Raw genomic sequence first — 72,089 nt, forward strand, 5'->3', positions numbered from 1 at the left:
AGGGGTGGACAAACCTGGCCCTCCAGATTTTTTGGACTACAAATCCCATCACTCCCAGCCACAATAATTTTTGACTGAGGATAATGGGAGTTGTAGTTCAACCATATCTGGAGGGCTAAATTTGCCAAATCCTGCTCTAGTTCCTGGCTAGTTCTCCCAATCTTTTAAATGTCAGGAAGAGAGAAATCTAGGGTTTCCAGAGTCCAGGCCAATTTTGCAGTTGTGAGAATTCAGAAAAGATCGCTGCTGCCAGGTTGGCAATGCACCAACCTGAGCTCCTCCTCAGATCTAAGATGGCCAATGTCAGGAGGAGCTTGGGCTGGCATGTTGCCAACCCGACAGCTGCAATCTTTTCTGAATTCTCACATTCACAAAATGGGAGGGCATTTGGCTCCAGAAGCCCTAGGTTCCACTCCTCCCAAAATTTCAAAGGTAATGAGAACCAGCCCCAAGTATGTGTGCACAGACAAAGAAAATGCGCAGGTGTGTGTTGTGGCGGTGCATGCTATGTGTGCAAATTACACTTACATACCATTGTGCACTGCAGTTCTGAATTTTATTTTATTTTTTTAACCCTGGGGGAAAAATATTCAGAAGTTCCAGAAAACTCAATGGTGCATGCTCTCACGTACAGTAATAGGATTACAGAGTAAGAGAGAAAACTTTGGACCAAACCTCAGTATGTATTTAGAGTTTGATCATTGTTTTGTGATTGCATGTTCTTCCCTCATTTGTGTCCTTCTAGCATCCAAATTGGGAGGAGACTTTCAGAACTGTAGTCTCTGGTCTCATGCATTGCAATCTCACCAGGAGCATAAGGAGGCTGGCGGTGGCCTGTGTGCGACCAACGCCACGCCCCCTGGCCCCACCCCCACATCTGACATCAGACGCAGGGGGCTGGCTAGCCACACCCCCACGTCTGACATCAGACACGGGGGATGTGGTCTCCCTCCCAAACCGGGCCGCACGGCCCCATTTGGAAGGGAGATCGGCCCGTGCTGTGTTGGGCAGCGTGGACCAGAGTGAATCTCCCTGCCTAAAGACAGGGAAAGCTGATCTGGCTGTGCTGCCAATGCAGCACAGGCTGATCTCTCTCCTAAACGGGGCTGTGCGGCCCCGTTCAGGAGGAAGATCAATTGGCCCCACTGCATTGGCAGCAAGACCAGGAGCGGCTCTCCCTGTCTTTAAGGTAGGAAGAGTCACTCCGGTCGCGCTGACCAATGCAGCGTGGGCCGATTTCGGCTCTAAATGGGGCTGTACGGACCAGTTTGGGACCGAAATAACAGCCCCGCATCTGCCGTCAGATGCGGGGGGCATATCTAGGGCTGCGCTCACAGCCCCTGATTGGTGGTGGCCTGGGTTCCTTGAAACCATTCGCCCAATGGTGCCTCCACCCTTGGATCTCATTTTTAGCTGTATTGATATTAAAGGTGCGTTTAAACAGCAAAAAAAAATTGGCATTTGGGAAGAAAAGAAAGAAGGTAGGCAGTAACGTGTATGTGTGTGTGTGTGTGAGAGAGAGAGAGAGAGAGAGAGAGAGAGAGTGTCTAGGTCTGTTCACATGACCATCAACACCAAGCTAGGAAGCCCTGCACCCTGGTTTGAAAAAAATCCCTCCAATCCAGGTTGCTCAAAACAGGTTAGCCCATCTTCTGTATCCTGCTCTTAACCCAAATAAGAAGAAATGAGAGCTGTGCTATCTTACTGTTTTGACCATATGGATCCATTTACCTTTAACTACTGGGAACTAGCCAGTGGCGTATCGGGGGGAAACGGCGCCCAGGGCAAGCTAGCCCTGAAATGGCGCCCCCCCGGCCCCCACATACCTGTGAGGGCGCGGCAGCGCCCCCCAGGCAGCAGATCGCCGGCGGTGGCGGCGATTCGGCGGTGGCATGCGGCGGTGGGTCGCCCGCTGAGTGTGGCGGCAGGCGTGCGGCGGCGATTTTGCGGCAGCGGTGGGTCACCCGCAGCCTGCCGAGTGCGGCGGTGGCTGGTGGCTGGCATGACGGCGATGGGCTGTAGTGCGGCCCGAGCGGCAGCGGCGGATCGGCCGCCGAGGAGGACGGAGTGCAGGCAGAGTGACACCGAGCCTGCCTCCTGGCCTGGCGTTGCTTCCCAACTGCGCAGGCGCGATCCAGGGGGGGCGGGGGGAGCCACTTTTTGACGCCTCCACGTGACCCGCCGGGGTGGCGCCCAGGGCACGTGCCCCCCCTGCCCCCCTATCATTATGCCACTGGAACTAGCAGGCCTTGGAAATAGGCCTGTGCAATTCGTAAAAGCAGGAATTCTGACATTGGAATTCCCATTCCCCCCACCACGACCAGGAGGCTTTAGAGTGCAGGGCAAGTGCCCTGGGTAGCCCGCTGGTGGTGGAGGCCCTTTCACTGACCACCCAGCACTGGTGTGGGGGTGGCTGGGTGGCGCAGCAAAGTTCGGAGGTGGGCAGGGAGTGCCGAACTTCTCCCTGGGAAGCCTGCGTCGCTGCTACGAGGACACGTGGGCTTCTGGGGATTGTAGTTCTGTGCAGAACTTCTCAAATGGAGAGTTATGCATGTCCAGTTCTTGTTCTGCATTTGTGATACAGTTGGAGTGCGGACTATGTTTGGCTTATTTGTGTTGGTCTGGTATAATAAATGTTTCTCTGTATGCATGAAAGCACCATGCAGTGGACAGCCTGCCATTTCTCATGCTGGAGAGATTAATTTTGAACTGTTGATAACATATTAGAGGGCAACTTTATGTTTTTCAAACATGTTTTTTCCAGAAAACATAATTCTTCTCTTAGAGTTAAGATGAGTATAGGATAATCTATTGTAGAGTAAAGAAATGCAAGTAGAATGGGCCCTTCAGTAATGTAAAATAGTATGGGCCAGTTCTCACGATCCAGCGATTGTAGTTATGCTGCTGAATGTCAGGTAGAAGAGACAAGAGGAGGCATGAGTGCTCCTGATTCCCTGTTGTCTGTGTGGTGAAAACGACTAGGCAGTGATTGTGTGTGAGGGCTCAATCATGGTTGCTCAGCGTGGGCAACCAACATTGACAATCCTAGATGTGAAGTTGAGTGGCCAGTGTTGGTTACCGCACTGACCCTTGCACATGGTTATTTACAAATCATTTTCACCATGCAGATGTCTGGGAATTGGAAGTATGTGTGCCTCCTACTCTCTCCATCATCTGCCATTTGGTGGCAAGAAAGATCATGAGAACTGGCCCTATGTGTTGTAAGCTCAGGCACTAATTATTGGTATTGGAATTTTGATATTATAAACATGGTCATTCTGTGAAATGTTAGAGGATATTTATTTATTTATTTACTCGATTTCTATACTGCCCTTCCAAAAATGGCTGAGGGCAGTTTACACAGAGAGAGAAACAAACAAACAAATAAATAAGATGGGCCCCTATCCACCAAAGGGTTCACAATCTTAAAAGAAACTTAAGATCGATACCAGCAACAGTCACTGGAGGTACTGTGCTGGGGGTGGATAGGGCCACTTACTCTCCCCCTGCTAAATAAAGAGAATCACCACATTAAGAGGTGCCTCTTTGCCAAGTTAGCAGGGGTTAGTATGGTTTAGTAATCCAGACAAATGCAGTAGAAATGCTTGTCACCACTTATGTTACTACTTTTCAATCTTGGGGCTAAACAATGTTAAACAGATAAGTCTAGTTAAGAGTTAGATTTCCTTGCAGGCAGCAGCTGTATGGGGCCATGGTTTGGACTGGGACCATGGAACAGAGGTAGAAGTGTTTAGCCCTTTACTTTTGCACCATTTCCCCACCAATAATCCCACCCCCCGGAGCTATTTAACTCTTAAAGTGCCATTTGCTACAATTGGTGGTGAGAGTAGAATTTTCAGCAGAAAAACAGGAAATACCTTTGTGGCATGGTTCCAATCCAGATTGCGGCCCCAAACAGTCACTACGTAACAGGAGATTTAACATCTCTTCTAGTTTGTTCCTTGGATCTGGAAGTTTTGCTGCCATATGATTGTAGTGGCACTGAAGAAGATATAGAGAGGAGGTTTAGTGGTGTGATCTCCTTTTTCCCTTTGCACATGTAAGATTTTATAGATTTCTTATACTCATATCTATAAAGGGTTTCAGTTTAAACGTTTGTAATCTTGTAATTCTGTTTTTCACTGAAGACCTTGTAACCGCCTGCATCCCTGTACTCATATTTTGAATGTTATATCTTTGTGCCAATTAGTATAGCAAGGCAAAGAGAAGTTTTACTTTAAAACATCCTCTCTAAGCACCCACCTGAGATAGGGAGGATGGGAAGATGTGCAGCCAAGGGCAATATCTTGATTGGAATTTACTTGGCAGTTGGTCAAGTATTTGGGTCTTAAACAGGCTATTGATAAGGTATACCAGCAGCAGCCCATTTCCAGGTGGCGCTTATGTGTTTTGTAATAGTATCAGAAGGGCAGCAGGACCCCTCAGTAATTTGAACCTCAGCATAGACCAAGAGTCCCAGGAAGGTGCTTTGCAGTTTGCTGGCGTCGCATTCAGGGTTCCTGACAAGTGGAAGGGATGTATGGTATAGTTTTTGTTCTGTAATCCTCTTTAGGTTTTATTTAGATCTATCTAATAAAACTTCTTCTGACATTTACGCTGGTGTGAGCTTATTACCTCCGAATCCCTGAACCTGTTGGAAACCTGCTCTCAATGATTTCCTGGGATCGTATTATTTTAAAACAATAAGTATTACACTCAGCATTCCAAAAGAAAATGAAAACATTACACAATCAGTTTTACAAGAGATTGGTGTGGTTTAGTCTGTATCAGTGGCTCCCCTTGGCTATTTATTTTACTCCATGCCATGTCATGTGTGCATACTGTATGGAATGCAGGATCCAGCGGGCTCATTGGCAGGATATTGGCAGGTAAAGTCCTTTTTGTTCACACAGGCCTTTTACATTCAGGTTTTTTAATTCAGGTTTTCAGATTTGTTCTAATTTTTAACTAATTTTCAAATGAGTTTTAAAGCTGTTTTTAAATTGTGTTTTGTATTTTCTTTTTGTTGTTGTTATGGTTTATCTTCCATTGTGAGCCACCCAGAAAACAATTTGTTATGGGGCAGCTAACAAATAAAGTTGCTTATTATTTATTTATTATTTCTTGTTTACACAGTCAGACAGGTGTTATTGACTGGTTTGTTTTATCCAGACATCCGAGTCCTTCCCAAGGACCTGGGATGGCCAAATTTTATTATCAATATTGTTGTTGTTGTTGTTGTTATAGATATCATCTCAAAATATAGGCTGTTCCCAGTAAAGTTACTTTTTGTAGTTGGCTGATGGTGCTTTCTGTGGCCCCTATGGTGTTGAGGTGTTCTTCAAGTTGTTTTGGAACTGCACCTAGGGCACCAATTACTACTGGGATTATTTTGGTCTTCTTCTGCCATAGCCTTTCAATTTCAATTTGTAGACCTTTGTATTTTGTTATTTTTTCTATTTCTTTTTCTTCTATTCTGCTATCACCTGGTATTGCTATGTCAATTATTTTGACTTGGTTTTCTTTCTTCTCGACTACAGTTCTATCTGGTGTATTGTGTAGCAGATGTTTGTCTGTTTGTAGTCGTAAGTCCCATAATATTTTTGCATCTTTGTTTTCTACAACTTTTTCAATTTTATGGTCCTACCAATTTTTGGTCTCCCAATCAGGGAGACTGAAAGAAAAAAATGCTCATATATTGTGTGTTTGGACAACCATTTGTGCTGGACAACAAATGGAAGTTAAAGATTTAATCCATGTCACACCAACCTATACAATATGAGGAAAAATCCAACTGATTGCAGTGAGAGAATAATTCATTAGCTCTCATTACTTAATTAATGATTCTCTTGAGCCAAGAGAGAAAAATAATCTGATCCAAAGCTCTTTGTCCTTACTTTATAGTGGGAAATGATCTGAGGCTTCTTTCACTTACATGTCAATGAATAGTACTATGAGCCTTACTGGGCTACTGCTAAGCTAAACTTTTTCAGAGTATGAGCAAAACACATTGCAATATGCACTGTAAAAAAACCAGACTTCCTCCTTTCAGGAATTGTCCCACCAGGCTGTTCCGTTATGTAGACTTTTAGGAAAGAAGCAAGGGACCTGACCAATTTTTTTTGGCTCCTACAACTGATATGCTAAACTCTCACCTCACCTCAAAATCCCTCAGGATTTTGCAAGCATTCCTGCTGAATACTTGAAAAACCTCTGGGGATAGGATTGTGAACATTTGGCAAGAATGCTCACAAAATCCCAGATGGTTTTTATGACACTTTCATTGCCAGTTCCTTCCTCTTTCACAAGCAAGCAAAAAACAAACAAACAAACAATCCTTCCCCACTGGCAGAGGTAAGGGCTTACTCTACAGGTCTGCCTGCTCAGAATGATATGATGCTTGTGAGCAGGCTCAGAAGTATTACTTGCTGTAAGCATCAAAGAATGTATAGTTTTCTTTACCCAAACTACAAATTCCATGGAGCATAATTTCAAGTTCAAGTGTCAATTCAATTCCTTTATTACGATCACCGACCAGCACAAGTTCAAGAGTCAGGTCTGTCTAGTGAGCCCTCTCCACCACTGGTTACCTCCTCCCCTTCAGAAAGGTAAGATTTTTGCTTATTTTGGTGGTTGCACCTCATTGATGGAATAGCCTCTTAGTGAGGTTTGCCTGGCTTGCTTCATCACTTTGTTCTTTTAGATGCCAGGTAAAGTCCTTTTTGTTCACCCAGACCTTTTAAATTTTGATCTGATTTTAACTGATTTTAAAATGAGATTTAAGCCGCTTTGTATTGTATTTTGTATTTTTTCACATTTTTGTCTGTAATGATTTAATGTGTTAGGTGTTTTTATTGTATGTTTTAATCCTCTGTTGTGAACCGCCCGGAGAACAATTTGTTATTGGGTGACTGTAACAAATAAAGTTTATTTAGTATTAATTGTTGTTGTTTTATTTTATTTTATTTTTTGGTGGGATAGTTTTTGCTTCAGAAGTGCTGGAAGGAAGAGGTACTGGCAGGGAGCCAGATCCAGACACAAATATGTCTCAACCTAATTTGAAATTCTGAAATGTCTGAACCTAAAATGTCTGAACCTAACTTGAAATGAAGCAGCTCTTTCGATTTCAAGCTCTCTACTCAAACTTAGTCAGCACCACTAGCTGTGACTGGTTTCCTTTTACATTTGCTTTTTCAAGCTCTTGACAAAACGGCACGTGCATGTTCTGAAAAAAGGCCATAGCTTCATTTGTAAATTGTGAGGCAAAGCAATGTACTCAGAGGGCCCTTTTGGAGATAGCATGAAACCGCAGGTTGATGAAACCAAGGTTAAATACCACAACCAGGAATCATACCCAGACAATCGGCCAACTGTGGTGCAACAACCTCTGGTTTCTGGGCAGAGGAGCACTTCGCTCTTCCTGGTTCGCTGAGGCTGAATCCAAGGAAGCCACGGGTCGTTTATGTCATCAGTCTGCAGGCAGGGTGTCAGGACATGGTTAAGGTGGCTGCCATTGGGCACAATCTCTGAGAAATCTCTGAGGAAGCGTTCCTGGTGTGCTCATGCCTTTTTGACCTTTGACACCTTCGGCAGTGACACCTGTGACCTTTGACATCTTCGGCAGTGCAGACATTTTAACCCCCTTTTTTTTGCTGCACTCACAGCAATGCCTTTGCAGGAACTTCCAAGTCATGCAGAAGCATAAGTATTGGTACCCAAAGAATGGCAAGGGGCACAGCCAGGTGGCAATGGGGTCATGGGAGATACCTGCAGAATGGCAACCAAACACTTTGGGCAAGTGGTGGGCTGGTTGCTGAAGGGGGAAGATGCAGTGCCCATGACACAACCATGCAGCTGCTCCTGTGGCCCGGGGTGGGCCCGGGGTGGGTCTCATGCAAATTAATTTGCAACAGCCTTTCTAGGAGACCAGAGAAGCAGCACCTCATGAGGGCATGTGGCCTTGCACCTTTGCACTGGGGAATTGGCCCACATTCTATGCATCCAGAATTTAGACAAAAGGGGGGGCTGTTCCTGCACCTACTTTGCAATTGCAACAATGGAAAGGGCTGTGGTGGGGATACCTCCCCCCCCCGGCAATCCCTGTGTGGAAGCATACCCTGCCATTTGATGGTGACCTGAGAGCAGCAAGGGGAATCTGCTTGCCGCCCGCCCAGCCATGGTTGTCAATAAATAACCCCAAAAACTGTTATTTATTTTTCTGGCTATATGAAGATCCGTGCGTCCCGCTTGTGAGGATCCTCTTTTAATCTCCCTGGGGGAAAACTGCCTTCCCCAGTTGGGGAGGAAAGTGCTTCCCTCCCTCCCCCACAGAAGAGAGGATTGGGCTCCTCTCTTCCCACCATCACTGTTCCAAGACAAATTGAATGCACCTTGTGACCACATCCATGCCTGCTGGGCCTTTCTTTCCAAAGAGTAACCCATTCAGTTTAAGCTTTACAAAGGAGGGACGGTTCTCTTGGTAAGGGGAGAGGAAAATGGGGGGAGTGGTTGGACCATGCCTCCCCACCACCTGCAACCATGTGCTGACAGATTGCAACAGCTTTTGCCACACCTGTTCCCACATTTGTTCCTGATTGTTTCTGCTCCGGGCATCAGAGCAAGGACGTTGGTTGCCCATGGACCCTAGTAACAAAGGGACCTGTGTGTCCAAAGCCACTCCTTCCACATTCCCCTAACATCTTTTCCCATATGCCCTGCAGATTAGCCAACCTCTTCCCATCCTACCAGTGTCTCCCCCTGCCCATCTAAGCCCTTGGGGTGATTCATCCCAGTTTCAGTAGGCTTTATTATGGTCATTGACCCAACACTACCAAAATAAAAATAAAAATACAGAGCACAATAAAGATAATACAAGTAGTGCAGAACATAATGTCAGGGTCTTCACAATACTGATAACCTTAGGGTGACTCTCAGCTGCTGCATCTAACTGTTCCATGGCACCAACCACTTTCTGCACTGCACCTTGCAAGGACCTGACCACGTCCTGCATCACATTCTCAAAGACTGCTTGGAAGACCCTTTAGTCTTTGCTTTCTTCCTGCCACCTCTGCTGCTCATTGTGGTCAAGTTCCCGGAGCAGGGAGCAGATGGTGTGGCAGCTCCCCACTTGCTGGAAGACAAGGGCCTTTGTGACTGGCAAACATTCCACCCGCCTCCTGTTCCATAGATGTGTGGCACACTCTGCGTTGGACACTGGCCTTCTTGGTGCAGGTGCAGGCTCTTCTCGTAATGCTACAGGGCAGGTGGGTGCTTCTTCCAGTTTCAGTGGCTGCTCCGGCTGCTCATGGGTTGCTGTGCTGAGCCTGCAAGGGGGGGGGGGTGGAAAGAGAGAGAGATTGGCCACATTGAGAGTCTTAGAATTCAGCTTTTCAGGCTATTGTGATTATTTTTTTCTTTTTTGGTGGGGAAACAACCCAAAAGGTCCCTTCCACAGAATCCGCAAGTCAGCAATGTTCAAATAACTCCGTGGAGGTGACCACAGCGGTCTACGTAGTTCAGGACAGGGAGCCATTTTATTTATTTATATCTTTCTTTGGGAATGTTTGTTGAAAAGAGGTATATAATTAGTTGTATCCGTATTCATAGTGTGCATAGGGAAGCCCCTCCGATGTAGTGGTGGTTCCCTGGCAATGAGCCATTACACACAGGGCTTCGTTGAAAGGAGACATGGGGACCCTCCAACAGAAGTCATAGAATGTGCCTCACATCACTCATCTCTCCCCCCCACCGGCCCCCTGTGCCCCCATCATTAAAATGGGTTGTGCCACTCCCTCGAACACCCATGTCCCTCACACCACAAATGGTGCTCCTGCTATGCACTCTGTGACTATGGCCCACAAAGCTTGTCAAATGTGCCACCTGGCCAGTGGTGCATGGTCTTAATATGGGATGTTGCATCAAAGCAAGAGATCAGCACAATGTGTTAGTGAACCAGAGGGCTACACAGTTCTCATTGGTGACCCCACCTTTCCGGGAGCACAAATGGCAGGGACAGTGGGGATTCTGCTTTCTGTTTTCTGCTGGTGGCCAAGTTAGAAGAAAGGCAAAGGACTGCCTGCTCATTCTATATGGAGCAAGCACATACCGGACACTCAGCAGTTGGAGGAACTTTTCATACACGTCCTCAGTGATGTGGTGTCCAGGATGTGGAGTGGGAGAACCTGCTGGGGTTTGCTGTCAGGCCTCTTGCTGGAAGAAGAGGCAAGTTCTTCTGACTGTGTGCATGAGGTCCATCAACCACGGGAAGAAACACCAAGTGAGTGTGCATGTCTCCAAAAACAGGAGACGTTTGGCGGGGGGGGTTTGGGTGGTACAGGTGGTTGCAGTGGTGGGGTGTTGGTGGGTGTACGGTTGGTGGTGATGGTAGGGGTTGCTTTCCCAGGGCATAGTCCTGAAGCATGCAGCGGAGAGCAGGCTTCCGCCACTGCACTTGTATCCCTTTAAATGCTGTGACTGGAGGGACACAGCGTCCCAGTTGCCAGGCAGCCATGGGAGGAGAAGGGAGAAGGTAGGGGTGAGGCGCAGGCTCCGAGAGAGGCGGCCAGCAAGAAGCATGGCAGGCAAAGAGCTAATGTGTTTATGGGCAGGTCTGAGACATCCTCTCTATGGTTTCAGGACCAGTCACAGCACAAAACCCAGGTTATATGTGGTGGAATTCGGCGACACAACAGTGCCTTCAAACTTGAGCTCTGAGCAGTGAAACTTAAACCTAAGGTTCAATTTACAGTTTGGTGAGTGAAACCTCAGGTTGCTCTTGGAACGAAACCACAGTTTCACGCATTCAGATGACCACGAAACCGGACCTCGGGGTCATTCACCTCCAGTTTGGTGCTATGTATGAAAGGGCACAGAGTACTAAAAACTATGTATGTAAAATCAAAAACTGTGAAATTTTGCTTTAAAACCAATTAAACAAAAACATAACAAAACATTTAGATGTGTTGCTTCATTCAAATAAAAATGCACTTCTTTTTTATTGTAAGAGAAATTAGAAAACAGAAAGAATTACAACATTAAAAGCAAGCCTTTGAGTCTAATAAATTGAACAATAATTCCAAACTTGAATGGAGTCCATTTGGACTGGAAACCATTGAACTTTTGTCTTCCTTCACACACTTACCAGAGCCCTCAACTTGATTAGTTTGGCTAAAGATCAGCCTCTAAAAATCCAGCCATGAACCATTTTGGCTGTAGAGATTTTCCATTTTAAAGCCATTTTCAACTTTGCAGCATTCAGTGGCCACAATCCAAGAGTGTTAAGCTGTGAGATGCAAACAGATATCTTTGGCAGTAGTCAGGTAAGGTGCAGAAAGAAAACTAAAAGACCAGAATGAGGGTGGTTGGATGTCAAAGTCATGTTGATAGCCAGTAGTCCAGTAGTCCAGTGGCCCAGACTGAAGAAGAAAGCAGATGACCCTGAAGATGAGGGTTCTAGTATTGAGCCAGGATTGAGACTATGGAGAGGGATAAAAGGGAATAACAGAGCAGTGGCATCAGAAGGTGATTGATCTGGTATCTCCATTAGTAAACCTTGGTGGTTTACATGGAAATCTAAGCATGATAATTCATTGAAGTGTGTCTCTGACACCATCATGACCATGGAAAAGTGTTGGAATGATGTACAGCCTGAAACATCTATGGATGGAACATAATGGGAAGATAAATTATACAACTACAACCAATATTTATATACTGCTTTTCAACAAAAGTTTCCAAAGTGGTTCACATAGAGAAATAATAAATAAATAAATAAATAAATTATTAATTATAATTCTTTTCCATTTGCTACAGTATGCAACTGTTCCTTCATGAAAACTTCAGTCCAGTGTAGCTTAAGTTCAATGAGACTATTATGAAAGCAATCTTGAATCCATCTCTGATCTGAGACAGGTGACCAATGAAGCTTCAACTTTAATGCATTTCTCTAACCAAGCCAGTGGCGTGTGAGCATACAGTGGCAATGGGAATGTGTTCCCCCTTTCATCCTCATTCAGGGTGAGGATGATGGGAAAGATTTGTTTGCCCTCAGTGACATCATCATGTAGCCACATCTGATTGGCCATGTGGCTCAGTGACATCGTTATAATTTTCTATGTGATCCCTGATCAGCTGGGGTCATACAATGAAGAGACCCTTTCACATTCAAAAAATGTGCTCTAACGGCAGCAAGTCTTGAAAACTATAGTTGCAAACAGACATTTTAAAAGTGTGAGAGTAAGGTTTTATGTGGATTATTTTGCAGCTCAAAATTACAGAGAAAATTGAACACAGCACTATTTGCTTGTTCCCTCAGTGACTGTTTGCATAGCAGCTGTATTGCTCTGTAAAGCTCTACAATAGTTTTTGTTTGACCATGAATTTGCATCTTTAGGGTCTGTATTCTAAGCCTTTTCTGTGTAAGTTTTTCCTGCTGTAGCATTTCCCTGGAGTTTTCACTCAGTTATAAATAAAACTGGTAGACAATTTCATCAAGATAACATACTGAAGTTAGTTAATACATTATAATTATAGAATTTTGTGCAGTCTATCAGAATAATAATTTGGTAGCTAGGGAGGGGGTCCCTTAATGTGTGTTTGAGAAATATTTCAGCAAATCTGCCTAGGAACTTTGTACACTGCACCCCAGTGACATTTGGGTAGTGAGAAGAAATGACTCCTTGCCCAGACATGGAAATCAGCAGGCTCTTATCAAGTAGTACTATATGATCTGATCATATATCCTTGGGACAATGGTGATGACACATTCAAAATGAGCTTGTTGCTGAGCAACCATTTAATGCATGTTTTGTCCTTTGCCCAATGTGTGGTTTTTGTGTTCCCCTTCTACCCCAACATAAAAATCAAACTCCAAATGACAACCACTCCTGCCCAAGGGACAAAGATTCTTTCATCTCAAAGAGACATGAGACCCCATGATAAGATTTCAGTGCCCCGTGTGGTCCTAATGAACGGAAAGCTTTGACTCTGCCCAGTGACAGAAACCATAATCGCCATGGGCCACTTTGGACAATATGTTCAAGTCAGCCCACCTACTGTGACAAGCACAAGTGTGACACCTTTCCCACCCCATGCATGTTCTTCTTCTTTTACTAGCATGGGGGAGTGGTTTATCCAAACCTGCCTCTCACATGCAATCTAAGTGTGAGGGTGCAGTTCAGATGAACCAGAAATATACAGTTAGAAGAAGAGGAACGTGCACTGGGAGAGAAGCAGGACACACTTGTGCATATCCCTAATTGCATGGTAGGTGGGCCTGATCAGACATGTCATGCATTGATTATCCCTGTGTAACCTGTCTTAGGGGAATTAGCCCTTATTAAGGGGTCCCAGGTTCTTTATTCTGGGGGGGGGGTTATATTTCTCCTAGGCCCTGCCCTTTATAGGTTTCCTGATCTCTGTATAATCCCTTTCCTGCTCTCTATACAGGCAAACCTTGTTAACCACGGATGTGCCATCCACGGTTTTGTGTATCCGCGGTTGGGTAATTGACATCCTACTTCAGCATATGCGGGGTGGGTGGGGGGGGGGGGAAAGGGGTTAAATTCACATATCTGTAGGTTGGGGGAAGGCCGGAAATGACCCTGGAGGTCATTTCTGGCTACCATTTTAAGAAAAGGAGCTGTTTTGTGCTCATTTGTGTGTCTTTTTATAAAACCCCAAACCCTGAAAATTTTCATGGAAAAAACCCAGATTTTGGACTTCTGGGAAGCATTGCTGGACTGCTGGAGGCCCTTGGAGCATGGTAAGACACTTTACTTTGTGTTTCCCCCATTTTTGCCCGTTTTCTCAGCTATTTTCCGGCCTCCAGGAACCTAACCCCCGCAATGCCATTGCCCTAATGACTCGGTATTCACTGTGTCCTTATCCACGGTAATTGCAGAGAATGGAACCCCCACAAATACCAAAGTCCTCCTGTATCTCTCCTCCTCCTCAGAGATACCTTTGGTATCCTAAATGCTGCCAACCCCTCTTCATCCCTTCTTTCAACTGGCTCCTGCCCTCTGGAGCATTCTACACATGTATTTGTTTGGTTGCAGTTCATTCCTTCTGTTTCCCCCCCAAACCAGGTATACTGGCTAAAACCAAGCACCCTGGCTGCATCTGTTTCAGTCCAGGCAAGATCAAGCAGAAATCATCAGGGATGGCAATGCAGATGATCTGGCTTCTCATACTAACAACACTGCTTTCTTCCATAGAGGTTACCAGAGCATACTGACTATTCTTCTTCATGCACCTGATTTCCACACCTCAGAGGTAGTGCGGTATAATAGGTAGTAGAGATGCCAGGAAAATTCACAGATAATCAGGCTCAGATTATAAACAGTGGGGGCATGTAATACTCACCTTAAATATGAGGCAAACATTACAATCTTTTGAGTTCTTTTCATGCCGAAATTTCAATCCAAGCCAGAGCAGAACTGAACTCCAATGTCTCTACCACCTGCCCACTCACTTGCCTCTAACCACCTCTGCCCTCCTGCCCACCTGTTTATCCTGCTGCTTCTCCAGCTTTGGTGGTGGAAGGAGGGAGGTGGTGGAAGGAGGGAGGAGGGAGGTCACTCACCCCACAGGCGCCTGGTACTTGGCACTGCTAAAGTAGTGTCATGTGCCAGGTATGCTGGGAATGCAGAGAGCATTTTCAGGAGCACTGGCCGAGCAGTGTACCACCTGCAGAACAAGCAGTGCTGCACTAGCCCAAGAAGATGTCTTGGAGCACTAAAAATGGGATTTTTGCAAGAGCACTATTTCACTAGAGCACTGCAGCGATCTTGCATAAAAGTTCCCATGAACACAAATGAAGTGTGCCACAGTCACACAACACTAGTCTGGAATGCAAACTTCAAACATTGCTCAACTACTTTGCAGTAGTAGTAGTTTTCCTGAACATGGTATGTTGCCTAGATGTCAGCCACTATTTTAATCTGGACTGCATCACAGGAGGAATGGATGGAAATTCCTCCCCCCACTCCACATAACATACTATGGTCCCAATCCTGATTTCCCTCACTGTTAGCAACTAGTATTTAACTGAAAAAGAGGAGGGCCAAACCATGTGTTGAACATAATATGTAGTTTGGCTCTCAGTCAGCACTGTTCTTTGACATTATTACTGCAAACATTTGTAAAACACAGTTTTCCTCCAGTAAGAGAATTCAAACAGCTATAAGTGCCATTATTCTGTATCCAAAACGTGGACTCTGCTTTTCCCCTGACGAAATATTTTACAAGAGGGAGTCATGCAAGAGTGGTGGGAAAACACACTTGGAGACACAGAGCTCATTGGATTCCAAAAGATTGCAAATCAGTCTATTCTCTTTTGGTTGAGAAGGAGCCATTTTATTATTGTGTTGAAACATTCCATATGAAAGTGCTATTTGATAAAGCCAAAACCGTTTTCAAGCTAAGCATTCCTCCAATTCCATAATTTATTTCTCAGAAATGGTTTCTAGCTGTGATATTTTCTTTGTATTTTATTTGACCACAGTTGTTCAGCTTGTCCTCATATAAAAAGTCAGAGGATTTAGATCTGGGTTTCCTTCCATAAACTTTAGTCGGCACTTTCAGAAATTCATGCAATCATATGAATAGAGCCCATGTAGTTTTAACCCATTCATGCAATCATACACACATTCAGTGAACAGTGACTGATATGCTGACTAAATTTACTCAAGGACAATTAAAAGGGCCTAACTTGCCCTTTTAATTTCAATGGGATTTCCTTGGGTAAATTAAGTCAGGATGTTAGTGAGAGAATTAAATTACGCCAAGCATAGAGAATGTTTCACAGTAGAATCAGTTGCGTTCTGAAGTGAAGAAATCTTTTCACAAGAAAAGAGCAATTTCTCATGTTGTTAGGATAATTATCCAGCTCATAGAAGTGGCACTTGCAAGCTCACCTTTAATCAATTCCCACTCTACAGTTTTTCTCCCTTTACTTGCAGAGTCCTCCATACTGAACACCAGAAATTGACTAAGTGAGTGACAGACAGACTAATTTGCTGAGCATTGTGTGGGTTTGTCTGTGACTGTGTCCCTTCACTCTCATAATCCCCAAAGATTCTAAATGAAAGGGCAACATCACATGACCCAGCCACAAGAATTCTATCCAGTCAAAGTAAACTTGCATCTAATCATCCAGCATCTAAAGTTGGCCTCAATTTGACCTTGATGTTTAGAGATTAGGACAAATACCCAGTGATGCAATACCCACAATAAACCAATAATGTTTTGCCCATGCAAAAGGACTTGGGAACAAAGAAACATGAATGTTAAATAGCTTGGTAGGGTGTTCAGGTCAGGGCTTGAAACCCATCACATGATATAATAAATCATTTCCCCTTAAGTCTGATTCCCATTATTTAATAGTAGGCTTGTTCGCACAACCATTTGGGGGGTTGGGCTATAGAGCAGGAGAACTTCTACCTGTTAGCACTACACAAGAAGAACCTCCATCTTGGTACGCAAACCCAGAAAACACAGAGCAAGGCAGTCACGGCAGCGTTGTTGAAGGAATAGCAGAAGGCAGAGCAAGAAAGTGGTGGTACACCAAGGAGACACCAAGGAGATGGAAATATTAAACTACTGGAAGCCATTTTGAGCCTGAGGTATAAGTTTTTGTTCTGCCCTATTCCCCTTAACTTTTCCTGGTTCCATTGTGCAACCTGTTATTTCTAGGTCTTTATATGGTAGGAGTTTTTATATGTTTCTGGGTCTTTATATGTTACCCTGCTTGGTGGTACTGAGGCTTGAGTGACTTCAACTAGTAATAGAAACAGCTGGGCTGGAATACTGCCAGTGCTGGTGTGGCAGCAATCTTACTGGCAGCAACCTCCTCACCGCTTAACACAGCAGGCAGCAGGAACTGGGTTGAGGACCAATGAGCAGCAGCTGCAGGAGGCAGTGGAAGCAGCAACACCATCCCTGTGAGTCTCCCTCTGAGTCTTTTCTAGGGATGTGCATGAACCTGTTTGGAGGCCCTTTTATGGGCCTCCAAACAGGTTTGAGCACCGGGTGGTTCGAAGTTGGAAGGCAAATTGGGGTCACACTTTAAGGGCGGGGGAGGGTGCACTTACCCCTCCCTCCGCTTTCCCCCCGCTGGTGCCCGGTATTTCCCATGTCCTATGGGGTGGCAGCATACTTCCCTACCGCCCTGTTTGGTCTTTGGCCGGAAATGGCCAGACGTAGCTGCCACACATGTGCCCGCTGGGCGTGAGTGTGCGCATGTCACGAGCACCCGCACGCATGTCAGGAGCACACCAGCTACTTCGGGCCACTTCCGGCCGAAGAGCAAACGGGGCAGCAGGGAAGTACGCGGCTGCCCCATAGGAATTGGGAAATACCAGGCACCAGCGGGGGGAAAGTGGAGGGAGGGGTAAGTGCACCCTCCCCCCACCCTTAGAGTGCAACCCCACCCGCCATCGAACCACCCGTGCGTGGTTCCACGCACATCCCTAGTCCTTATCCCTCTTCCACCACAGCAACCACTGGCACCAGGAGCTACTCACCTTTGCCCATGAGAGGGTGCTCTCATGTGTGGTCTCCTTTGGGACCAGGCAGCATAGACTTTGACAGGACCTTGACTGCCCTTCTGTTTAAAAGAGACAGCATCCTAATTACGAGTGCACGAACAATTCTGGATATGACTGATTATGAATCCTCCATACCAACCTCAAAAAGGGAAAGATGAAGGACCACTTGGAGTCAAAGGCCCCATAGATAGTTCTGAAGTTCCCCCTCCTGATGCCCTTATATAACAGCCCCATGGCATCATATTAGCATCCATATATTAACATAATATAATTAACAATATAGTTTTATATGACATATCAAAAATAAAACAGACTATCATTTTTGTACTTTCATATTACAGAAAAGGGGAAGCCCACAATAAAAATAGGAAGATTAAATAAAGGCATTATATAAGTACTGCTAAAAATCTTGATAACAGCTAGAACTGTCACATTGTAACAAACAGATTTCAAGGTCATGAAGCCAAAATTAGGACTTTGTTAGAGAGATGGGCAGGGCATACCTCCCCAACTCAACCTCTGGTTATGCTGGTGATTACCAAAGCAGCCACAATTCGTATGTTTCTTACATGTGCTGACAGACTCCTAATTTTCTATTCTATTAGTTAGGAGTTCACTAATTAGTTTGATAAGCCACCTTAAGTGGCACAGTGGGGAAATGCTTGACTAACAAGCAGAAGGTTGCCAGTTTGAATCCCCGCTGGTACTATATTGGGAAACAGCAATATAAGAAGATGCTGAAAGGCATCATCTCATACTGCATGGGAGGAGGCAATGGTAAACCCCTCCTGTATTCTATCAAAGAAAACCACAGGACTCTGTGGGTGCCAGGAGTTGAAATTGACTTGACAGCACACTTTACTTTAATTTGTTTGACCCCTTGTTATCCTGGTGCTTATCTGAGTGGTAATAGTATAGTTTTGTGCTATTGATTACTTGCCAGCTAACTTTGCCAGCCTATTGCTGCAGTACTGTCTCCCTATATGCACTTACTTACCCATGGTTTATAATTGGCTACAAAGACTCTGGTCTCTGGCAACCATTGGTAGAAATTCTATTGGCAGACATCAGAGACATGGCCTTCTCAGTGTCAGCATCTTATTTATGATGCTGACAGAGCAACAAAGGCTCTGTCCAAGCCGCTCTGGGAAACACCACTCACTTCCTTTAACCCATCGCCTGCCTTGTCCCACACAAACTGAGAGCGCAGAAAAAGCTTCTGCTGCTTTTGCAAGACTCCTCCAGATATGTCCCTCAAACCGCCCCCCGCCAGCATAGGAGAGTTGAGCTTTGCCCCAGATCTCCTCCACCTCCCCCCTCAGATCTCCCCCCTCCCCTCCCCCCTCAGATTGCCTCTCCCCTCAGATCTCCCCCTCCACCTCCCCCCCTCGGATCTCCCCCCCATCTCCCCCCTCAGATCAGGGAGCCCAAGGGAGCCGCTTTCCTAGCTGCCTGGCCCCGCTTGCCTAAGACCCACAGCCCAGGTGGACTTGCAGGGCAGACACAGACACAACTCACCTGTCTGCTGCCTGGAAGGAGAAGAAGGTGAGGGGTGTGCTGCATGCAGCTGCTACTGGGAAATGAAGGGGCAGCCGCTGCCATCCCTGCTCCTCCCCTCAGCTTGTGAGCAGGTGCACAGAAGCAGCTAGGCAGACTCGAGCAAGCTGCTTTCTCAGCTCCCAGCCTGCTGGAGAGGAATCCAGGCAAACCAGGTGGCACATTTGAAATTAGGGTAAACAATGAGTGATTTCAGCAGCGGGGTTTAGGAGCCAAAATCCGGGGGGGGGGGGCTGCCCAGAATTCCAGGTCGCATGGCAACCCTACCAAAAGAAGAACTGCAGATGACTGCGGATATGCAGCAACTTTCAGCATGCCTGTGCTAAAGACCTTGTGCAGCAGTCTGGGAGGGGGAGCGATTTTTGAATCTCTCCCTCCCAAAGCCTTTCCAGTCATAGAAATCTGTTCCTGAGGGTTGCAGGAACAGATATAGAGCATAAGTGGAGGAAAACAGCATGTATACTCTGCCAGGCAGCTGACCAGCTGTCCTACATCAGATTCCCAGAGAGAGGCCCTAAGCTGTTTCTAACCTTCAGTTAGCTCTTGGCTCTCTTTCTGCCCCTTTCTCTATTTGTTCTACATACACGCACACCTCTTTCCCCGGGGTGGGGGGGGGGAGTTATCGATTCCAGGTTATGATGACTATCTCACTCAACACTGCCAACTATTACATAACAAAAGGATAGTCAGCCAGAAGCCATAACAGTATTTATTTGTAGCTGTGGATTTATCCCAATGCTTTACTCATATTAAGTCTCTCTCTCTCTCTCTCTCGTTAGTTTATTGTCAAATTATCTTGAAGAGAAATAGCAGTCCCAACTGGACAAATACCTTTTAGCCCAACCAAGATAATTTAGCTCAGGGTAAACCCTATTTGTCTGTATAGATATTAAGATTCTGTTTCAGTGGTGCATACACTTTTGAAAAGCAGTTATTTACACATGTGATAGCCCTTGAAACATGGGAGAAAGAAACCCCCTCCCCCACCCCCTAGAAGGTCTGTAATTTAAAAAATGCCCCTTCAAAATGAAGGAGACCTCAGCTGGCTGTGCTAAGCTAGTCCTCAGAGGAGGAATTGGTGCCTTCCTCTTCAACTTGCGTAACAGAAATATTTCCAAAGGGTAAATCTTCTCTACCTTCTCACTGTGTATGAAGGAATGAACCCCCTTCCCACTTTGTTTTATGGTTTGTAATGTGTTTTGTACTTGCCTTGTTCTGTGTCCACTCCAAGCTCTGTAAGAGTTAACATTTTTTTGCTACCTCTGACAAGCAGCTTTGAATTAAAAAATGTCAGCTCAGAGTTTTGGAGGGAAAGTTGTGAACTGTTACTACTGATTGTCTCCAGGCTGAGAAAGAAAGTTCGGGCTGCCTGAAATGACAAACTCTCTCGTTAGCCAGGGCATCCCTTAAGAATTGAATAAAAGGGAGACAGTGTTACGGGTGTGGGGGGGGGATGAGTGGAGATCTGTTAGATGGCTTGGTGCAGAGTGTTGTGTGAGCCAGAATGCTAGCCTGAAACATTAGCTAGACTGAAACTTGTAGGGAAGTTAGCAGTGAGGGTGCTGGTCTTACTGAAGTGGGCTAGGCCTTGTGTGACAGAAGTCTAGCAAGTTTGCTTTCTTCTATTTTGTAACTTTTGTACTCTTGCCAACCTAATCTTTCATCTACTGTTCCTGTACTAGATTTTTGCATTTCTGAAACATTTTTATCACAAGTGAAGCTGTTCTTGTTAATATGTTTTCTGGTGTCTGTTAGTTATTTTAGTTCCACCTCATGCCTACCTGCCCTTTACCACACTACTAAGTTTTGGTCTTATTTTTCTATGACAGAAGGTTTAGTGAATGTAAGTTTAAGCAGTCACACAAGTTTAACAGTCTTTTTGGTGGCAATGGATAGTTAGACTGAAGGCCAGCTGTGGCCAAGCCCTCACACTGTGCTTCAGCTTTAACGGGATTTAAGCAGGGCTCCTGTCTGATGAACTTTAATCTAATTGGTTTGTTTTCAGGTTCCTCAGCTCCCACCCAGCTTTCTCTCCTTCATCAACAGTCTCCTTCACCCACAAAAAAATACTTTGCAGTGCATGGAGCGGGTTGCCATGTTGAAAACGATTATCGCCCCATGGAGCCCATCAGAGTTTTAAGCCAGAACACTTCTTATATTTCTTCTGAATGGTCTTTATCTCTTAATCATTATTAGCTGACAAAGATTTATGACATCTTTTTCATACAGAGGTAAAAATCAATTAGTTGAGAAATCCTTAGCTTGTTAGCTGGAGTCAAAAACGCTAACTGTTCTCTTGGATGTGTATAATTGTATTTTCCAGTTCACTGGGCATGTGCACAGGAAAACAGCAACAGCCCGCAGCAGGGAACAGTCAGCTGATCCCAGGCTATTCAAATCTGTTGCCTGCAGGCCAACTTGCTAAAGAAGCGGGTTGGGGGCTGGGGCCTAGGGAGCCCCAAGGATTTTCCACAACCCTCTGGGGCAATTTACACCAATCTTAAGCATGTATGTTTGTCTGAAGTCTCTTTCATCGGCATGGTAATCCCATTACTGACAAATGAAGATGTAATCACAGTTTATTCACAATGTTTGAAAGCTTTATCCATTTTGAAGGAGAGCAAGAGAAGTGAGCACAATTGGCTGCAACTGACTTCTGAAACTCCTACTGGGATATTTGCAAGGCAAAAGGGATCCACATTCTGAGCAGACCAACGTGCACTTAAAACTGGTCTCTTTCTGAGACATATGATCACATTTCACATGGCCTGTGTGTGCATTTTCAGAACTGCTGCTGAAAGAAATCAGTTCTTGTTTGTTTGGCTTTAGGAGACTTTCCCTCTTAGAATCTCCCACATGTCTTCCTTCTTGCGTCACCCATATACAGTACTTCTCCATGCAGGCAGAGATGTCCTTACCACAAGGTAGCCATTTCATGTGGTAGGGTTTGGGTACAATTGTGAGTGGTAGAGCCCTTTCTCATGACGGCATGAGCGTGCTTGCCAGTGGGCGGCGGGGAAGGCTGCAGAAGCTTACCTTCTCCACCAGCGATCCTGGTGCTGGGTCTGGACGCACAGGTCACACGCCCAGATGTGCCACTGGTGCCCCAGGCAACACGGAGGTGTCGGGTTGGGGCACATCATCCTGGCCCCCAGAAATCCCACAATGCCCTGCACAAATGTGCTGGACATCGTGGGGACCCCCACAGTGCCAGGCGGGTGCCTGTCAGTTTTCAGCGCTGGCTGAAAGCATAAAGATCTGACACACCATCAATTAAATGGGGTTAAGGGAATGTTCTCTCCCTTAGCCTCATTTTAACAGCCTAGCTTCCTAGCTGGGTTGCCGGGAGTTGCATGGCTCCCAGCAGTTCCCACAGGCAGCCAAGCCCAGGCTTAGCGACCTTAGCCCAGTCTTGAATGCTCGTGAGAACAACCTTGTAGAGTAAAAGACAGACAGTTCTAGCCAACAAGTTGCTGACCATGCAAATGGCGCCCACTCATGCACTGATGCCATGTGTGTGCTGGTACCATGTGCATGCACGTACCCCATGGGCTTGCATGCTGGAGCCATGCATGCGTGGATAACATGTGCTTACTGGCACTGTGTGTGGGTACTTGGGACAAGTAGCTGCTCTAAGTACAGGGCCCTGCCCTCCTTCTTCTTTTTTTTTTTTACAAGCCCACTTGCTGCTCTCCTCCCAGCATCGCCAAACTGGTCAGGACATCCCTTACATCTGGGCCCCACAGGCATTTACTTCAAGGCAAATGCTAACTGAACCTAATAGTTCAGTTCAATTTTCCATTAATCACAAAATGAATGCATAATGCCCAATGCCTACTATCTGTTTGAAAATGTGTGTCTCTTCTTTCTAATATACCTATCTAGCAAAGCAAACACCAGTGTGTCCACAGTCCCAAGTGATGCCTGAAGGAACTTTGCATTTCCAAGCAGCAGGATCTAAGCTACAATGTAGATCCTGGTTTTATTCCTAATGGTCCTGGTAGTAAACCTGTGGGAGTCAAGACCACCTTATAATATGGCCAGATACACTTTAAAGTCAGTAATCAGGCCCCAGTTACACTGTCTAGAGATGTCTATATCAGGTGGTACAGAAATATGATAGATTAGATTTAGATTAGATTTAGATAAAATTGTAGTGGTGTTTTTAAACCCCTCCTGTATTCTACCAAAGAAAACCACATGACTCTGTGGTCGCCAGAAGCTGACACTGACTCGACAGCACAACTTTATACACATACTTGAAAATAAACATCAATGATTACAGTGGGATTTATTTATGAGTAAGCATACATAGGCTTGCACTTCACAGATGAATTGAATTCTGAGACCAAGTTATGTTTATAGTTTCTTCCCTTCTGCTCTGTACAAAGTGCTGTGGGAGAATGAGGTTTCACAGTTGTAAATGATATGATGTCTTGCTTGATGCACTTCAAATTGTCCTAAATATTATAAATTGCTTTGAATTTGATTTCCCCCAAGTATATGTGCAAAGAGTCTTCCTTTTTTCAAACTCCCTGCTTGCACAAGTATCCGACAAGTGCAACAATCCTTCTTATTTCAGTTTTTAAATTCAAATAGTCTTGGAAAGCAGCATCCCTGCAAAAAATTAGCATTTCAGCAAATCCTGTTTGTCTTCACTGCAAGAAGGAATGCACAAAAAGAAACTCAATGTACAGCCTGATAGGATTCACCCAGAAAAGCAGACCAAGGCAAGGTGTAGGTTGGAGTGGGGTAATGGTTGCACTTAATTGGAAACATCCAGAAGAGAATCATATACACATAAGAGTCTGTCTTCCAGGTGCAACTGCAGTTCATGAATTGCATTCTGGTTGGTGAGTCACAACATACCTTTTACCACATTATTTGTTAGCATCTTCATAGTCAAGATGTTAAATAGAAGCATGTATGTGAAATCACCTCTCCACCCAACATCTAATCATCTAGCACAATGAGGCTGATTGTGTGCAGATGCCTTGATTCATTTAGATCCAGAATTTAAACCTCTTTTATCACTAGCCCAAATGAGCTCTCAAAGCAGCTTGCAATATGTAATAATGCAAAAAGAAACACCAGACAAAATACAAAAGCTGTGATTCTATAAACAGTAAGTTGGGAGTAAGCCCCATTAGTACATCTTCAGATGTGAAAAAAGGAAGCGGGACCTTCTCCAAAGCAGGACCATCTCCAAATGCGTGAGATGGGAGAGTATGGCAATAAGGCAAATGAAGCAATGCTTGTGAAGTCAACTCAGAATTTCACTCCAATCTGAGTGTTCTTTGTATTTATGAGGACAAATATAGTTTTAGTTATTATACAGCTGATGGAATGCCTGTATAATTAAGGTGATGAATAAAAACATTTTTACATTTATAAGCCCTGAACATTCTTGCCCTATTGAGGTCATTCACATGACCAGGTCTACCTTATTATGTTATATGAGTGTACAATTTCTGTACACTCCTACATGCTTTTGTGTGTAGGACTGTACCTGCATCCATTTTAAAAGTGAACCTGGGTACAAGCTCCTCAAATGCATGGTACAGATAGGAAGTGTACTTGTATTGAGCATAATATGCGAATAACTATATCCAGGTAGGTCTACACCTACAAAGATTAGAATAGTTTGGACAATGGTTTTCCCCGTGACACTCTATGAATGAGAAAGCTGGACTTTGAAGAAGCAAAATCGAAAAAGCATTGATGCTTTTGAACTTTGGTGCTGGAGAAGACTTTTGAGGATACCATGGACTGCCAGGAAAACAAACAAATGGATCATAGAACAAATCAAACTAGAATTTTCACTCGAGGCACAAATGACCAGGCTCAAACTATCATACTTTGGATATATTGTGTGAAGATCCAGCTCCCCTGAGAAGTCCATAATGCTGGGGAAAGTTGAAGGAAAGAGAAGAAGAGGACGACCAGCAGTAAGGTGGATGGGCTTGATTATGACAGCAATGAATGCACCGCTGAGAGATCTTAAAGGCCAAGTTGAAGACAGATCATCCTGGAGAGAATCTATCTATGTGGTTGCTAAGAGTCAACACTGACTTGACAGCACTTAATCAATCAATCAATCAATCAATCAATCAAATCCAAGTACACTGTACATTCATATGTGTGTTGAACATAATGTGTCAATAGGGCTTCTGTTGATCATAAAATCTAAATAAGCTGTTCAGACCACCAAATGTTCAACATGGAGTAAGAAGGTGACAAATGTCACCATCTTTCAATTTTTCACTGAGAAATAAGTGGCTGAAATATAGCAGTTCAGCAAATGCTCTCAAAGAAGCAGATTTCACATATTTGCTACTTTTTAGAAGCAAGTATAATGTGTCTTCCATTGTTTAAGTTCATTAAAAATTTAGTCCATAAACATTTATTTTTTTAATCTTTTGAGTATCTCTATTCCCCTTTGAAGTCTCCAGTATTATGATAGAGATTAAGGGCACAGATAGCACATGGCAAAAGCGATATTTAACAATTCTGTGACTGAATGTTTGCCCACAATAAGAATGGTGGCTGCCTGCTCAGCTGTATGTGGAGGAAGCAACTGAGCTGATGTTTTCCTGGTCATAAAATTTAAACCATCTATTTCATTTTTCTGAAATAAAACTTGGAATAACTAGGTGTCAAGCACCACCATCCGTCCAATTTTGGTGCAGACCCATTGAGAAATTACCAGGAAGCAGCAGTCTGAAAACAGACCCCTGAAACAGCTGAGGCTCGTGCTTTTTAATTCAAAGTTTTGTGCAATAACTATACTTCATATTTGCCCTTAAATTACATGAGTGCTTATTTCTGCAGATCCAAGAGCACCTGTATAGAGAATATGTAAAGTCAACATTTAAACATACTATATACCCTGAACATTCTGTTTATCATAAAATTGAAACTATGTGTCCAGCCTATTAGAAATATGGCATAGTGTAACTAGGTATTAAATGTCATTATCACTTGTTCCATAATGCGGAAGCACCTGTATAGCTAAGAAATACTGAACATAAGTTAAATACTGAACATTCTCCTGATTGTTCTTCTGAATGAATCCTCCTGAAATCTTATAAGGGAGCCTTATCCAGAGAGGTCAGAATCCCAGAATTCACCTCCATGAAATCTCTGTGTAGAACCCTTTGGTCTGGATCCAGCAGATTGCACACCTCCTCCTCCAAGAAATGCAGACACACCTCCTCCAAGGTAACCAGGGCCTGACTGGGTTGCACAGCCATTGTTTCTGCTCCCCCACAAATGAGAACATGCCAAGACTGAAGTACCTGGGTCATTCCACCAACCAGATAGGGGGGAGGGCTGTCCTTTCAGGACATCCAACCTCTTGCATGATCCACTTGAACAGCGGCCTCTGCTTGGTGTGGTGTCTGATGAAGCCTTCTCTGCCTCAGGGAAATCAGTAGCCACTTCTGATGGTCCCTGCATCTGCTGCTCTTCCTGACTCTTGTCCTCTGCCTGACTCAGGAGGAAGCCTTCTGGTGTCTGCTCCACATTCTCTGACCCAATGAACTGTCAAGGTGAGGAGACAGAACAAAAAGCCAGGATATTTTTCTGTTTGTCTTGATGAGAGTTTCTTCTGGTAGCTCTGCTCTCAGGTCCACTGAGCTCTATCCAAAAGATATTCTCATCATCCCCCCCACAACGCACTAAACATCATCACCAGGCTCCTCCTTGATCTGACAAGTTTCACTATTCACAATCCTAGTGTGTGAGGCTCCAGAGTTCTGGCAACCTTGTCCATTGTTGTGCTTTCCTCACCACAAAATGGCGACACTGGCTACTTTTGACCAAAGGGCAGCCTTGGATGGCCAAAAGATCAATATTTGAATTCAAGTTCCCAAAGTGATCAAATGGTGTGTCTTATGCACATTCATGTCCTACACAACCTTTTTCTAAGAATTCAGTCTGAGTAAGTCTGACTGAAAGAAAGGCTGTAAGGAGCGAAACTTAAATAATTTGTATTGGAAACCTAGGGAGGAAAAGAGGTTATAGGGGCTTTAACTTGTGTCTTTGATATGTATGAATGACTGGAGTGCTTCATTTACACAGATGCAAGTCAGGATAAATTACAGCACTTTAAAATGGGTAACTGTATCAGTATCTGGCCCACAGCACTGATCAATGAAAAGGATCTGTTCCCTAAGCACTTAATTTCTAGGAAATGGCAACCCCATGCTATTACAAGGATCCTATTTAGAGACATGCTCTGAAGTAGATCAAAGCCAGAACTACTGCAACCGCTTTCAGAAGGTATGTGTAACTATAAAATATTTTGAATGACTGCCAGTATTTTGTAATCCGTGCTGTAACATTTTGCAATACTTGATGTCTGCAGATGTTATGTGGTCCAGTGCACTGCTGATGGTCTGAACTGCTGATTATATGCCTATCAGAATAAATGCCACCATTCCCTTTGGTTAGTGGATTAGTTTTAAGTGTCTTCAGAAAAGGCATTGCACTGGCATAATCCTCAGATCAGTTGGATCCCAGTGATGGTGTTATATTACAACAGCAAAAGAGATGATGTGAGCTAAAACACTACCATTGAACTTAATGGAGAGCTAAAATGACCAGCCCATCACATCTCCTCTCACTCTGCCCATACAGTCACCATGGAGTGTCAACTATATCCACAGGCTATCATAGAACACATATAGTAGGATATAGCTTCCAGAGAAGTTATAGAATGTGTGGCATCAGGGGTATGCATTCATTTGAGGATTAATGTTAACATGTGACAGACAGACTCATTCATTCTGTTGGACATTCCTCTGAGTTAGATGCAATGGCAATGAACCAGTCCCAAGGGATCAGCTATAAGTGATCAATTTCACCATTACTTCCCTCAGTCTTGCTTTTTAAAATTTTTATTGGTTTTTACAATATCTTAACAATCCCGTTACATCTAATTAAGTAAATATTGACTTCCCGCTCATCAATCTGCACGGTTCATTAACTATACAAGTCAACCATTGCTATAGTAATTCAAAGCATATATCCTACACTGCAAACTCGATTTTACTCTACTCAATCTGCTATTATTACTAAATTTCAAACCCTGCTGAAAGGTCCATATTAGAAAAATAGTTCTTTAAGTATAGTAAGAATGGTTTCCAATCTTCTTTTAAAAGATTCCAAGTTTTCATCCCTTATCAGTACTGTAAGTTTTGCCATCTCAGCATATTCCAAAATTTTTATCAACCAATCTTCTTTTGAGGGCATTTCATTGTCCTTGCATTTCTGCACATATACTATTCTGGCCGCCGTGGTTGCATACATAAAAAATGTTAAGTTTCTTCTGGAAAACTCTCCTTGCGTTATTCCCAGCAGGAAGGATTCTGGCCTCTTAGGAAATGTCATTTTACAAATTTTCTTCAACTCATTATATATCATATCCCAAAAGGCGTTTGCCTTCCCACAAGACCACCACATATGAAAAAAGTTCCTTCACAATGTCCACATTTCCAACATTTGTTTGGAACATTTTTATACATTAATGCTGATTTTTTGGGTGTCAAATACCACCTGTACATAATCTTATAATAATTTTCTTTTAAAGTATAACATGCTGTGAACTTTAAATCCATTTTCCATAATTTTTCCCAAGCTGCCATATCTATATTATGACCCACATCTTGAGCCCATTTTATCATAGCCGTTTTAACCACTTCATCTCTTGTCTCCTCCAAAAGCAACAGCTTATACATCTTAGACACTAATTTTTCATTGTTTTCACACAGCTCCTTCCCTCAGTCTTGATTCCCACAGCCAATTGCAGCCCTGCTTACTTTCCTTCCAGGGCTAGCCTGCTTGCTAGATGAACTAGGCAGTCACCTAGGGTGATAAGCAGGCACGGGTACATCATCATCATCATCATCATCATCAATAATAAAAATAAACATTATTTGTTAGCAGCCGCATAACAAATTGTTCTCTGGGCAGCTCACAACACAGCATTAAAACATGAAATAAAAACACATAACACACCTGCGTGGTGCTCTGGGGGGGGAGCTCTGGAGGATGGGGCTTCCCTCCACCTGAACCCTGGAGCTGCCGGGCGAGGCATGGGTGGATGGCAGGAGAACTGCTGCTCATCTGTGCCGCCTATCTGCCCACACAGGGAACCCCCTCAGATCATCTGTGGGGAAGGGAAGGTAAACCCTCCTTCCCCGCAGTTAACCCTGGCAGTTCTCCTCACTGATTGGGAGGAGAGCTTCTATGTGTTCATTATATTGTGCTTGGGGGTTTGGTGCATACTGTGCTTTAATGGCTGACATGTCCTGCAAGGCAATGAAGCTGGTTCTGAAGAACCACACACACCAGTGTAGGTATCTAAAGCAAAACCCATGGTGTTGCAGAACAGGGCTCATCTACTACTAGTATTTAAAATGCGTGTTCGCAATTTCCAGTGGACATAGCATTACAGAAGTGTGATTGCTCAATTTTAAGTGTTAGTGGGTGAGTCCTGTTCTCAGAGCCCTGTTCTCAACACAACAGGTGTTGCTTTAGACACCAACAACTGCATGGGCCTTTCAGAACTCACTGTGTTGCCTTGCAGAACATATGGTTTGTGCCAAAAGAGGGAGGGGAGAGAGAGAGAGTTCCATTCAGAATTTGGACCAGGTTACCTGAGAGAACTCCTTGACTCATATGTGCCAACTCACACCTTAAGATTTTGTTCAGAGGCTCTGCTCCAAGTGCCCCTGCCAAATGAGGTGAGATGGGTGGCTACTAAGGAGAGGCGGGCCTTTTCAGTGATTCCACCCCATATATGGAATAGCCTCCCCAGTGAAGCTCATCTGGCATCAACACTGTTCTTTTAGATGCCAGGTGAAGACCTTTTTGTTCACTCAGGCTTTTAAAATTGATTTTAAAAACGTTTTTAAAAGTTTTGTATTGTATTTTGTTTTTTTGTTTTTTTAAAAACTGTTGGAATTTGTATCTTTAAAAAAAATAATGGGTGTTTTTAATGTTGTGTTGTGAGCCACCCAGAGGACAATTTGTTATGGGAAAACTAACAAATAAACCTGTTGTTGTTGTTGTTGTTGTTGTTGTTCTTTCTTGTTTACACAGTCAGACAGGTGTTATTAACTGGTTTGTTTTATCCAGACATCGAGTCCTTCCCAAGGACCTGGGATGGCTGAATTTTATTATCAATATTGTTGTTGTTATTATAGATATTATTGCAAAATATAGGCTGTTCCCAGTAAAGCTGCTTTTTGTAATTGGCTGGTGGTGATTCCTGTGGCCCCTATAGTGTTGAGGTGCTCTTCAAGTTGTTTTGGAATTGGAATTTCTTTTTCTTCTATTCTGCTATCACCTGGTATTGCTATGTTAATTATTTTGACTTAATAGTTTCTCATTGACCATTTTAAGTGCATCTTCTTCACTGGCCTTTATATATTTTTCAAGGCCTCTTTTCTCCTCCTCTAATGTTTGATGGACTTGCAGCATTCCTCTTCCACCTGAGCTGTAAGGGAGGTACAGCCTATCTACATCACTGTGGGGGTGCAGAGCATGATTGATGGTCATGATTTTCCTGGTCTTACGATCTAGCGTCTCTAGCTCTGTTTGGGTCCGGTCTATTATTCCTGCAGTGTATCTGATAACAGGTATAGCCCAGGTGTTTATGGCTTGTATGGTGTTCCTGCCATTGAGTTTGGACTTTAGGATTTTTCTAACTCTGCTGATGTATTCACTTCCGATTTTTCTTTTAACTTCAGTGTGTGCAATGTTATCAGCCTGGAGAATGCCCAAGTATTTGTAATGTTCTTTCTTTTCCAGGTTCTTGATGTTGATTTCCATTGGGCAATTCTTTTCCTTCTGTTTTTGTTATTTTCCCTCTGTTCATTATTAATGCAGCACACCTGTCTAATCCAAACTCGATTGCTATATCATTACTGAATATACCGTGTTTAGCAGTGATTCGATTTCTGACTGGGACTTTCCATACAACTTCAAATTGTCCATGTACAGCAGATGGTTTATTTTACTTGATGTTAGATGTTTGGCATCCGAGGCCTGTTTTGTTTAGTATTTGTGAAAGGGGAGTCATGGCAATTACAAACAACAGAGGGGATAGTGAGTCCCCTTGGAAAATACCTCTTCTGATGCTAACCTGTCCAAGTGTCTTGCCATTAACTGTGTACTCCACATGCTCATTGCTTTTTTAAAATAAATATCTGAATGTTTTTGCTGACACCAGTTGTTTCTAAACATTTTCATATTCATGTATGAGGCAATGAGTCGAAGGCCTTCTTGTAGTCAATCCATGCAACACTTAGATTTTTTTTTCTTCTCTTGCAATTTTCTAGAATCATTTTGTCAATCAGTAGCTGGTCTTTTGTGCCTCTGGTGTTTGGGCAATTTCCTTTCTGTTCAACTGGAAGCTGCTTATTAGTTAATAAGTGTTGCATTACTTCATCTGCTATTTTTCCAGTTAATAATTTGAAAATGGTTGGCAGGCAGGTTAACGGTCTATAATTACTTGGAACTGCACCTTTTGCTGGGTTTTTCATTATGAGATGAGTTTTGCCAGTTGCTAACCATTGTTCAATATCACCTCCTTGCAAAATGTGATTGAACTGTTTTGATAGTTGTTTATGAAGGCTTGTTAGGTGTTTAAGCCAAAAGCCATGCAGTTCATTGTCACCTGGTGCAGTCCAAATTTTTCTTTGCTCTTTCACTTATTAATTCTGGTGTTATTATTAGATCCTGCATTTGTTGGTTAAATTTTTTGACCTCTTTTACCCAGCCTGCTTTTTTATTATAATCTATTGGATTGTCCCATAATTTGTCCCAGAACTGCACTGTTTCTTCTTTATTTGGTGTTTCTACGTTTCTTGCAGTTTCTCCTTCTATGCTTTGGTAGAAACCTTTCTGATTCGACTGGAATTGGAGATTCTGCCTGTGTTGTGTGATTCTGGCTTCGTATCTGCAAATCTTCTTTGACACTGCTGTTATTTGCTACTTTATTATTTCAAGGAATTCTCTAATTTTCCTTGAATCTAGATGGTATTTTTGTATCAGATACTGTTTGGTGTTTCCATTCAGCTTCTTGTATTTCATATCTTTCAATTTACTAGCATCTGATCTAAGCCTGGCAATTTTATTTTCTAATCTAATCTTCCATTTAGGTGATGTACTACTTTCTTTTTAAACAGATCTTATATCCAAGCTCTTGTATTGATATTGTTGCTGCACTGTACATTAGTTGGTTTGTTTCTTGCAAATTATTGATTGTTATTTCTGCAAGTGCAGCATTTACATCTTTTAATGCCTGAGCAAGTTGTTTTTGACAACTGTTTTTAGAGCTGGAAGTCGAACCCTGGTGGTTGTTTGGTTCATGTGCTCAGTTATTTTTTGCTTTAGTTCTTGTTGCTTTTCTGTTAAATGGCATTTGGGTTTTTGAGGTGAAGGCAAAGGTGAGGTGGCATCCTCTGTTGCTGACACCTCCTCCACCTGCACCTGAGCAACTTCTTCAGTTCGTGGTAATTCTTCCATATCTTGAGCCTGTGTTGCTCTTTGCAGTTCTTCCAGCTCAACTTCTGTGAATACTTTATTTCTTGTTATAGATCTTCTCTGGTCTGCTAGCCTTTGTTCTGTTATTTCTGTGTCTGGATGCTTCACTTTCCAAATCTGGTACATTCTTTTTAAATAACCTCTTCTAGTTGGACTAGACTTGTAATAGCAAATCATTATTTCCTTGTTGGTGTTTTTCGGTTAAGCGACGTTTCTCCCAGTAACCCTGCAGTCTCCAGCCCTGGTTGCTCAACTGAAGATCCTGAGTCCTGTAGCCCACTTGCCACCAGAAGTCCAGGGACTCCAGCACATGGTGTGGTCCTTGTTGACCCAGGCGATGACCGATCCAGTATAGATTTATTAAAGTTAGGTCTCACCATATTGTTAATGGGAGAGGCACTCTTTGGCTCCTCTGGTGAGACCTGTCCAGTATGGTTGGACCTCTGGCATAGCTCTCACCTTCCTCAGAGCACGCAAGCCCCACAACCACACCAAAGTAGTGCCTCACTGGGGGTATTATTATTATTATTTTAATTCCAGTAATGCATTCATTTTCTCTATTGGGATTCTCTATTGAGAATTTGGTTCTCAGGCTTGCAATGATCACAACTGCGCAGGCACGCCTCATAGTTGCTTAAAGACGCTGGCCCAAACGGATGGGGCCAGCATCTCTCCTGCTCCCACCCCATCGCTGCCAGGGGAGTGGGGAAGAAGGGAAAAGGACTGCTCCACTCCCCCCACCCCCACAGCCAACCCTCAGCTATGGTAAGACTTTTTTTAAAAAAAGCAGAGCTTTGGCAGGGTGGGTGCGGGGTAGCTCCACTGCCAGAGGACCCCAACCCCGGCCATTTGGAATGGGATGGGATCCCCCTGCTCACCCCCAAACAGCAAGGCAAGGAACAGGGTGGCCTGCACATACCTGTGTCAAAGGGGTGATGAGGGGCGGAACACAGTCCCGGGGAAACACAGGCCACCATAGGCTTTCTACTCCCCTGGGTTCCTTCAAAGATGTTTGTCTTTTAAAGGTCCTCTAAAATTGACCTTCTTAGTGCAATCTGTCTGGAATTTGGCAAGCATACAGTAGTCACCTGGATGAGTCTTCAACTGCCTGCAAGTTCCATGCAGATTGGCTGGAAAACTGCAATGTTATAGGCAGGACAAATGGATGTGGAAATCCCTGAAGAATAAACAGACAAATCATCACATAAAAACCCACAAATTTCATGATGACACGAATGCTATTTCCATGGGCACAAATTGGCACAATTCCATGTGTACAATATCCATGGGCACAAGTTCTCCAGACTGGAAACAAGCAGAGACATGAAGAATGTTTTTCTTGCGCACTCCTAATGTCAGAGTTCTTCTGTCCTGAATTTTAGACCCCTTTATCAGGTTCATCTGTTTTGAAAGGCTTTTGGCAAGATAGAAAGGGAAATGTGTTCTGGTTTTTGGTATATCTGTGCTGCTGTTTTTAGTTTTGAAAATGTGTTTTTAATGGGTTCGATTGTATTTGGTTTTCCTTATATGTTTTAATTAATTTTGTGAGCTGTCTAAGCAATTTTAGAAATGGAATTGTATTCAAATTAATTAATTAAAATAAAAGAATATCAGTGGGAGACAGTAAAGGAATTAATGGCACCCAAGAAAGGGCCAAACTACATGTTATGTGGGAGATCTGTGACTGGATCTTCCAGTGCATTGTTTAAGACTTAATGGCAATCACAAAGAGGCCTGAATTGGACCAGAGCTGTGGTGCTGGGGGGGTGGAGAATTTTAACCCTTTCCCCCGTAGTGTTTTCCTACTCAAAATTTGACCTTTCCACAAAGTTGCTATTAGACATAGTGAGTGGGAGGGGGAGACAAGTATCCATATTGTGCTATTTTGGAGGCCTTCTGGGAGTGATATCAACTGAAGAAAAGGATTAACCTTCCTTCCTCCAGCACCCTGTCCCCCATTCAGTTTGTCCCCTCCCCCACCACAGTTCCTTCTAATTCTTAAAACTGGATTCGGTCAATCAGGAGATCCAACAAAATTCAGGAGACCCAAAGCCATATGTTTTTCTCTCAAAGTAAAGGAGTGAGTCAGGGAGTCAAATGGGGTGTGGTCTAAACCTGTTCCTCACCTTCCCCAAAAGAGTGTCTGGGATAATGGGGAATTTTAAGATTGAGAGATGTTCCAGAATCAATCCCGTTCATTCTGTCCCAGAACTTAATAGAAGTCACTAAGAATCATGTCTGCTCCTGACTGCTTAGTAGTCCTCCTCCTTGTACAGAGTTCCAGTTTTGAGATAAATTTCTTGGTGAAATTTGAGTGTGATGGGATATTGGGTATTGACTTTGAGAAAGAATATAAGTCTGTAATAAAATGCACTAGTACATGTAATGTGATAAAATTTTAGAGTATGCTGACAGGTGACACAAAACAATACCACTGTGATCATTTTTTCATGTCTTAGGAGGAAGAGCTGGAAAGAGAAATTACATGCCAAGTAGAGTGTCTTCATCTTCCGCACCTCTCCCTCCTTATTTGTATGTTCAAAAGCCATCTACAGTTTATTTAATTAAGCAAATTCACTAAACGACATAAGACTGTTCTTTAGCTGGTTCCTCACAGTGACTTTCACCAACCTCTTAATGTTCACAAGGATCCATAAACTGTTAGCAGATTTATGTCTTAGTAAGAATCAATCTATTAGTTTCAGCCATAAATCTCATGTGCCTTGGGCACAAAATGAACTTTAATAAAAATCATACAAGGAGCCAGACTCATAAGGCAGTGCTTTTCGTGGGCCTGCCAACATTTGAAACTAATTAATAGGGACATTGCAGAGGGAGGGACAATGAAAACGCACATTTTAGCTTCTGGTGAAATGCACTGGACAGAGAAAAATAATCTGTAGCACAAATGATGATGATGGGTTCTTTAAATCAGGGGATCCACGTGTCATTCCTGAAGGAAGCAGCTCTGTGGTGAGGGATGTTCCCAGCAACCAACGGCGATATTGTGTTGCCATAACTCTACCCACTACCCTGCTCCCAGTTATTGCTTCCATTGCAGTAGTGGGTGCGGTAAGACTCTGCTGATCAAGCAGTACTTGATAGAATATGTGGCCACAGTCCAACACCAATTTCAGTAGGCTTAAGCATGTTGCTTACCTCTGTTTTATTGGGGCCAGCAACAATCTTAGCAAAAGCCACACACCTTTCTTTGCTGCTGCCATTTTCTTTGCTTTTCTAAAAGCTGAATTGTTTTTATTATGAATGGGGATCTACAACAACATGTTAACGGTGTATCCCCAGCACTTCACGGACCCCCACCCCACCCAAGGGGGTTCACCCATATATGTGGAAAATACTAACTTGTTTGTAGGTGGCTTTGTTTTGTTGCCAGGCTGATAGGCACTCAACAACCATGTTTGGTATTATAAAGGATTATGATGATGATCAAATTGCCGATTGCTTATCACAGGCAAAAGGGAGGAGGAGGAGGAGGAGGGCAGCAGTGGCACTGCACTGCTGCTGCTGTGTGAGGGTTGGGAGGTAATAAGCTGGTGAAGGCAGCTGGAGGTGGTAGTGGTGGCCAGTCAGCAATCCACCACTTCACCAAATTGCCACCTGAGGCAGCTGCCTCACCCAGCCTCATTAGCAGGCTGGCCATGTCTAATGGATGCTCATTTGTCCCTTGGCCAACTTTCACTGCCACTGCCACTGTTACTGGTGGGTTACAGAAGTCAGTCCAGCTGGATCGGCCCTCACATGGATCCTTGGCCAGTACCTGACCTGTCCAGTGCCTGACATCAGCTCTGGATGTGCACCTCATAGCATAAATCTCCATATTCTGTAGCCCTTAGATTACAATGAGCATGTTCAACTTGAGGACTTTCTTTTTTAACATTAGGACCATCCACTTGACTGTTAGAAGGAATAAGTCAACCTGCAGTAGGGAGGGGGAAACAATGGGAAATTCTCCCCTATAGAGAAATTGCAAGGGATTACTGAGCTTTGAAGTTGGATAAGTAGCTTCCTAGTCATCCAGCCTGGAACGTTGACAGTCTAGGTCTGTAGTCCAGTTGCTCCAAGGAGCTAACTGCTGAGCTCTGTACCTTAGCAGTACAGTGAGTACAGTGCATGGACAGGGCATTTTTACCTCTCCCTCCCAAAGCTGTGTGGGATAGTTGAGTGGGGGAAACACTCCTCAAAGTGTATGAGAAGTAAGAGTCTCTGAGAGCTACGTGAAAGTACCTGAGGTCAAGTTTGGCTCAGAAAGCTTGGGTTGAGTTGCAGTAATCATATGGCAGCCAATAGGAGTTGAGAAAACACAATAGCTTGTAGGAGGCAATCAATACCCTCAGGCATTTTGCTATGAACCTCTTACAGTCTCATAAAATGTGTGAAAAGCACCATAAACATTGGAACTCCACCTTTAATCTACCTCAGCAGGGCTCATTTGGTACTGAAACACATCGTATAAAATGACTTCTTGCCTGATTGGGCTAGGGACATGCAGCGGGGGCGTGTTGTGGAAGTCCCTTAACAAAGTTAGTCCTTCTAATTGCTTATGAACTTAAGTTCCAACTAAGAGCCAATCTAAGGGGGTTATTTTTTGGAATATACTGCCCCGCACCCCTGCAAGTAAAAACACTTCCTGCATGTTATAAGCAAACACATCAGGGAGAGTTTACTACCTGCGTGGAGTTTTATTTCACAAGAGAGCATGCAAAAATATGACACACACATGCACAGGCCTCCAGTCTGAAAAGGAGCAACCCCCAACACTCAGCCAACTCACTCTCTCATCATTCTGTGTAATATATATATATATATATCATCACTGAAGACACTACAGGATGCCATTTCGTGTAACCCCATCATGAGGAAATAAAAGGGAAATTTCCCTGGGCTACAACTCCTGATTGTTTCCTTGCAGCGGAACTGCTTAGCCTTGCTACCTTTAACATGGATCCAAAACCAGTTATGCTCAAGTGCTTTGAACCAGCACCTCAGGCCTAAACATATTTATTTTGAGCACTATTTACTTCATTTTTGGTGTGCTCAAGCCACTCCTAGATTATTTTACCTCTTCATGATTGGAGTAACCTTTTCTTCTGGATGTGCTCTTCATATTATGAGATCTGTTATTTGCTGTTTCCTAAAGACTCGGCTTTTTAAAAAGCCCTAACATTTCCCAAGGTATGGTACATTCTATTTCATGGCATATATATGTCTATAGTGGTGGTAGGGGTGCCCATTTAAAATAAAGGGAGAACATAAACTGATCTTATCAAGACAATAATAATGATATGATCATTATCATGTCATGTTTGGTCATTATCATGACCAAACATGACATGGATCTCCCAGATTAGGGCACTGTAGGCTCAGAATGAGTGGCACAGTCCATAAAAGAAAAAGTGAGCAGAAGCTCAAGAAACACAATACCATTAGATAAGAACATAAGAACAGCCCTGCTGGATCGGGCTCAAGGCCCATCTAGTCTAGCATCTTTTTTCACACAGTGGCCCACCAGATGCCACTGGAAGCCTACAGCAGGAGTTGAGGGCATGCCCTCTCTCCTGCTGTTACTCCCCTGCAACTGATACTCAGAGGCATCCTACCTTTGAGGCTGGAGGTGGCCCTCCACCTAGTAGCCATTGATAGACCTCTCCTCCATGAAGTTATCCAAGCCCCTCTTAAAGGGAGTGGTGTTCTGTTTTCCAGCACTGTGGAGACACTCATCTAAGACTATGCCCTAAGAGGCTTTCTACACATTATACAGGATTAGATGAGGCTGATATGGCCATGTGTCCGTCCCCCCACCTGTTGTGCCATCACCTAATTGCACAGGGAGGAACAGTTGTCTGCACCCCCGGGATCACTCCCAATCCCACCACTCCTCCCCTGGTTAGCCCTGATCCTCTACCCAGGCTTAAAGTGAAGTAAGAGGACAAGCGCATGTCTCCTACCTCACGTGGAGCTTGTGTGGTGCTCCGTGCTGCCGGCAGCTGCTCCAGTCTGTCAGCAGTCATCTTTGTCGGGGGGGGGTAGGAGTGGCCAGACAGTGCTGAACTCTCCCAATGCACTGCACTGCTCACACGGTGCATTGTGGGATACCTGGCAGCTGCAGCTTCCTTCCCTCCTCCCAATTGCCACTGGGCTCATCACTGGATCGCTCATATGGTGCACAGGTGGTAGAGCCTTGATTGACCTCTGGTCATGTGGGAGTGGGAAGGTAGGTTCCTGCCTTCCCTCCAGCTCCGTCCACCTCAGTTTGGTCATGAGAACAACCTCAGTGTATATTGTCTTTGTCCCTATTTCTCTGCAATAACAGTTTTAGATGGCTTAAATCAACCATCTCCCCCACCCTGCCCCAGTAAAGGAATTATTATCAAATAAAGCAGCCCCCTGACTTGTTATGTGGACCATGCTCATTTTATTAGTTCCTGGTATTGAATAATAAGTTGCTTTATTGAAATAAATGGTTTGGGGTTTTGTTTTAGGTCTCCATAGAACAGAGAGTCTTCCAAAACAACCATATGCTGTTTAATTATGGATTGAGCTAACCCGGAGTGCCACGACTTCTTTATTTTTCCTAATCTAAGCCTAGAGCATAATTTTACAGCCAGGTTATTGACACCCCACCCTGTATGAACCTAGGCATTCATAAAAGAAACAGGGGCAGGCTTTGAGCATTGTGGGTGGTTTGGGTAACTGTGGCTGCTTCTCTCCTAGTGCTTATTCACTCCATCTCTGTTCTAGCAGCAGCACCTGCTTATAGCACTAGGGCATTCTCTCAGCATTTCCATTATAAAACCCCACTTTCATGAGTTACTTTTTTTGCCTAATGAAATCTTACCCCTGATTCATAAATGGCCTTTCATGGGGAACAATATTATTCTTGTTTTGTTTTATGAATTCTCTTCCACATAACTGTATTTCTCATTTAAAGCTGGCACTTCCTTGACTTGTTTGACTGCCCACCCAGCTTGGGAAGTTTCAGCCCAGTGTCAGGGAGAGCTCAAGTAAAAATGGTTGATTGTCTTGAAGATCTGATGCCACAAACTGAGCCCCTGAAGCACCCAGCTGTGCATTCCAGCTGCATTTAGGATCATTTTTAAAGTTGTGGATTTGATATTTGTCAAGATTTACTATTGACAAATAATTGTGTCAGAGAGTCAAGCATGAAGACAACTATAGCAGCCCTTCTCGCCTGATGTCATAAACTGTCCTATGATGCTGTGTTGACTCGGTAGTGTGGGCCGCTGGTGCTACATCTTAGGCTCACCCCCGCCTGTTACATTTGCTCTTCCAACTTGATTGCCACTTGGAGATCTCTGCCTACTCCCTTAAACAACTCTGTCCCATAGTGCCATGATGTCAATCGTGTGTGATGCCTGAGTTGCTGGGATCACATAAAAAGGAATGAAAGTGGGCGGGGGGGGGTGGCACCATAATAACACAAACAAAGGAAATGATGGCTGTAAGGTGTTGCAAACAGCCATTAAGGTCAGGATTACGTGTTTTTACTTCTAAGGCAAAAAGTAAACCAGGAGAATATTCAGGTAAGCCCTATTATACATGTTTGTGTCCAACATTTTGTTGGGCCCTCACGCTCTCTTCTATTTCTATTCATATGAAATGAATGAGTATAGATGAATAAGTTAATATGGATGATTAAAAGTCATTCATCTTGTTTTTAACTTTTTGTATGATTCTATTCTCAAGTGCCCAGCTCACATTCAAAGCCACCACTCTGCCTTCCGACCACTTTTCCCAGCATATAGGACAGACTTGGCTACCTACTGTAAGATGGCACATCAAATGGATCAGGCAGTTACCACTGTGTAGGGTGCCCACAAACTGGTGCTACTATAATTTGTAGGGGGGGTGGGGAGTGGTACCTGAGTTTTAATCAGGTAGGGAACAAATTGAAGCCTCAACTTCATTACTGCATTCCCACTGAGTATGGCAATCCAGTTAAGTATGAGCATTTAAAAATCATTTTGCTCCATTTGCAGCAACAGAGCTAAGATCAGCTTAAAACCAACTAAGATGAATTAACTAATGTATTCATTAGGGTGCAAAGAGTGCTGTGCAAATCAATGAGACAGTTTTTAGCCTCCATCCAAAATCAATATTGGTTTATAGCAAGCATCAACAGGGAAGTGAGCTAGTGACCAGGACACATTTCCATTTAAGTGCTACAATTTGATTCTGTTATAACAAAGCTTAGCATTTATATTGTGTTTCTGAGGGTTCAGAGTGCTTTGTAAACATTTTCTCAATAATCCCCACAGCAGCCCTGTAAGGTGTTGGGATGGTCCTGTAGTCAGAAGTGAAGCACCTGCTTCATATGCAGAAGGTCCTAGAGAGAGATAAGTTTATTTGGTCATTGACCAGCAAACAGGAGGTCCTAGATTAAACCCCAGGCACCTTCAGGTAGAGCTGGGGCAGGAGGGGGGGGCGCGACCTGCCATGAGAACTCAAATGCCCAGGTGGGCCAGAACCAACCATGATGGTTCGCAGGGGCCATGGTCAATTTTAAGCATATTACTTATTGCATTAGCATTAATTATTTAAAATATATAATGGAGGAGAGGGGGCAGAAGGCTGGAGTCAGGAGAAAGGTGAGGGGGAAGAGGGATGGTGTCAATGGACTCTGCCCAGGGGCAGAGGGCATCTAGTCTCAGTTGGCCAGCTGCATTAAGCTGCTGCTGCTCATCAGCAAGACAGGCCCCGAGCTCTTTGTGGCTCCTGCTGTTGCTGGCCCTACCTGCAGGCTAGCAGAAAATTCCCTGTAAGCTGATCTGGGCCTTATATTGTACAGGCCTGATGTGGACAATACTGAGCTACATAGGCCAATGGTCTAACTCAGTATACTCTCTACTACTATGAATATTTATATACCACTCTTCAACCAAAGTTCTCAAAGCAGTTAATATAGGAAAACAAATAATACATAAATAAGATGGTCCCCTGTCCCCAAAGGGCTCACAATCTAAAACGAAACATAAGATAGACACCAGCAACAGCCACTGGAGGGATGCTGTGCTGGGGATGGATAGGGACAGTTGCTCTCCCCCTGCTAAATATAAGAGGATTACCACTTTAAGAGGTGTCTCTTTGCTCAGTTAGCAGGAAATAGCTTCCTGTTTTATGTCCATTATGCAGATAGAGGCTGAGACTAAAAGAATAATGTGCTGTCTAATGTGACTGAGTTGGCAAAGGTGAGATGTGAACCCAGTTTTTATAGCTCAGACTTGAAGCCATTGCATAGCACTGGCTTACCTTGTCAAATAAATAAACAAACAAACAAACAAACAAATAAATAAATCCAGAATCTATACTACCTCTGCAATAAAAAAATAACACGTTTGAGTCCCTCTGGAACAGTTTATAGCCATTCACATGTAACTTCTAGTATTTCTTCATATGTTTATTGACCTCTTCAGAGTTGCTTATGATGTGTAATTATGCATGTAAGAAAGGAGAGGCGCGCTCACTCGCTCTCTCTCTCGCTCTCTCTCTCACACACACACACACACACTTCATCATCTCAGAACTCAGTTGATTTTGACTAACAGCAATAAGATGTAATGCAGTTAAATAATAAGAGGGTAGGGTGTGGAAAAGTGAAGAGGAATTGTAAATATAACCCCAATAATGGTATTGCAGGCTAGGATTTATAATTACTAAATGTGTGATAACTGCTTCCTAAATGCCCATGCTCTTTAAACAGCCTAATTTATAATTTAAAAAGCTGACAATCCTTAAAGTGTTTTATTTTATCTTGTCTGGAATAATGGAAGAGTAAGTTATTGAAAACCTTTATTTTTCATTAGCCTTAAATTCAGCGACAATTAATGTGCCCAATTTGATTATAAACTGCACAAATTAAACAATAAAGAGCTGTCTAATGAGAAATTAATTATGAGGAACAGAAGAGGAGCTGGACTGGATAAAAGTAATAAGTTATGGCTGATGGCAGATGTGTCAGCTTTTAAAGAAGACAAAGGGCTTTTTCCTCCATGTGTGCCGGTGCTGATACGGCTCATCACAGATCAGTAGATCCAGAAGCCGTAACAGCACAGTAATTGAAACTGCCAAAATCAATAGCGCTGACAACCTTAATTAAATTAAATATGTCTCTGATGAGCTCCAACAGCATGGCAGCGGACCACTTGACCCTTTCTCCCAGCCTCGCTTGATGGGATTCAGCACACAGTGTGATGGATTCCACCCCTGAGGACAGTTGGAGAACTCCAGCTACTGTTGGAAATTGTTCCAAGAGTAATGGCCTCCCTGGTGGAGCAAGGGTTTTGACTTACAAAGTGGAGAGAGAGAGAGAGAGAGAGAGAGAGAGAGAGAGAGAGAGAGAGAGAGAGAATACTTAAATAGCAGTTCCTTTCTACAGCCAGCCACTATCGGAGATATAGGCAGCTGCCTACCAGTGGAGAAATCGTCATCTGAATGGATTTCCTCCTACTCACTTAATTTTCAGACCATACTAAATGGTAAAGGGAGGAGAGCTGGTCTTGTGGTAGCAAGCATGACTCATCCCCTTTGCTAAGCTGGGTCCACCCTGGTTGCATTTGAATGGGAGACTACACATGAGCACTGCAAGATATTCCCCTTAGGTGATGGAGGCACTCTGGGAGGAGCATCTGAGATTCCAAGTTTTCTCCCTCACATCTCCAAAATAGGGTTGAGAGAGATTCCTGCCTGCAACCTTAGAGAAACTGCTGGCAGTTGGTGTAGACAATACTGAGCTAGCTGGACCAATGGTCTGACTCAGATTAGGCAGCTTCCTATGTTCCTAATTGTGGGGGGGATACATTCTAAGTCAGTTCAGAACTTCTCATTCCACTCTTTGGCTACAGTCCGCATACCAAGTGGGCCAGTGTAGGGTTGTGGATAGAGTGTTGGGCATTGATTGGGGAAACCTCAGTTCAAATGCTTAGCCAGCTACAAAACTCACTGGGCTGGTCATCGTTCTTCCTCAGCCTTACACTCTCCATTTACAGGTCACATTTGAGTATTGGTTCTAGGAAGATACCTCCCATGCTATATGGATAGTACATACAGAGACTAAGAATGGTAAAATCTTTTCTTGAAGAAAGGATATCTCCACACCTCACCTAAGTGTAAGGTGTTGGGCCAAAGCAAATCTTCAAGTGGCCAAAGGGTTCAGCTCAAAGCAAAACAGACCACCACAAAAGGCGGGGGGGGGGGTAAATCAGGAGCACTTCAGAAGCTCCCAAGAGGTACCCAAAGTGAATCAGGGCTGCTTTGCACAAGCCTAGTATTCATGTGTGGTCTTATATAGAGGAGGGAAGACATCTTCTTTGGATGGTAGTCCTGGCCATTCTGTTCTCCAGCCACTAGCCTGTGGGCTGGAACTGTTCTATTTCTTTCCCCCATCATGGATGATCAAGCTCTATAATAAAGTTGGTATCATCTAGATATAAGGGATGGAGCACATCGTGAACTTGGAGAGTACAATACCATCAGTTGAGGAGTAAGTGTAAAAGATCTGCTCTAAAGGAAAGTAGTGACAAGAGTGTCTTGCATTCCCAGGATTTGCACGACAGACCAGTACAATAGCATGTATATGAAATAAACATGGAGGTTTGTCACAATATGTTAGGGAAATGATGAGCAAATGTTTTACCTCACCTTGATAAAGATGAGTAGGGCCAATAAGAGTCAGAGGCTGGCTGAGGCCTATGGGCTATCAGTTGTTTTGTCCCTGGCTTAGATCAATTTAATCCCATAAACTTCCATGGAATTCTAAATCGGTCTTAATGCAGACACTCTAGATATCTAGCTGCAAACCATGAGGTGCTCCTATTGAAATGTGATTCTTCCACCAGCAGTTTGGAATAAATGGCCAAGGATGGGGTCATAGCTCTCTGGTTTATTGTTTGTTTGTTTGATTGATTGATTGATTGATTTTTATACCCCCCCCCTTCCAAAATGGCTCAGGGTGGTTTACAATTAAAACAAACCATTAAAACAGTAAAGAGCTAAAACAAAAATTAAAAAACAATATAACAACAATTAACAATTTAAAAACATTTTAAAACAACAATTAAACAATCACAGTAATTAAAAACCCTGAAACCGGGTTAAAATATTAAAACCGATTTTAAAACCTTGGAAAGCCAGGCCAAACAGATACGTTTTAAGGGCTCTCCTGAAGGCTAATAGAGACTTCAAATTATGGATTTCCGCAGGGACTGCATTCCACAGCCCCGGAGCAGCTATCGAGAAGGCCCGCCTCTGAGTCGCCACCAGATGAGCTGGTGGTAACTGGAGACGAATTCCCTCAGATGACCTTAGTGTGCGGTGGGGATCACGCAGAAGAAGGTGCTCTCTGAGGTAACTCAGGCCTAAGCTGTTCAGGGCTTTAAAGGTAATAACCAACACTTCGTATTTTGCCTGGAAACATATCGGCAGCCAGTGCAATTGTTTCAAAACAGGCATAATATGGTCTCTCCGGGTTACCCCAGAGATCAATCTGGCTGCCGCATTCTGAACTAACTGAAGTTTCCGGACTACGTACAAAGGGAGCCCCACGTAGAGCGCATTGCAATAGTCAAGCCGGGAGGTTACCAGCGGGTACACCACTGTTTTGAGGTCATCCTCTTCAAAGAATGGGTGCAGTTGTCAAATCAGTGAAAGCACTCCTGGCCATGGCCTCCACCTGAGATACCAGGGTGAGGCCTGGGTCCAGGAGTACTCCCAAGCTGCACACCTGCTCCTTCTGGGGGAGTGTAACCCCATCCAGCACAGGAAGATCGAACACACCCCTCAGATTCTGAGCCCCCACAATGAGCACCTCTATCTTGCTTGGATTCAGCTTCAATTTGTTATCCCTCATCCAGCCTATTACTGCCTGTATGCAGCCATTTAGAGAATGAGTGCCATTTCCTGAAGAAGAAAGGGAGAAGTAGATTTGGGTGTCATCAGGATACTGATAACACCCAGCACCAAATCTCCTGATGACCTCACCCAGCAGTTTCATGTAGATATTGAAAAGCATTGGTGACAGAATGGAGCACTGGGGGACTCCATATAACAGCTCCTGCTTTGAGGAGTGACTGTCACCAAGCTCCACCATCTGGGATCTACCAGAAAGACAGGAACAGAACCACTGCAAAGCAGTGCCTCCTATTCCCAACTCCCTCAGGCGACCCAGAAAGATACCATGGTCGATGGTATCAAATGCTGCCAAGAGATCCAAGAGGACCAACAGAGTCACAGTCCCTCTGTCAATTCCCTGGCAAAGGTCATCCATCAGGCCGACCAAGGTGGTCTCAACCCCATAGCCCATTCTAAAGCCAGTTTGAAATGGGTCTAGATAATCAGTTTCCTCTAAAACCACCTGGAGCTGGTTGGCCACCACCCTCTCGATTACCTTGCCCAACCAGGGGAGATTGGAGATCGGCCTATAACTATCCATCGCTGAGGGATCCAGGAAAGGCTTCTTAAGAAGAGGTCTAACCATTCATTCATTCATTCATTCATTCGATTTCTATACCGCCCTTCCAAAAATGGCTTAGGGTGGTTTACACAGAGAAATAGCAAACAAATAAGATGGAACCCTGTCCCCAAAGGGCTCACAATCTAAAAAGAAACATAAGACAGACACCAGCAACAGTCACTGGAGGTACTGTCCTGGGGGTGGACAGGGCCAGTTACTCTCCCCCTGCTAAATAAAGAGAATCACCACGTTAAAAGGTGCCTCTTTGCCAAGTTAGCAGGGGGAAACTTCAATTTGCCTCTTCAAACAAGGAGGCACCCTACCCTCCCTCAGCTATGCATTTATGATATTAACTAGGCCATCTCCAACAATCTCTCCACTAGATCGAAGCAGCCAGGTTGGGCAAGGATCCAGAGAACAAGTGGTAGGCCGTACCACTCCAAGCAGCTTGTCCACGTCATCAGATTGAAACTGATCCAACCTAACACTGCAAGAGGGATCACTGGATACCTCCCTCACAGACCCTGCAGAAATAGTAGAGGCAAAGTCGGCCTGAATACAGGAGATTTTATCCGCAAAGAATCCACTAAAGGCGTCACAGCAGAGTATCTCCAGGAGCTGATTTGAGGTAGAAGGAGCAGAGATTATACTCCTCACAACCCAGGATAACTCTGCCATATGCAAACCCGCAGATGCAATGCACGCTGACTAAAAACTCTTTTTTGCTGCACGCACCACCATCACATAAGTCTTCAAATGGGCTCTATGTGCATCCTGTCAGATTCGAGCCTAGTTCTCCTCCACTTGTGTTCCAGTCGCCTACCCAGCTGCTTCATCCCCCGCAACTCCTCCGTGTACCAGGGGGCCATCTTAGAAGCAGGCCTGGAGGGTTGCTTAGGAGCAATCATATCTACTGCCCTGGTGAGTTATCTATTCCAGGTTCCCACCAGGGCATCGACAGAATCACCGGCCGCACCAACATCAAAACCCTCCAAAGCCTTTTGGAAACATACTGGGTCCAGCAGCCTTTTTGGATGGACCATCCTAATAGGTCCATCACTCCTGCAGGGGTGGGTTGTGACTGTGATACCAACCTTAACCACGTAGTGGTCCGTCCATGACAATGGGGTAACCACCGGATTCCCCACCCACAGAACACCCCCCTGATCCGAACAGAAGACCAAATCCAGTGTGTGGCCGGCAACATGAGTTGGTTCAGAAGTTAATTGGGATAGGCCCATAGTTGTCATGGCCGCTATGAACTCCTGAGCTTCACCAGACAAGCCAGCCCCAAAGTGGATATTGAAGTCCCCCAGCACCTGGGACTGGGAGACTCCAACACCAACTCCGTGACCAGCTCTGTCAGCTCAGTTAGGGAGTCAGTTGAGCAGCGGGGTGAACGGTACACCAACAGAATCCCCAATCTGTCCCTAGTTCCCAGCCTCAGAAATACACACTCAACATAAGTCAACTGTTTCCCAGGGGCCCTGGTAAGGAAGATAGTGTTTTTATGGACCACAGCCACTCCACGCACCCCCATGCCCACTTTTGTTTAGCATTTGCATTGCATGCAGAAGGTCCCTGGTACATTCCCTGGCATATCCAGGTAGAACTGAGAAATGTCTCCCTGAAAGCCGGGCAGTGGGGGGGGTGCTGCTGCCAGTCATTATGCAAAGTACTGAGCTAGATGGACCAACAATCGGACTTGGTATAAGGCAGCTCCCTTTGTCAGTGTGTGTGTGTCTGAGGCTTCTTTTTTCATTCTTGGTTCTTGAGAAACTATCATGAGTTGGTGCAGAAGGATTTCTTGGTCATCATGATATATCATGATATATAATATCATGATATATACCATGATATTATACATCATGGGGCTGTGTAACTAGGAGGACCTGCATCAGTCCCACTCAGAGGCATAGGAAAGTTGGAGGTCCCCCACCAGCACCTCACAGTCCCACTGTTGCCACCTTTATACACACACACACACACACACACACACACACACACACATGCCTTTGCATCCTTGCACCTACCTCTGGGAGAGGGCGACAGATGGCATTTCTGTATTTCCATGTCAGCTGTGCCACTTGCATTGGAAGCACATTGCTGCTGGGGCATGACCAGCATTGGGGCATGTCCAGGCTGCCATCACACTTTCCCAGTTGGTGAGTGGTTCTTCTGCCATCTGGGTGCTTCTTTTCTCTCCCTCGCTCCAAATGAAGGAGACAAAGGAAGCACCCGGTCCACAGCAGCAAACAAAGTTTGCTCACTGGATGGATTCTCTCTGTGTGAGGAGAGTTGAGGGATGCCCTGAGTGGCCCCTGGACATCAGCAGCCCAGGGACACTTGTCCGCCCACCCCCCAGTCCAATGGTGGCTACACCACTGTTCCCACTGTTTCTTTTGTCTGCAGTGATGAACCAGTGTTGGACTCAACTGAAGGCTTGTGAATGGAAACAAGTGCACCTGTGCCTCAGCCCTTAAATCTATTTCCTTTGCTAGATCTGCTCTACTTTGAAACTTTAAAAGTATAAAGTACCTCTGAGTAGGTGCAGTGTTTCCTCCACACATGAGAAACGTCCAAGTGTCCCCTTCTATCTGGGATTAGGTGAGAGGGATTCTGTCTGTAGGGATTCTCCAGACAGATGTGAGCCCAAGCCCAACCCTTTTTGTTGCAATTAAACACTGGCCTTTAGACAGCAAATAACATATCATGAAAAGTGGACATGGGATTGAGTGTCCCTTTGGAATGGCTCTGAAGATCATTCGTATTAGATATAGCAACATGTCAATTATAAATATACTATAGGAGACATAGAAAATCCCAAGAGTCCTTATGTCACAACGCCTGCTGCAATAGGCCAGATCCACTGTAAAGGGGACATTTGTTTTCTCCTTAGGAAATTGCTTGTGTAAATATTTTCTCAAAAGCCTGTTCTGTTGACTGTGCACCACTGACTTCCTAAACAACATTAAATAATCACCTCTAGGTTTTCAAAATGTTTATGTCAGCATTAACAAGCTGCTCCTTCATTATGAGCCTGTCAAAGATCAGAGGCTGAGATTATTGCAATAGATTCCTTTGAAATGCTAAAGTTGTTGCCCTGACAACTCTGGAGGAGAGCAGACTCTCGAGGTGGCCCAACTGTGGCTTTGCCTTTATGCCCTAGCAAAGGGTTTGAAATAAGCCACTGGCCAAAATACTATAATTACATGAGACACCATCAAGCCAAACACAAAAGTGCAGGGAAGGGTCACCAGGTATCTCAGTACCTATGCTTTTAAATAGTAAATGGACCAAAAAAATGCATACAAAGCATGTGTGATCTGGATTTTGGTTCATTCTTTTCTACCTACAATGTTGTATGAAAGATGCAATATGTTCAGTATAACTTGAAGCACTATGGCCCTTACCAAAAATTTATGACAAAAGGGAAATTATACCCTCCCCCAAAGTGATGTCTTTGAATCACTACCTGCACCTGACATTTCAGTGCAGTTTATTGCGCAGCTAATTTAAATACAATTTGGTGTCAGTCAGTCTCACTGTTTTATAGCAATCTCTTTTATAGCAACTTCACCTTCCAAACGTCACCTGCACAAGGGACTGGTAGGTTTAAAACACAGCAATCTCATACAGTTAATTTCCATTGTTTAGTGATTAGCAGAGAACAAATGTCTTACCAAAGATGCAGATCAACATTCATACCCTCCAGTGACACAAAATCAGTGTTGGTGAGCACTTATACTCTTCATTTCATCACACTCAGAAATATACACCCTAACACTATTTTTTTAAAAAAAGTTGGAAAAAGTAATCTGGAGTAGTACCAACTCTCCTTTCACTCCAGATAGATGTGTTCCTTAGTGCAAAATATTTTGCCTTTTGGCTGGCCAGGCTTAACTTCAGAATCTCAATAAGATGGATAATGTGACAGTTACACAGAATGTCCCAGGTTTAATCCTTAGAATCTCCAGGTAGGGCTCGGGAAGTACCTTGTCTGAAACCCTGGGGCTGCTGGCTGCCGGTCAGAATAGACAATACTGAACTAGATGAATCAATGCTCTGATGCAGTAGAAGGCAGCTTCACATGTTCAAAGAGCCCAATGTTCTTTTTTGTAGCCACAGAAGCAGTTTCTTGATCCGATTAACTGCCAGCAGCCTTCCTTATTCAATTTCCTCTCCTTTGCTCCTTACCTTATTGTAGCATTTAGCCTCCCTGTGGCTGCACTGCACAACCTTTGACTCAACATTCGAAATCATGTATACATCGCACATAAAATTACGCAGGGCTTGGATGTGGTCCAGACTTAGACCCAGAACTGATTAATTGAAATATGCTTAAAGCACCTCCCTGATTCTCAGGCCTGGCCACAGGTAGGTACAGCTGAATTGGCTGTAAGGGGAAGGAGCTTGGTAGTGTGCAAAGCTCAGCCACCACCATTTTCCACCCTCTTCAGTTGCTGTGTCTAAAGATAGAGCAGTGTGCCTTCACACACTCCAGTGTGCTTGCCTCTTTCAGAACCGTGACAGCAACCAGCATGCCACATGCAAGGGGAGTTATTTCTCACCAAATTTTGCAGTTAGGAACATAGGAAGTGGACTTATACCAAGTCAGATCATTGATCCATCTAGCTCAGCCATCTATAGTTTACACTGACTGGCAGCACTTCCTTTAAGGTTGCTGGCAAAATCTCTCCCAGCCCTACCTGGAGAAGCCAGGGAGTGGCTCTGGGTCCTTCTGCATGCAAACAGTTGCTCTGCCACTGAACTATTTTATTTATTTATTTATTTATTTATTATTTACATTTATATCCCACTCTTCCTTTGAGGAGCTCAGAGCGGTGTACATAGTTATCTTTATCCTCACAACAACCCTGTGAGGTAGGTTAGGCTGAGAGATACATGACTGGCCCAGAGTCACCCAGTGAGTTTCATGGTTAAATGGGGATTGGAACTCAGGTCTTCTCAGTCTTAGTCCAACACTCTAACCACTATCCTATGCATGCTATGCTATGCTGGCTATGGCCCCATCCCCTAAGGGGAATATCTTACAGCACTCAGATGTAGTCATCCATCCAAATGCACACCAAGGTGAACTGTGTTTGGCAAAGGGGACAATTCATGCTCGCTAATACAAGACCAGTTATAAGAACATGCCCTGCTGGATCAGACCCAAGGCCTATCTAGTCCATCATCCTGTTTCACACAGTGGCCCACCGGATGCCTCTGAGAAACCCACAGGCAAGAGGCATGCCCTCTCTCCTGCTGTTGCTCCCCTGCAACTGGGATTTAGAAGCATCTTGCCTCTGAGGCTGGAGGTGGCCTATAGCACTGAGTGCTTCCTGACTTGCTACAGAAGTATTTGAAGCTTGCATCCTTTATGTGTTCACTTATTCCCAAGCAGTAGCAGAAAAGTGAAGACCCATCTAGTGATGGTGCCATAAGTAAGAGATGTGTCAGAAAGGAAAACTCCAGGTTTTCCCCAACCCATTACAAATGAGCTCAAACCTGTACCAAACTTGTTGCCATCTCAGAAAGGCAGCAAAGCCAGGAGGTTTATCAATCTCCAGGTGGGTCATCCAGTAAGGCTGGTGGGTGACAAGTTGAAGAGACCCGTCTTAATCTAAGACAAATGATTAAATGGTCTTGGTGCTTCTGAAAGAAGACTAAATGTAGTAAAGGTGGGTTTAAGATTGTAGCAAATTATCTCTCCACATGTGCAACCCTAAGCAATAGAAAGAAGTACGTCAATATGAGGACACAGCTATGTCAAAGTTAGTTGGTTATATTAGAAGGGAAGGACAACAAAAGCATAATAGATATTTTCAATTAAAAGCTTTTTATTTAATAGTGGGAAAATAAGGCACACTCATTAATAGATATAACTGGTTTATTTGTATGTTTTAAAAATTATGTATAATTTTATAGAAAATAGTTGTTGATTTTAAAAAGGAGGATTAGTAAGTGGGTGCTGTATCTCTGGAGGCAATCAAAACGTCCTCAAAACTGAGATAAAATGGAGTCATACTCTGTATCTCCCCCACCCAACTCTTGAACACTAACAATCTAACAATATCTCCGTGTTTTTTAAAAAATCATTTTTGCCCCCTGGCAATCCAAATTATCTGGCTAGAAAAGCAACATTCTGTGAGGTGTATACACATGCACAACAAGCATATTTGCATTTTTAAAGGTACTAGCTGACCGGGTACCAATCACCTCCTTTCTGCCATGTCCCCACACATCCCATCTTGGAGAAATAATTATATAGATTTTTTTTCCAATTCTGCATAATTTTGATTGTGCTCATTTTTTTGAAGAGGAGCTATCCAGGGTGCTGGAGGCACACCCCCAATTGTCTTATCAGCCAATCTCTTGTTATGATGGAGGGTGTTGATCAGTTTCAGACTCAAACCCATTTGCAGTAGCTAGAAGAAATAGGAAAACCTGAAGGGAGGGGCATAGCTCCGTGGCAGAGCACATGCTTTGTCCGCAGGAGGCTATGGTTCAGTCTCCAGTATCCCCAGTCAACAAAGGAGCTCTGGTAGCACACCTTGAAAAGACCCTTTGTCTGCAACCCTAGAAAGCCATTGCCTGCCAGAGTAGGAAAGAGCCAGCTAGATAGACCAATGGTCTGACTCAGTATGAGATAGCTTCATATGTCAAAAGTTTATGTAGTGCAAACGATTGCTGGAAGAAAGAAAAAAGCATGCATAACCTTTCCCTAGGTTCTTTAGGTAGGCTGGGTCTTACTGGAGGTGTAGAAGAGGGAACTGCTCCTAATTCTGTGTTTCTCCCATGCTGTAGCACCTCCCTTGGGATGAGGCAACCTCAGTTTATTTTTCTTTACTTCACTTTAGCTGACCAGAACAGTATGCTGAGCTGGGTCCAGCCAATCACAGTTCTCGGATCTTGTCCAGTCTCTCTTGTTCCAGGTGTCCTCTTTTTTCCTCTCTTTAGCTCAGGCAAATGGCTGACAGCTTGGCTGAGATGTCCTTGACAAAGTACACCATGTTTATATATATACCTCTACAAAGAAAGCAAGTGCATTAACACCACAATTTAGGTACAAACCAACACTAAAGATGGCTAGAAACTTAGCTTTTTTAAAAAAACAGAAGAAAGCTGAGATTCTCATGAAGCTAAATTTGGCACCAATACAACATTCTGAGGCCATTCACATGACCGGGCGAGTGTGGGGGAAGCCTGGGTCCAACTCTCCCCCCACCCGGCCATAATAGAGCAATGTTGCTGGGAATGCAGACCACACTCCTTGATTATCTGCACAATGGTCCCTGCCTCCAGGAATCCCACAATGCACTGTGCACCAAGTGAGGTGCATTTTAGGATTCCCCTGTCAAACGGGCACTCTAGGCACTCATCTCTGTGTCTCTTTGGGCAGCCAGGTTAAGGACGTGCTCACAGCTTTAACCTTGGCTAAGAGCCGGGCTAAGTAGTTGGTTTAGGCTGGGCAGGAGCACCAGGATCTGTGCGGATCCTGGAGCTCCACACGAGTAGCCTAACTCAGGCTAGGCTGCCCTAGCATGGGTTAGGCAGCTCATAAGAAAGCCTTTATCTGTTGGGGTTTTTTGTTTTGTTTTGCTGTACTCTGATGAAATTGTGGAATACACAAAACTCCACCCTATGTTATCTGAGCTTCTGATAATATCTATTTAATGTTTCCCACTATGATCCTTCCACTGAATGCTAGGGACACATGTTAAGGAAATTAGTATGAAGAAAGAGGAAGCATGTTTATGGGAGATGAAGGCATCAAGGCTCCAAGACTGGGAAACATCAAGGCTCCAAGACTGGGAAAAGACATGCCATCTTTTCTCCACTCCTTCATTAAAAAGCCCTCCCAGCCCAGCCTTTGGTTCTTTTTCCCATCGCAATCAGTAGTATGGAAAAGGCTACTGTAAATATCTATGAAGAGCCTTCATTGTCCCCCTAATTCCCTTAGACCTCTTCTCTGCCGTGATGCCTACAAATCTTTGGCAGTAGCTAAGCAGCTGGCATGCCGTGATCGCAGCTTGCCGTGCTGCGCATAATCAAGTCTTTGTTACTTTGCGCTCTTCCATCTGTTTCTGGCACCCACCTGTTGTCTCCGAACTTCTATTGTATGCTCACTGAAGCAATACCAAACCACATTTCCTCATGAGCTGAGGTGAAGCTCATCATATTGGTAAACTCTCTACTTCCATACTTGGATCAATGCTACAAAGTACAGTGAATACACTGAAACTAATATTCGTGCTTGAAAGACCTGTCCGTGTGATCATTTACTTAATGTCAAAATCACGTCTGTCAGGAACATAATACAAACTGGTTAGCAGCCACATTGTAACTAAAACAGAGGCTGCCTTTGGACAGACTCCTGTGGGGAGTGATTTGTAACACCAGGGGCTATTTAAGAACGCTTGGAGATCTTTAAGGCTACAGCTGCTGAAATTCCAGTTCTCACTGCTCCTGCTCAGTAGCTGTTCTATGGACAACCTGCTAGTTGCTGCTGATCTAATCAGCAGCAGCTGGCCAGTCGTGTATGCTTTCCTATCCCCCACTAGTGATATAGCAGTATCACTAGCAATATTCAGTGACTGAATGTGATCTAGGGATGCGCTTGAAATACGATTCAGCATCCGAATCGCAGGGACATCCCTTTTAAAATTATGGCTTACACAGCTCCTCCAAAGAAGAGGCCATGTGCATGCTGGCGTTGTGCAGGAGCAGCTGGGAGACATCCCACCAGTGCATGAGCATAGCTGGGGGGAGCACTGGGATTATGGGCAATGGTGGTGATTGGAGGAGCAGCAGATATGGACCTGCTCTCTCCTCCACTTTAAAGAGGCTATATAAGCCTGTGATCCAGATGACGAATTGCGTTTTGGCACATCCCTAGTGTGATCTATTTATTGGGCTGCAGGCACATGGCTAATGAGAAGTTTGTGATGGTGTCAGTCTCATAGCCTGCTGCCATGACTATGCTTCTGAACAAGATTATTGCTCCAAAACAACATAGTAAGCACTGTCATTTGTCTATCAAGATAGGGGTTTATTTCATTTTAGTTTTTAAAAAATTGATTGTGTATATTCTCCGTATTTTCTCCGATGTTTAACAGCTACATAAAACCACTGGGAGAGATCATCGGGGATTTGGTGCAGAGTGTTATCAATATGCTGATGACACCCAAATCTATTTCTCCATGTCAACATCATCAGGAGAAGGCATGACCTCCCTAAATGCCTGCCTGGAGGCAGTAATGGGCTGGTTGAGTGATAACAAACTGAGGCTGAATCCAGATAAGATGGAAGTACTTATTGTGTGGGGTCGAAACTCAGGAGACTATTTTGATCTGGCGGTTCTGGATGTGGTCATGCTCCCCTGGAAGGACAGGTATGCAGTCTAGAGGTGCTTCTGGATCCAAACCTCTTCCTGGCGTCCCAGGTTGAGGCAGTGGCCAGAGGTGCTTTTTAATCAGCTTCGGCTGATATGCCAGCTGCATCTGTTTCTTGAGATGAACTACCTCAAAACATTGCTGGTAACCTCTAGGCTAGATTACTGCAATGCGCTCTACGTGGGGCTGCCTTTGTATGTAATCCGGAAACTGCAGATGGTTCAGAACATGGCAACCAGGTTGGTCTCTGGGTCATCTATGAGAGACCATATTACTCCTGTGTTGAAGGAATTGCACTGGCTGCCGATATGTTTCCGGGCAAAATACAAGGTGGTGTTCATTACTATAAAGACCTAAACAGCTTAGACCCTGGGTATTTAAGAGAACGTCTTCTTTGCCATGAGCTCCACCGCCTGCTAAGATTGCCTGGAGAGGTCCACCTGCAGCTGTTGCCAACACGTCTGGCAGCTACTCGGGAATGGGCCTTCTCTGTTGCAGCCCCTGGATTTTGGAATGCGCTCCCTGTTTTAAATAAGAGCCTCTCTATCTCTGGCAACTTTTAAAAAGGCACTGAAGACACATTTATTCACCCAGGCTTTTAATTAAATTTATAGTTCTAAATAATTTTAATACTGGGTTTTAAATCTTTTAAATTTTTAAATGACTTTAATTGTTAATTAATTTAATGTTTTAAATTATTTTAATTGTTTTTAATTTTTAATTTTTAATTATTTTAATTTAAAGTTTGCCCAGAGATGCAAGTTTTGGGCAGTATAGAAATATTTTAAATCCAATTTAAATAAATAAATATACAATATTTGCATATTGTACAGCTGATATTCTCTCTCTGAAACACACACACACACACACACACGGCTCACTTCTCTAGTACCATCACCTCTCTAGAGAGAGCCAGTGTAAACAGTCTTATTTTGAATGTTCAGGCCAGATCTCAATTCTGATACTAAATATCAAATTCTGAGTGGAAAATTCAAATCATTAAATTTGAAGAGTCACTGAATTTCAAGGGTGGGATCTGATTTTGGGTGTTCTTCCTGAGGGGTTTTGTTGGTTTTGGGGTTCCCCCCCTTTTCCTCCCCCCTCCAAATTGCATTTCACCTGTAATGCCAACATATGAATAAATGTCAGTAAACATTGACATGTATGGCATGTAGCAAAAGCATTAGAAAACCTGGAGATTAGTCAACTACAAACAGCTACTTACCATGACAGCTAAATGGAATTAAATGGAACTTACTTATGAGTAAACATGGTTAGAATTGAGCTGGAAAAGTTCACTTCCTAATGATAAGCGACACCCACACAAAGATTAGTTAAAATCTTTTTCAGAGGGCCACAATCTTAGACTTATGGTTACTATACTCGACACACACTCGCAAGAACTTCCTTTATGAAAATAAGCATGTTTGCTAAAAAGCAAAGATGTTTAAGGTTTAATTAAGAAGAATCATACTTGTTTAAAAATATATATATATTATGAGGGGGTTGGGTGTTTTATTTTTGTAAATATGTTGGGGATATTACGCAACTGTAAATGTGAGATTGACACAGGAGATCTCTGGACCATTGATCTGGAGCTTCATTCTTAGTTTCCTTTTCTCATTACTATCTATGAAGTTAGTTGAGCCATCTATGAAGTTAGTTAATTTAAGTTCCTGGAAACAGGTGACTGTAAAGCCTATATAGTATTGATTACAAGGGAAGATTAAATAGATTAGCATCTAATACTGACAAAATGCTTTCTAATTAGCCTCCAAGAACTGCAGCTTACAAAATCTTTCATCTTCCAGGCTGTGACTTTAGTAGACTCTAGCTATTTTTAGAAAGTCCCTTCTTAAAATGAACAGGAAAATATTGTGCCAAAGGTCAGTCTCATATTGTGTGTGCATGTAACTTTTTGCATCACCCTCTTGTGCTTCAGCAATCAAGCCATGCATTATTATAGAATATTCAGTAGGGTGTTGTGGTTTCTGAGAAGATTTACATGGACCTCACTGAGGAACTATTTAGACCCCCTAAAAAACAAACACACACATATAGCAAAATGAAACTGGTTTTTACATCTCTGGTTTTCTGTAAATGGCAGAAACTGGTTTTTGCATCTCACTTTTAACAGATCAAAGCAAGATGCAGATCATAAATGGTTGTTTTTCTACATGCTTGTATAATAAAAGCCAGCGTGGTGTAGTGGTTATAGTGCTGGACTAAGACCGGGGAGACCCAAGTTCAAATCCCCTTTCAGCCATGAGACTTGCTGGGTGACTCTGGGCCAGTCACTTCTTTCTCAGCCTAACCTACTTCAAGTTCACAGGGTTGTTGTGAGGATAAAACCGCTCTGGGCTCCTTGGAGGAAGAGCAGGATAAAAAATGGGTAATAATAATAATAATAATCCTGGCCAGCAACTGGTTTTCCTAAAGGGCCACTTTGAGAGGAAAGAGAGAGGCAGAGAGAGAGAGAGAAAGAGAGAGACAGCTTGCCTAGTAGTTTACTCCACATAGCCCTTAAAATGGACCGCTCTTATTTTGCAAGAAATACTGCCCTTTTAAATACCTCTCTTAACCCTAGATTGGCAAAGTTGTGACCCAGAAACACCTACTGTATGGGAGATTTGGCCTGGTGCTCTAGTTATTGGCCCCTATTGAACAATGTGTAGCAGAGTTAGCTTCTTACTAGGAAGCACTATAACACATATCACTCACAACAAACATATTTAGTCTGTGGATTTTTGCTCTAGAAAATAAAAATGCTCACAAAGCAAACCCCCTGTAACCAAGAAAGCCTTATATGTGGAAGAAAACCTGAATATATTTAATTTGTGAATATAATAATATTACCCTGCCATCAATTTTGGAATTTTAGGTAAAGGTAAAGTGTGCCATCAAGCAGGAGGAAGATGTGGCTGAGGAGATGGTGAGGTACTGTGGTCACAGATACAACTTGAGGTAAAAGGGGAAAGTCTGTGAAGCAGAATTGCAGGGAAATGGGGATGAGTAGAGATGAAAGCAAGGAAGCAATATCAATACGATGAATATTTATATACCACTTTTCAACAAATGTTCCCAAAGCAGTTTACACAAACAAATAAAATAAAATAAAATACATGACTCCCTGTCCCAAAGGGCTCACAATCTAAAAATAATCAATCAAGGCTGCCTGAGCTCCTTGTTCTTCACACTCAGGGCCAAATTAACCCACAGGCTAATAAGCCTTAGGCCTTCAGATTTTTAGGCCCTGCTTTAGCCCCCCCCCCCCCATTCTGGCTCTCCTATTAGCACTGGGCTGCTTATAACCTTAATTTGGCCCTGCTCAAAATTAACTGCTACCCACCCCTGATCTTTCTTGTATTACTGGCTCAAGATTCAGTTGTCAATACACTTGAGTTCATTTTGAAATCCATTTACCTGACATTGCTTCCATCCTTGAGCCCTGGGAAGTGCTATTTTGTGAGCTGTCCAAAGTGCAGTCTCGCCACTTGTTTATGTGACATAACTCCTGCTAACTGGGTAAAGAGGCACATTTCATAGTGGTGATTTTCTTATATTCCGCAGTGGGAGAGCAACTGGCTCTATTCAGTCCCGGTGCAGCATTCTTTCAGTGACTTTTGCTGTTGTCCACCTTTTTAAAAAAGTCACAACAGCAATTAGCTTAACCCATGCAGAGCATCTATGTGGTAGTACTTGATTGCTTCCCTCACCCCCTGCCACAGCCCCACCTCACCTCAGAGATCTCTCCACCTTCACCTGAGCCACACTCCTCCTCCTCCATCTGGTTGCTTCCATCCCCCTCTCCCTTCTTGGTCACTCCTCCATCCCTTTACTCCATCTCCCTCACCCCTCTTGGCTGTGACTGCAGCATTGCTGGCACCTATTAGCCAAGCTGCAGCCCCCTATTCCCAGAGACCTCCCTACCTTCACCCAAGCCCTGCTCCTGCTCATATCCACAGGAACAGCAGCGGTTGACCAGGCCCTTCCTCGCTGCCGCCACCACCATGACCGCTCGTTCCCCTCAGGCCGCTGACAGGCCTGGGCTCATCTCTTGCATGCATGCCTCCCTCCGCCAATGGCCCAAACAGCAGCAATGGTTGACTGGGCCCTTCCTTGCTTCTGTCGCCATAGCCACTCATTCCCCTCAGGCCACTGACAGGTTCAGGCCCATCCCTCACCCTTCCTTCTTTCTCTCTTCCCTTCCTTCTTTCTCTATTCTCCTCTCTTTCTCTCTCCTCCACTCGCTTTCCCCCTCTGTCTTCCCCTCCCCCTCCCCCCCCCCCTCTCTCTCTCTCTCTCTCCCCCTTCCTGAGTTAACAGATCTTATTCATCTTGTTTCCTCATCTAATTCACACAACGGCAGCCTCCTTCTCCTGAAGAGGCTCATTTCTCCTTCACGACCCCTCTCTTCACAGACCCCTGCCCACTATCCTTTTATATATAGAGATTTTTCTCCTCTACAATCAAGAACATTTTCCAACCAGTAACAGTTGCATTCCAACTGACCTTAACCATCACAGGCTCCTCCTCCTTATCTGCATAAGGAATCCCCATTGCCCATGGTGTTTCTGCTCTCACAGGCTCCTCCTCCCTATCTGCATATGGAATCCCTACTGGCCAATCAGGTGCTTTTGCTCACAAACTCTCAAGAGAGCTGCCATGCACAGGATTAGCCACAGGTATGCCTTAGAGAATTAAATACGTATATAGATAATAAAGACTGTGATCAGTATTCTCTCGAATTTTTATCACCAGTGAGTGGAAAGAGCTTGTTCTGGACAGTGTACACACATAACTCTCACACACACCAGGAATCAATTTAAAAAAAATTCCCCAGGCTCCCAGAAATAAGGAATGCACCACGCAAAGCACGGAGTGCAATTTTTAAAAACATTTTTTTACCCTACCTCTTGTCTCTCTGGGCTGCCGGGGTGGGAGGAGATGCCGCCGCCGCCACCGCCGCTGGTGCTGCTGCTGCTGCCACCACCGCTGCTGCTGCCACCACCACCTCCATTTTCTACTAAAAGGAGAACTCCCGGCAACCAGTTGAGACCTGTATGGCTTCTTGTCTCTGCCGACCTTTCATAGGCTATATAAAAACTATATTATTCACCTGAGCTTGGGATCTAATTAACAAGAGCCAGGTGGTTAAACCTGCTGGTCTTTTAGCCACTGTTCCTTCTGCTGTGCACATGGATACATAATTGATCTTCTGTTACACAAGAGTACACAACAACATGTACATATTTTTTACATTACAGATGTTCATATACTACAGGTACTTTCAACCAAAAAGGTTCTCAAAGCAGTTAAAAGCTTTTCACACACACACACACACACACACACACACACACTCACCCCTGTGCTTTTAAGTGCTAATTGCATCCACTACATTTGTAAACTGCCTTGGGATCATGAGATGAAAGGCAGCAAACTAAATTAAAACAAAATAACCAAATCTCACAAAAGCAGTGTGAATGAAGAATCAAAATTGCAGCTCAAGATTAATAAGGAGCTGGTCAGCTTTAAGGGGGCAGGGGGGAAAGGAAGCCAGAGGAGGATGGAGAGAGAGAAGGATGAGAGGTGGTGGGTTGACCCCACCCCCCATCAGCCCAGAGAGACTGGAGGTGGGGTTAAAAATGGGGGGGGGTTTAAAACCTTTTTTAAAAAACAAAAATTTACCCCACCTTTGGTCTCTCTGGGCTGCCGGGGGGGCACCTTTTGTTCTCCTCTGGCTTCATTTTCTCCCTCCCCCCAGGCCCCCACCTCTGGTCTCTCTGGGCTGCTGGAGGAAGCCACTGCTGCCCGTCCTCCTCCCTCCCTCCTCCTCTGGCTGGAAAATGAGGAGGAGGCTGAGGCCCAACCGGCAGGAGGGAGGAGGCGGTGGTGGTGCAGCGGCGGCCCAGCTGGGGAGAGGGGGAAATGGGGCAGTTTTTCCCATCCCGGCCGGCAAAATGGGGTGCCGGGCAGTTGAGCAGAGGTGGCGGGTGCAGCAGAGACTGCATTCCAAATCAGCTGTGTGTGGTCCCAGGGCTTGGTACACACACATGCACATGTGCACCTTAGAGGGAAGCTTGATTGTGATCCCTTTGGGGACAGGGAACTGGCTTGTTATTCTTTTTCTATGTAAACCACATTGAGAGCGTTTTCATTGGGAAGTGGTATATAAATAATAGTATTAACTACCAGGGGTAGTTAACCACCATTGAGCGGACGGGTTCAAAGAACCCAGACACACACCCCACATCTGACATTAGACGCGGGGGGCGCGTGATTTAGCTCAAAAAGGCGGGGAGAGTCACTCCAGCCGTGCTGCAAATGGCCAGTTTAACTCCCAAACGGGGCTGTGTGGCCCCATTTGGGAGCTAAACCACAGCCCCGCTTCTGACATCAGATGTGAGGGGCATGGCTAAATGCTCCCTGCGCCTGACATCAGACACAGGGGCTGGGGCTAGGAGGGCCACAGCGGCAGCAGAACCTGGGCCACCGCTGGCCTTCCTCTGCCCCTGGTAACTTCCTCCTCATTTTAACTCAATGTTTCAAATTATTTCTTACAGTGGGGTTTTAATGTATTTTGCTTCAGTACTGCATCAGCACAAAGAACAGTTGTTGGGTTTTATGTTCAAAAGCAAAAAGAAGAAGAAGGGGCTGTCTTTTTTGAATGCAGCCTTCATGCATGCTCTTGTGCTGCTCAAGAATTTCATGAGATTCAGGTGCTACCAGAAGCCAAAAAAAAAAAAAAAAAGGCCTGGGTAGTAGGTAGGCAACCCAGAAGAAGCACAAGGAGCTATCAAAACATAGCTGGGACCTTCTGCTTGCAATGCAGATGCTCTACCGCTGAACTATGGCCCATTTGTCTCTAGGATTCCATGGGACTCTTCCTTGGTTTTGCTGCAACAAGTTAAAATAGCTATCCCCTTGGGATTCATTATGTATTGCTGCCTTTGGTCAATTAGTCATATGATACTTGCAGGATCAAAACCACTAATCTATATTCTATTTCAGAACTAGGTCCAAAGTGTATGTGGATCACTTAGGACAGAAAATTGGAGGGCTTGGTAGAAAGAGTATCTACTCTACTATCATCATCATCATCATCATCATCATCATTTTACATTTATATCCCACTCTTCCTCCAAGGAGCCCAGAGAAGTGTACTACATGCTTAAGTTTCTCCTCACAACAACCCTGTGAAGTAGGTTAGGCTGAGAGAGAAGTGACTGGCCCAGAGTCACTCAGCAAGTCTCATGGCTGAATGGGGATTCTAACTTGGGTCTCCCCGGTCCTAGTCCAGCACCCAAGATTTGCCAGGCACTGATATTTGGGATGTTGGATTGGGCACCAACTGTGTTTAGGTGGGGGAGGATAAAGGGACCTCCAGTACTGCATGAACGTATGAAGCTGCCTTACACTGGTCCATTTAGCTCCATATTGTGTACACTGACTGGCAGAGGCTTTCTATGGTTTCAGACAGGAATCTTTCCTAGCTCTACCTGGAGATGCCAGGGATTAAACCTGGGATCTTCTAGCTGCATGCAAAGCAGATCCCCTACCACTGAGCTAGGGCTCCTCCCCTAATGCTTGTGTGTACATATATGTTGTATGTGTGTATAAATACGAACATTTATGCACATGTGTGAGCATGTTGCTGCAGCTGTTATTATTATTATGTATATTCCATAGGGATGTGCACAAACTGAGGTTCATGCACTGGTTCAAATATGAACCGGTTTGTGCTCTGACAAACCAGTTCACTCTGGTTCAGCCGAACTATGAACCGGTTCATCAGTTCGAGTGCAGCGTCGGAGGGGTGGCAGTGATCAACACCTTTTAAAGAGAGAACAGCAGGTCCTTACCTGTGTGTCTGCTGCTCCATGCAGCGTTCCTCCCAGCAGCCCACACGTGGCAACGGTGTGGCAGCAGCACGCACATGGCCTCTGTTGCATGCTCTGCCATGGCCTCCGTGCATGGCCTCAAATGCCACTTTTCAATAATTAGTTCAGAAAGCAGTTTACATGGGAAACGTAATGAGAACAAGGAATGAGAAAATGGTCCCACATCTCACAAGGGCTCACAAGCTACACAACACAAGGGAGACAAGGAACAGCTGCTGTGATGTATGCTATGCTGGGTTGGATAGGGACAGTTGCTTTCTTTACATGTGTTGCATATAAACCATTGGATTATTGTTACATACTTCAGGGCAGGCTGGGAACATCATTACATTTTCCTTTTCTCTGTCCCAGTGAGATGTGTGGTGCATAAGGTTTCCATTCACAGGGTTAAAAGAAAGTTCGTGGAACAATATTGCTTACTGTAGAACAAGGGTCTGCTCCACCATGTTCCCCTACAATTCTTTTACCAGACAAAACCACTTCTCTTTATTCCAGCTCCCTAGGGTGTTGCATGGAGACACCAAGCTTCAGAGAGATTAACTGGGACTCTTTCATCATATGGAATTTACCTTTACCATTACTCTGGAACAGAAAAGACACACTATCAACTCCTTTGCATCAGAAGAAACACATTCTCCCACCATTCCTTGTTCAACTCTAAAGTTTAGTCTGTAGGGATTAGGATTGGCAAGATATAGGATAAACCTCCTCTTAAAAGGCCTTATTAAGGAACGTGAGAGGTTCAAGATAGTTTTACAAGGTCTTTATTAGCCTAAGAATAAATCTTCCCTTTGATTCCGATATAATGGTAAGGCAGTATTTTTAGATTTATAACCAGCGGTATGTCTGACAGCTAAAGGAGGGTTACACAAATGATAAAATAAGCATTAAACTCTTAAAATATATTACAGTTCAACTATTCTGTGACAAAAGAAACCCTGCTTATCCCCAGGCACTTAATGCTTGTCTTGTACTGCATCTGAAGACACTCAAGTATGGCACTGTGGGAACCCCAAAAGGAAAGTATATTCTCCCCAAGTCTAGAGCTGTTTCCTCTGGAGGTTCATCCAGTACTTGTTTGTGGGAAAGTGAAAATGAGCTCCACAATGCAATACACTTACGTTTTCCTAGCACTTCTTTGTGCCCGTTAAGCCCTCTTGGTATGCTCATAGTTCACTGCAAGAGACTGCTACAGGCCCCTGCCTCAAAGCAGCCTTACCCAGGAGGGACCCAAGTAAACATGCAGAGACATCCCTCATTCCCCTTTTTGTTCTCTTCTCCTCTTTGTTCTCTCTGCCTGGAGGCTTTATACACAGGGCTTCTGCCCCGAATCTCATTCAGGAGAGAGTGTGTGGGTTCACACACCTGCCAAACTTACCCTGAATTCACAACGAGATCCTTGGACACACTCCACACAAAAGCCGGGCTTTGTGATGTGAATTCTAGCTTATCTCAAGATATTTCCAGATTTTTGAAATGCTGGTTTTAAGCTTCTTTTTCTGAAAATGCTGGAGCAAACAGGGAGAGGCGCTGAGTAGAATCATTAGCATGATAAGAGGCATGGAGGTGGTTCTCATGATCAGTGGCAACCACCAGATGGGGTTAAGCAGGGAGAGTGGGATTAGTCCGCTCTCCCCGCAGACGAGCACCCGCAGAGCCCCAGGCAGCCAGATTGGCTGCCCACACGACTGCCGGCTCCGTCATGGAGCCGGCGGGGGCTGAGGAGATCAGGGGCCATGCGTCCCCCAGAAGTTCCAACATGCCCTGTGCGAGTGCGCAGGGCATGCTGGAGAGACCCCAAAGCCGGGAGGCTGCTTTTTAGCCTCCCAGTTGGGGGTCTACCCGTGAGTTGCCGCGGCATGGAGCCATGCCACAGCAACGCACAATCCAAAAGCCCAGGTTAGTGGAGCGCTCTCTCTGCTAATCTGGGCTTAGGAGAAGGTAACTTTAACGGGTTACTCGTTTTGGTGAGACCGGGCTCGGCTGCAAGCCCGGTGGTTCTCACATGCGGGCGAAATTAGGCTAGGCTCCCTTAGCCCGATTTTGCCCGATTGTGAGAATCACCTCATGATCTCTTCAGAAATGCAAATCTATCTCTGCAGGGATCTCTCCCCGCCAACCCCATTGGCTAGGAAGGAAAACACTGGTGCCTACCATGTGTACGTGAGGAAATGAAACCTGAGAGCAGAGGGGAGGGGCTGCTTCCCTCAATGCCACAAGTGTACTTCGAAGTGGCTTAGCTCAACATTTACCCCAAAGTCTGAAGCCAATTGTAAATAACCTCTTGGTAGAAAAGGAGGCTTGGATGACAGGAGGAATGTTAGGCTGGTAGGGTGGGAAAGGGCAGCTGTTTGGCATATGAGAGGTTTCTGATGGGGAAACCGTGGGACATGGGAAGGCGCCTCAGATGTTGGGAAGCTGGAAAGTGAAATAGGGTTGCCAGATGCTGTGGAGAATGGGGAGTTGGCAACTGAGGGCAGCAGCAATGTTGGGGAAAGGACTTTAACTGACAAGAAAGTAGCAATTTGAAGTTGCGTGGCAAGCGGACCTTTTACAAACAGAGTTTGTACAGAGTTTAGAGAGAACTGCTTGTACTACTCTTCCTCCACTCCATCATTTTTTGTGGAAAATTACAGGTGTGGTCCCACAATTATGGGTGTGGTCCCAAAGGATCTACTGGGTGGGGAGTTTGACTCTCAAATTCATTTAAGTTTGATGTCTGTGTGATAAGAGAATGCCAGCATTTCTGTATCTTCCTTGCAAGTGTCTCCCAGCTCCACCACTTTTAAAAGGTGCCTCTTTGCTCAGTTAGCAGGGAAATAGGGGAATAGCAGAGAAATAGTCAAGGCTCATCTAATTTGGGCCTGCTGGAGAGGTGTGTGTGTGTGTGTGTGTGTGTGTGTGTGAGAGAGAGAGAGAGAGAGAGAGAGAGAGAGAGAGAGAGAGAGAGAGAGAGATTTAGGACTGCAACTTGGATTTCTAGATTTCTGGTTTCTTTTAAAATTCAAAACCCGATTTCGGGGGTTTTAATCACTGTAATTGTTTAATTGTTGTTTTAAAACATTTGTTAATTGTTATGTTGTTTTTTAATTTGTTTTAGCTCTTTACTGTTTTAGTGGTGTGTTTTAATTGTAAACCACCCTGAGCCATTTTGGAAGGGCGGCATACAAATCAAATAAATAAATAATAAATAGGTCATAATAATTTAATGTTTGGTTATTACTGAAGGCTGCAATCTAAAAAGTAACTCCCATTGATCTCACTGGGACTTACTTCCAAATCAACATTGGTCATGCTGTACCAAAGTAAACAAACAAACAAACCTCATGTAGTGACCAGTCTCCCCACCCTCTAAAGAGTTATCAGGAAGTGAACCCTTGTCTTGACTGACAGTCTGGTGAACTCCAGGGCTTGATCAATCAGTTGAGCCAGTGGGTGGGGCATGAGAGCTACAGGGGAAATTTGGGGAAGAAAAAAGGAAGTCTGTACTGGGAGATAGAGAACAAGCAGCGATGGAGTTTGCTGCAGGAGGATGACTGTAGATCCTTGTAAGACAGGATTGCAGGAGGCTTGTTTAGTCAGACTTCGCATCAGGAATTTATATTTATTTGTGTATGTGCTTTGCATTTTCCTAAATATCGGTTCTTGCAACCAAGTAACTAAGATTTCAATGTGTGCTGCTCCAGAGCCATCTGGGTGCTTTTGAAGTATTCTTGTAACCAACTAAGTATTTTAAAGTGTATCTAAAAAGCCAAAAGCCTCAGATGGAACTAGTCTGTAGTAATTTTAATAAAAAATCTTTTTTTTCTCTGTTCTTTACTTTTTACAAGCCTCCAAGTGTTGTTTATTAACCCAGAAGGAGAAAGTGGGGCCAGAAGCGGGATTTCTCTGGTGCAAAATGTGTCTCAAAGATTGCTTGGCCAATTCACATTAACTCCACATGCAGGCAGATGCCAGGGAGAACAACTGATTTTATTCTTGCCTATGAGCAAGAGGGAGAAAAAGGGAATGGGGATCTTTGATCACTCCAGTTCCCATTCAGAGTAGCCATTTTGGAGAGATCTGGTGGCAGCAGTAACCTACCAGAACTTCTGGGTTTACCAGAACCTTTTTCTTAGCTTTCTGGTCTTGTTAAAGATTAAACACCAGTCTGCTTCTCAGAACACATGAAAGGGATGACTCAGCACTCAAGTCTCCCTTGGGTTGAGAACTGGCTGAGTCAGCAGGAAAGGAAATGTCCATTACCCACAATTCACTATACCTCACGAAGACTCATTAGTCCATAGGCTCTAGCCATACACTTACCTGAACATTACTATTCATGCTTCTGTTGCACCTGGGAATCCAGGGCATGGGGATTGTCAGCACATGTCTGGAATCAACAATTGACTAGTTTTCCAGATGGTTAGATATTTAACTGCGTGGAATGCAATTAAGAGAATACCATATTGTAAGTGGTCCAGTCCTATCTGAAACCATTGCTTCAATCATTGTTGCAGCTGCTGCTGCTGCTACTGTTACTGCTGCTTCAGTACCATGTCGCTTCCTCTCTATCAGCTACTTGTTTTCTTTTGTCCTGAATTAGTCACATGAGTGATCCTACCCAAACATGCAGTGAATGATTATGTCACTGGACATCATAAAATAAAATCCGATCCACTCAGATTTGGCTATACAGTGATAGTCCTGAAGACAATTGAGAGTGAAGCAAAGTGAGGGTGATTTAAACAAATAAGGGAGCATTTTTAAAAGGCAGCAAAAAGATAACAAATGGGAGATACTTTTTGAAACTGCTTAAAATGTTCACAAAAACAGCTAATAGTTTGATTTCAGATCAAGCAATTATATTTGCTTGATACACAGTTTCAACACTGTTTTTTAACATACCCATGGTGTATTGTGCAAATTAATAATTATTAATCTATCTGAAATGGTAAAGAAGTATGAGTACAAAGGATTTACAACTGCTAAGACACTGCCACAATCTACTGAAGAGTCCTCCTATGCAAGTCCCATTAAAATTCATGGAAATTGTACAAAAGCACAGTAGTGCATTTGCACCATTCCCATTAATCTCAACAGGGCTTGCACCGTAGAACATCCCAGTGGGCTGTGCCCTTTGGTATATTAGGCTGCAATCCTATACAGATCTATGAGTTGCATTGAACACAATAGGACTTGCTTCTGTGTAAATATGTATAGGATTCAGTTGTTAAATACCGAAATAGGTTTTGTAACTTTTCAAACAAGTTTCATTTCAGCTCTTTATTATTTTATTATAATAATTCTAATGATTCAAATCTGCACTGGATTCTTCAAGAGGGCAAATTGTTTCCTTTAACATGCCCTAGAAAGCTACTGTTACATCAGAGAGATGGAATGCCTCCCTTAAACTCTAATGCCAGTAATTGCCTTTGGACTTCTACACAAAGAAGGTTTTGGTCTTCAAACTGTCTGGAAGGGTTTGTCTGTAATTGCTGTAACGTACAATCACTCCCAGAATGAAAGGGAAAATGACATATGTTTGGAAAGTTAAATAAGAATAGTGCAAACAAGCAACGCTATTATGCAAGATGGTGAAGGAGCCTCCTGTTCTGAGGCTGAGCTTCAGATCAGAGATTGTTTTATGGCACATGGTGAGCAGACACATTGTTGCTATAAAGGTATAATGAAAGCAATTGGACTAACCACAAAAACACCCCATGAAGCATCCACATTTGGTTAAACCCATTTGTCTGAAATCATACCAGGAAACCAGGCTGACATTACATTATTTATGTGTCTAGGTTCTTCTCAAGTTTGATCCACAAAATAGTTATTCTCCATTTCCACACATGGGAAATAATCACATTTTCATCTCTGCATACCAAAATAGCATATATATAGTACGATATATATTTTGTCATTGCTGTGCCCTCCATTAACTGATCCAGTTCTCTTTGGGACTCATTCCCTTTGGGACTGCATTGGCCAAAACTGTTTGTTTTTGTTTTAAAATTCTGTCCCACCTTTCAATATTACTTTTTCCCAGGTGGCTAAATAAGACCTTAGCCCGAGGAATGTTCTCAATTAGACCTTTAAATGTATTATTTGTTATAAACTAGGAAAGAGTGTCAGCCAAAATCAGATCAGGATGACTAGCATGATTGGATTTACCAAATGTCCATGTGTGGTGAAACACCTTTTTCACAATTTCACTTGTAAGGAAAAGAAATCGTGAGGCTGACATCCTGAATAAATTAATCAATGGAAGTACCATTCAAATTAATAGGACAAGTTAGTCATGACTAATTTATTCTATTAATTTCAGTGAGACTTCCACTGAGTAACTTACTCAAGATATCAGCTGTTGTTGTTGTTGTTGTTATTCTACTTTTCTGCAAGGTGGTGCTCAAGCTACAAATAAAAAACCCACAATAAATATTATTACATAATTCAGTTCCAAAGTAATTTAATTAATAAACATATCAACAATTCAAAACATTTCATAAATGACATCAAATATTAACATGAACTAGCCAAGACATAAATTGCAACTAAATAAAACTAGTGAGGACGTGGATTTATTAATAATTAATTAATAATTAATTAATTTTAAACTGCTTGTTTTATTTTATAGAGTTGTTTTAATTATTTTATCCTTCTTACTTCTATCCTTCTATCCTTACTTCTATACTTCTATCCTTCTATACTTCTTGTATTTTAAATTATGTACACTTTCTAGGGATACATGTATCAGGCAATTTATAAATATGATGAATCTGAAATTTTATTTATTTTGGTACATGCCCAGAAAAAAGAAAGAAAAACACACACAAGCCCACACAGAGACAGAATATACATATCTAATGTAATCTAAAATTAACATGAAAATAAAAAATATCCAGCAGTATAACCAACTAAGCTATAGTATACAACTAACCAGTAATATCTAACTTATATCTTGTTTAATTTTACAGACTGCAGCACAAAATTTTTACAAAATATGATCAATCAATCAATCAATCAATAATATTCATAACAATACCCAACTAGCAGCTGTTACCTTCTCACTCCTTTCCATCGAATTTATCACAAAAACAGCATAAGCCACCTTCCTAACCTCTTTTCTACGCCACAATTTCATACGGTGAGGAGTTTCCCCAGAGGCGCTCTTACTCCTGGACTTCCAGGCGGAAGTCCAAGACCTCCACACCCGCTGGGGCCCCCCAAATCCTTTTAAATCTGTCCTGGATGGCCAGTCTGTCTTGGGCAGCTGAGTATGACTGTGGCTTGTGTCAGGCGGCTGAGCCAGGGGAAAGGTGGGGGGGGGGAGAATCTGGGATGGGAACATGTTGAGTTGCAAGTTGAAATGTTTCTGCTGATGCATATTTGCATGAATATACCTGTTTTATGTCCTTACATTCCTGTGAGTTCAGTTGCTGTTGGGGCCCTCAGGAACCCATGTGTTAAAAATACTGTGAGTGTGTGTCACAGTAGGGGGACGTAGGGGGATGGTGCTTATCTTGCAGAGGGGCGGCGGGGGGGGGGGGGTCCAAGCTCCAAAATTACCTAGGTGCACCTCTGAGTTTCCAGACAAGTGAAGTACAGTAACTAGAAGCCTGCCTCCTCTCATTCTGACCGTCTCACCCTTATCTCTTAATTGGAGCACTCATCCTAGTAACTCCTCCTTCTCATACTAGAAGGCAGAGGCATTGCTAAAATATTTGGGGCCCCGGGCCCACAGCCTCCCTTTTGATAATTGAACTCAATCATATCCCTCCAAGAATAATTGCATATGCTTTTAAAAGTCTCTAATATTATAATATGTAGGTGGAAGCAGCAGAGACAGGGTCGTAGCTAGGGGAGTGGAGGCCATGTTTGCCCCTCTCCCGGGTGGCCTCTCGGAGTGAGAGAGGTCATGAAGAAAACAGGGAAGGGTGGAGCTGGGGGCCCTCAGGAGCTGGGGAGTGCAGTTTCTTTGAACCCATTCGCTCAGTTATAGCTACACCCCTAAGCAGAGAGCTAGGTAAGGCCAGGAGCTCTCTCCCATGCTCTGTGCAGGCAGGTGCCTCCACTGCTGCGCTTCCTTTCTGGAAGGCGTCATGGAAATGGCTGATCCAAGGCTGATATATAGTGATTTTTATTTTATTTTTAGCCTGTCAGATTTTCTTTCTCTCTGCAACTAAGCATGCTCAACTGCTGTGGAGCATGCTCAGTATGATTAAAGGAAGTGGCTTTCATTTTTTTCTGCCCACAATTCCTATCAGATTTTATCTTCTTCAACATGTGAACAAAACAAATCAGATTCTACAGAGAAGCATCAGATTTTGTTGTGTATGCTATCTGGTGCTGGTGTGGCCAGCATGGTATAGTGATTAGAGTGCTGGACTCGGACCGGGGAGACCCGAGTTCAAATCCCCATTCAGCCATGATACTTGCTGGATGACTCTGGGCTATTCACTTCTCTCTCAGCCTAACCTATTTCACAGGAGTTGTTTTGAGGAAAATTATAAGTATGTAGTACACTGCTCTAGGCTCCTTGGAGGAAGAGCAGGATATAAAATGTAAATAATAATAATAATAATAATAAAAAAATTAAAAATAAAAAACTCTGAAATACAAAGAGGGAAAGGCTACAGTGGTGTTTCTTATTTGAAATGCT

General features: G+C 43.9%; 1 long non-coding RNA gene across 1 annotated transcript; it reads right to left on the reverse strand.

Moving 5' to 3' along the window:
- Positions 1-51,975: 51,975 nt before the first annotated feature.
- Positions 51,976-59,795, reverse strand: LOC128325937 (uncharacterized). The gene is made up of 3 exons (XR_008307751.1): positions 59,284-59,795; positions 58,968-59,181; positions 51,976-53,178 (listed from the first exon to the last, which is right to left on the reverse strand). It is a non-coding gene; the product is annotated as an uncharacterized LOC128325937 (long non-coding RNA).
- Positions 59,796-72,089: the final 12,294 nt, after the last annotated feature.

Source organism: Hemicordylus capensis, chromosome 5 (genome assembly GCF_027244095.1).
Source record: "Hemicordylus capensis ecotype Gifberg chromosome 5, rHemCap1.1.pri, whole genome shotgun sequence".
Classification (NCBI taxonomy): Eukaryota; Metazoa; Chordata; class Lepidosauria; order Squamata; family Cordylidae; genus Hemicordylus; species Hemicordylus capensis.